Raw genomic sequence first — 72089 nt, 5'->3', positions numbered from 1 at the left:
GGAAATAAATATCGTTGAACTTTCCTTCAATTTGCATCGCTGCAGTATATCCACTAGAGATCATGCCTATAGGATTTTAATAATCTCATTTGTTTTTGTATCACACTGTTCACCTAGAAAACATGCCTACAAGGTTAAAGTATAACAATAAAATCAGTTCCAAGTGCTAATCGTTAAAGATCCTGCCTATAGGATACCACATTTCGCCTTAGTAATTGTTAATGATGCCCCTCTCAACATTGTTTATTGTTCACTTAGACCACTATCAAAAGCGTGAGTAATTCTAGGTTTCTCCCAATAGATTCCACTGTCTTTACTATATAAATCACTTAGACGCAACATCTACATGATTAATATCTGGAAATCTGTAATTCCAACAATCAATATGCGATAACTGTATAATCCTGTCTATGGGCAATGCTTGGTTTCTGAAACTGCTTGCATGCCTTAACACCTTGTCACATAGAAATCTTGTCTATAGGGATTTAGGTTCTTAATTCTGAACTGCTTAACATACAATTTGTCTTGCGTGAATTTGCTGCTTAAGTGTGGAGGCAAACTTGAGCCTTGACTGCTATATGTGAAGTCCAATGTATTTTGTATGTTGTCTAGTTTTGACATTTTTGAGCAGCCTAAGTGAGGTCTAGAACCATCCAAAGTAAAGGTCCAATACCTCCTGGACCATAGGTATGGGACGGTAGTGCACGCATAGGGTACGACCTATAATTGAATTAGAACGCATTTAGGTAACAACTTTAACATAGTAATCGGGTAGCAGGGGATGATAGTCTATGCCCGCTGAATAATATGAGTAACACCCCATCTTGAGGGAGTTACGAAGTATTATTTATGTTTCACGGGGTGATCCTTTAGGCTAAAAAACTTAGGAACCCCCCATCTTTATATGTTGTTATTAGATCTACATAGTTGTATCCCTATATTCGCACTAAGATCTGTATTAATCATGTTGTAATAATGTTCTTTGACTTCTGAATTCTCTTTGTTTATTTGATCACCTAGCTTAATCGTAATCCACATAATCTTAAGTTCGGCCGGGACCCACAGTTGCGGACCTTGAGGAGTGTCTAACACATTCTCTTTGAGGTAACTTGAGCTCTTACCCGATCTTTGGTGGCGCTGACTAGTCAAACAGAGTTATCTGCATAATAGGTGCCCTAACACACCTTAAAAATTGTTAGGTGGCGACTCTTCTCCTTTAGCACTCTATCTCTCATTCTAAAAGGAGTTGTCATGTGTCAACGCCTACTTTTCGCGAGAAAAACGGGGCGCGACAGCATGGCGACTCTGCTGGGGATTTACACTTAGGCTCTTACCATAATGAACTTGGCTTATGTGGATTAGTTTTATTTGTTATAAAATGCACATTCCTTTTCCATATTTATTTTTAGATTCCCTTTTCCATTCACCTTTACTTGTTTAAAACCGTTATAACATACACATCCCTTTCACGTTCACCTTTACTTGTTTAAAACTGTTATAACATGCACATCCCTTTCCCTATTCGCCCTTAGTTGCTCTAACTGCTATTTATTAGCTATATCATGTCTCTCCTACCCCTACTCCCTTGCTTACTTTATTATATTCCAATATATTCCACGAACTAACTTCTTCTTTTGTCTTTCTTTTTACGTCCTTTATGTTTTATTTTAATACTGCGTTTATTGCTTTCACATATTTATCATGCAAATACTTGGGAATATATTATTATCTTTGCATAAAGCATGCTCCACATCATATTCCACTCGTGCCCAACTAATACCATAGCGACACTTGATGAGTGTCTGCGCTCTTCCAAAATTACCCTTTAAAATAGAAAGGCTTATTTGCGGTAAACTAGTCGATCAGCGATGCAGTCGACGGTTCCGTGCCTTTCCCTCTCAAGTTGTCCACTTGAGAGTACCAATCTAGACCCTTCTAGAAACCTTACTCCAATTTCAACTGTGCATGCATCATGTCAAACTTAGTATGGGTTAGAACGTTGTCCGCATGATAATCCACTAAGACAAGCCTTGTCCAAAGCCTGCTGGGATTTCCATAATCCCAATGGACACCATCACGTTATGTTTATTAATTGGAGAAAATATGCCGGTATTTTGATCATTAATGTGTAAATAGTCAGACCCGGAGGGGGAAAGGGCTAACTCTATTTGTTTTGCAGAAAATGAGTCATGAAGTCCCCAGGTTCGGCTTGGTTCAAAACATCCCACCTTTGCTTCTTGATTGGTTGAAGAACCTCTCACCTAGTGACAAGAATCATGTGAAAAGGGTCCTCGGAAATTTACCTTCCTTATTGGACATTCAGCCAAATAACGCATTGATTGAGGCTGCCACTATATTTTGGGCTGAGAAAAGAGCTGTCTTTGGCTTTGGTGATGTAGAAATGACCCCTCTCTTAGAGGAAATAGGAGGCTTCGCTAGGCTGCCATGGGATCGTCCGTGTTTATTAGTACCAGAAAATCGCACTCCCCGCGGTTTTTTGAAAATGATGGGTTTCAAGAAAAATGATGAGTTACTCTGTCTGAAGAAGTCATACATACCATTTGAATTCCTTTATGAACGTTATGGGCATAGCAAGTCATATCGCCTTCACCATGATGAACTTGCCATTACTTCTCTGGGTTGGATGCACCGCCGAGTTTTTGTGTTAATTGTCTGTTTCTTGGGGTTGCTGATATTTTCGATGAAAGGGTGGAGGATCCACACTCGCTTAGCCATGGTCGCTAGGACTCTAATGGAAGGAATTGAAGGACAAACTTACACTATCATCCCCATGATCTTGGCCAAAATGTACCGAGCTCTAGATCGATGCAAGCAGGGGTATGGGCATTTCGAGGGCTGTAATCTGTTGCTGCAGGTTTGGTTATTAGAACATTTTCAGAGAGGTGAATATCGTCAGGAGCTTATGCGACGACCATTGAATGACTACATAGCCCACCATCATCCAAAAAGAATGACATTTATCCTAGATAGGTCTGCGCAACCTGGGAATGCTGTGAGCTGGGTGCGCTTCTTCAACAATTTTACTGACGAAAAGGTACATTGGATGTTCGAATGGTTCCCTAGTAGCGAATTCATCATCAGGACAAGATAAACCACTCATTTAATGCTGATCGGGTTAAGAGGAATCTATCCTTATGCTCCTATAAGGGTAATGAGGCAAGCGGGAAGAAAGCAGGTTATACCTCGAGTTTCCAACATGGTCCAGTACAAAGCAGACTTTAAAGGGAACATCATTCCGTTCAAGTTCGAGGCACAGCATATGTGGAATCGAAAGGTCATTGTAGAGAAAGACATTATCGAGCCAGACAGGTACCATGCCGTCCATGTATACTTCTACCCATCATGGTTGGTAGATGATACAACGGGAGATGTCAAGCCAGGGATTAATCTAAAAAATAGGGTTATAGATGACGTTGATGAAGCACAAGTCAAGTATAAGATACTGCTCAAGAGGGTTTTCGAGTCTGAAGCTATACATTTGGAATAACACAAAGTGGATATGGAAGCCATCAATGAATTGAAAGAAATTGCTACTAAATCGATAGAAAGATTGGAATATTTGGAGCAGGGGTTAATGGAACTTGAGGGGAAGATGAGGAAGAGGCTCTCGGATTGTCAGAATACGGAAGGCAATGAGGGAGGGCATTTAGCAAGGGCTTACCTACTATTGGACATGCGTGACCTGGGAACTTGATTGATGGATCCAAGAAGGCCAAGCATGGAGAAGGTCCCTCTGGGGCCAAGTAGATTAGGAGATGATGTTCTTTACTAGTTTTTAGCTTAGTTTTAGATTTCAATTGTAATAAGGCAAATGCCACTATTAATTCTCTTATTATTTTCGTTTTAGTATGGATTTGATTCATTTTCGCATTAATGAAATGACACAATTATTGGCATCAATTTTCTCCAAGTTTATGTGTCGCTTTGGCCTACCTCGGGCACAACGTGGTCCACCAAATTACGACGCGAATTTGTTACACAATATTGCAAGCATTCTTTCAATATCCCTTACTAACTTGGTTACCTTTTTATTTTTCTTTTCTTTTATTTATTTCCATTCCCCAAAGGTTGGTTCGTGCATACTGGCATCATCCGCATATCATACTAGATCCAGAGGTCCTCCACCTCCTCCTCCAAAAAGTGATCCTAAAGGAAGAAGCAAAGAGAAAGGAAAGATGGACGATTTAAGTGGTATCAGAAAGGACAATACAGAGAACGTTGAAACTTAAGACGGTCGGATTACTCCAGCATAGAATAAATTGGTCTTACGTCTGGAACATAAAATATTGGAGCTACAAGGGGAACTTGAGCAGGTCCGGAACTTGGCAAACCTTTCCCTCACACTAAACGTCCCCGACATTAACCAACAAAAAACAAACGCCCAAAACCCGGCATCTCCCCAAAACACACAAAATCAATATCTGCAAAATCCTCCCGCACCACATTAATACGCCATACCTCCTCAGAACCACAACCCTCCACCGGTACCTACTCCTCAATAACACCATCACCACCCAACTCAGTACCCACAAACAACCACATACCACACCCCTCAGAATGCACCACAACCTACTCCTAACCCGCAAAAATCAACCAATGACCACCATTATGCCCAGATTCTCGGAGTCCACCAAAGCAATCCCATATATATGGAAACTTTACCCCACACCCCACAATAGACCCTATACATACCTGAATCCGTCGAGAAGGACCTGCTCATCAAGAACATGGCGGAAGAACTCAAGAAACTTACTGACAGAGTTCAAAGTGTCGAAGGGGGCAAATGCATTGAGCAATTAAATTATGAAGATTTGTGTATTCAACCAGATGTAGAACTGCCAGAAGGTTACAAACCTCCTAAGTTCGAAATGTTCGACGTGACTGGTGATCCGAAGGTGCACTTGAGAATGTATTGTGACAAGCTTGTAGGAGTTGGCAAGGATGAAAGAATCCACATGAAGCTGTTCATGAGGAGCCTCACCGGAGATGCCCTGTCTTGGTACATCAGTCAGAACCCAAAAAATGGATTAATCGGGTGAGCATGGCATCAAATTTCATGGATCGGTTCAGGTTTAACACAGAAAATGCACCAGACGTTTTCTACATTCAGAATCTCAAGAAGAAGCCAACAGAAACTTTTCGCGAGTATGCTACTCAGTGGAGGTCTGAAGATGCAAAAGAAAGGCCAGCACTGAAAGAATAACAGATGAATAAGTTCTTCGTCAGAGCTCAGGATCCGCAATACTACGAAAGACTGATGGTTATTGAAAACTATAAATTTTCTGACATCATCAAATTGGGAGAAAGAATAGAAGAAGGGATCAAAAGTGGAATGGTGACAAATTTTGTAGCACTCCAAGCCACAAATAAAGCCTTACAGTCAGGAGGTATCTCCATGAAGAAAGAAGTAGGTGCGGTGATGGTAGCCCAAGGTCCAAAGTTTCCTCTTACATACCAAACACCCCCACCCATTTATCAGCCTTCAACTCCCAGATACCAACAACATGCCGCCACTTACCATACTTATAGCACCCCACCAGCATACTACCACTCACCACCAGCCCGCCAAAACTACCAAAATCCTAGACCAAATTTCGACCGCAGACCACCCAGACAATACACCTCAATTGTTGAACCCATAGACCAATTGTACGAGAGACTGAAGGTTGCCGGTTATGTCACTCCCATATATCAGCCTTCAACTCCCAGATACCAACAACATGCCGCCACTTACTATACTTATAACACCCAACCAGCATACTACCACTCACCACCAGCCGCCAAAACTACCAAAATCCTAGACCAAATTTCAACCGCAGACCACCCAGACAATACACCTCAATTGTTGAACCCATAGACCAATTGTATGAGAGACTGAAGGTTGCCGGTTATGCCACTCCCATTCCCACTGTTGCTATGGAAAACTCCTCAGGCATGAAGGGTCATATTATTGATGAGTGTCGTACCTTGAAGGATAAGATTCAGACATTAATTGACATCAAAGTCATACATGCAAAGGAGGTTGCACCTAATGTACTCATTCGAGAAGGGGATAATCCTAAAACATCTCCAGTCACCCTCACACCTATCGTGGTACAAACTCAGGCACCGATTGAAGTTGAGGTAGCCGCACCAACTCCATTTGAGGTTGAGGTAACAACACCCTTAACCGTGATGGTGTCACTCACACCGTCTTTTAAGTCTAATGCTATACATTGGCATTATGTTGTGGAAGCAAGAAGGAAAGGAAAGGCAAAAATAGAAGAAACAGGTGCAACACAAGGCATGACCAGAATTGGTAGGGTTTATACACTCGAGCATTTGGGAGGAACAAGCAAAGAAGCCGCCTCTAAACCTCCTATTATTGAGACTGGCCCAGATGATCTTTGGAGAAAGGTGTAGGCGAGAGAGTATTCTGTGGTTTATCATCTGAACAAAACCCCTGCTCAAATATCCATTTTATCACTGCTGCAAAACTCCGAGGCGCATAGGAATACCTTGATGAAGGTGTTGAATGAAGCTTATGTACCCAATAACATCACTAATGGAGAAATGGCCAACATGGTAGGGCAAGTATTAGAAAGTCACAAGATCACTTTTCATGAAGACGAGCTGCCACCGGAAGGACTAAGTCACAACAAGGCACTACATATCACACTGCAGTTTGAGGACAAATTTATTGCCAGGGTCTGATAGATAGGGGTTCGAGTCTCAACATCTATCCACTAACTACTTTGAAAAGGTTGGGTAAAGGTCTGCACGAGATACGAGCAGGGAGTATGAATGTGAAAGCATTTGATGGGTCTCAAAGGGCCACAATTGGGGAGACCAACCTCAGACTACAGATGGGCCCGACCTGGTTCGATGTTGAGTTTCAAGTATTAGATATATCTTCTACATACAAACTGTTGTTGGGGCAACCGTGGATACATACCGCAGGGGCCATGTCTTCTACACCACATCAGGTCGTGAAGTTTGAGTGGAACCATCAGGAATTGATTATCTATGGGGACGGAAGTAATCCCATTTACACAATCAAATTGTTCCGGTCGTCGAGAATAGAAGGAAGTAGGGTGTAGAAACATACCATCGTGTTGAGCGCGTCAACGTAATTGAAAGAGACAAATGGTGGAGCAGTAAGATAGAAGGCATATTGGCATGGACAAGGTATGAACCTGGCAAGAGTCTCAGTAAGAATCTCCCGGGGATCACCAAACCGATACCGCTAAAGCGTCACAGCAAAACTTTTAGGCTTGGGTATGAATACACCTGACACGAGTATCAGAATTGGTTGCCACCATGGCGTGGTCCTTATTACCCTCTAGAGCAGCCAGTACCACATTTGAGCCAGTCGTTTCATCAAGCTGATAGGATGTGGGGGTCTGAAGAAGATGAAGCTCTAGCTGGCATAATGAAGCTATTTCTAGATGACAACCACATAGACTGCAGTGTGATAGTTGAGAAGGAGGAGGAGGAAGACCTTATTATTCAGACAATAGAAAAGGGAGATATTCTCAAGAGTTGGATTGTCGCGCTATCAAGGGCTCGTCGAGTTCCTGGGTAGCCTGGCAATTAGCATCAATTATTTTAAAAGCAATTTTATGAGCATCTAAGACATTTTCAATATTTTGTGCTGAACGTATTTTGCTTTGAAATAATTGCTCGAGTCATCGAGCTGTACTTGTTTGACATTTTCAAGATTTATTTAATGCATTGTTATTTTTAGGATTTATTATTATTCTTTAAATTTTTTCTCTACATCATTATTATTACCTATCCCGATGAATCTACGACTCTGACATGTAACGAGACAAAGAAACACAAGGATAGTGATTCAGAGGATCTGGAAGATGATATAATACACGAGGAAATTGTCAGAGAAGTGGAAAATTTTGAAAACAAACCTAAGTCCAATTTGGATGATACTGAAATCGTTAATTTGGGAGACTCCGAAACAGTCAAGGAAACTCGTGTAAGAATTCACCTATCGCCGTCAGAGAAGGAAGAATACATCCGCTTCTTGAAGGAGTATGAGGATATTATTGCATGGTCCTATGATGATATGACCTCTTTGAGCACGTCAATAGTGGCTCATAAACTACCTACCAACCCTATGTGTCCGCCTATAAAGCAGAAGCTCAGAAAGTTCAAACCAGATATGAGTCTGAAAATAAAGGAGGAAGTCACCAAGCAGATCAAAGCCAAGGTTTTCAGAGTGGTTGAATATCTGTCCTGGTTGGCAAATATTGTGCCGGTTCCAAAGAAAGATGGGAAGGTCAAAGTATGTGTCGACTATCATGATTTAAACAGAGCGAGTCCTAAAGATGATTTCCCTTTGCCCAATATACACTTACTAATTGACAACTATGCCAAGCATCAACTTCAATCCTTTTTGGATTGCTTCACGGGATATCATCAGATCTGGATGGATGAAGAGGATGCCAAAAAGACAGCCTTTATCACACAATAGGGAGTATATTGTTACAAAATGATGTCGTTTGGCCTAAAAAATGCTGGAGCCACTTATGTGAGGGCCATGACAACCATTTTCCACGACACGATACACAAGGAGATAGAGGTGTACGTGGATGATGTCATCATCAAATCCAAGAGAAGCACAGATCATATAGCAGATTTGAGGAAATTCTTTGATCGACTTCGAAGGTACAACCTGAAACTGAATCCCGCAAAATGTGCCTTCGGAGTCCCTGCTGGAAAGTTGTTAGGGTTCATCGTCAGCTGCCTAGGAATTGAGCTAGATCCTTCAAAGGTCAAGGCTATCCAAGATTTTCCACCTCCAAAGAACAAGAAAGATGTGATGAGTTTCTTAGGGCGTCTTAATTACATCAGCCATTTCATAGCACAATCAACTGTGATCTGTGAACTGATTTTCAAAATGTTAAAGAAAATGCTGCAACAAGTTGGACTGAAGAGTGCCAAAAAGTTTTTGACAAGATCAAGGAATATTTATTTAAACCACCTGTTCTGGTCCCACCGGAACCTGGGAGACCTCTACTACTCTATTTATCTGTACTAGATGGGGCTTTTGGCTGTGTCTTGGGACAACATGATGAGACGGGAAGAAAGGAACATGCCATATACTATCTGAGCAAGAAGTTCACACCCTACGAAATACAGTATTCTTTGTTGGAATGCACCTGTTGCGCTTTGATATGGATAACTCAAAAGTTGAGGCACTACTTCTGTGCCTACACCACATATCTCATATCAAGGATGGATCCGTTAAAATACATCTTCCAGAAACCCATGCCCACGGGGAGGTTAGCAAAATGGCAGATATTACTAAGTAAGTTAGACATCATCTATGTAACTCAGAAAGCTGTCAAGGGGCAAGCGTTGGCGGATCATTTGGTAGAAAATCCTTTAGACGGAGAGTACGAACCACTGAAAACGTATTTTCCCGACGAAGAGGTATCATTCATAGGAGAAGATATCACCGAAACCTATGATGGTTGGAGAATGTTCTTCGATGGAGCTGCAAATTTCAAAGGAGTGGGTATTGGAGTAGTTTTAGTATCAGAGACTGGTCAACACTATCCAGTATCCGCAAAACTCAGGTTTCCATGTACCAACAATATGGCAGAATATGAGGCTTGCATCTTGGGTCTCAAGTTGGCCACTGACATGAACGTTCAAGAATTGCTAGTAATTAGTGACTCAGACCTTTTGGTACATCAGGTTCTAGGAGAATGGTCTACAAAGAATACCAAAATACTGCCGTATTTGTACTATGTACAAGAATTGATGAAGAGATTCACAAAGATAGAGTTCAAACATGTTCCGAGAATCCAGAATGAGTTCGCAGATGCATTGGCCACTCTATCTTCCATTATACAACACCCAGACAAGATTTTCATCGACCCTATCCCGGTAGGGATTCATAACCAGCCATCTTATTATGCTCATGTTGAAGAAGAAATTGATGGAAATCCATGGTTCCATGATGTCAAAGAATATTTGGCAAAAAGAGAATACCCGGAGCACGCAATTCATACTCAGAAACGCACACTCCAAAGATTAGCTAACCACTTCTTCCAAAGCGGAGGGATTCTGTACAGAAGGACTCCAGATCTGGGGTTATTACGGTGTGTCGACGCAAAGGAAGCATCCAAATTGCTTGAAGAAATACATGCCGGAACTTGCGGACCACACATGAATGGCTTTATCTTAGTTAAGAAGATATTAAGAGCAGGGTAATTTTGGATGACTATGGAAACAGACTACATCAGGTATGTCCAAAAGTGTCATCAATGCCAAGTACATGCTGATATAATACGAGTGCCACCCAATGAACTTAATGCAGCAAGTGCACCTTGGCCTTTCTCCGCTTGGGGGATAGATGTCATCGGTCCAATTGAACCCAATGCTTCAAATGGGCACAAGTTCATTCTAGTGGCCATAGATTATTTCACAAAATGGGTTGAAGCCGCATTTTACAAGGCTGTAACTAAGAAGGTCGTAGCAGATTTCGTTAGGGATCGTATTGTTTGTCGATTCGGGGTACCATAATCAATCATCACCGACAATGTCGCCAACCTTAACAGTGATTTGATGAGATCCATGTGTGAAACCTTCAAGATCAAGCATAAGAATTCCACAACATACATGCCACAAATGAATGGAGCTGGTGAAGCCGCCAATAAGAACATCAAGAAGATATTAAGGAAGATGGTAGATAATCACAAATAATGGCACGAGAAGTTACCATTTTCCCTACTTGGATATCGTACCATGGTTCGCACATCAACTGGGGAAACTCCTTATTTGTTGGTCTATGGTACTGAAGCCGTCATTCCCGCCGAAGTAGAAATTCCTTCTTTGAGAATCATACAGGAGGCTGAACTCAGTGATGCAGAATGGATACGAAGTCGTTATGAACAACTGGCTCTCATTGATGGAAAAAGAATGATCGTAGTATGTCACGGTCAACTTTACCAGAACAGAATGTCCAGAGCTTTCAACAGGGTCAGGCCCAGACAATTCACACCAAGGCAGTTGGTGCTAAAGCGGATCTTCCCGTATCAAGATGAATCCAAAGGGAAATTTTCATCCAATTGACAAGGGCCCTACATGGTTCATAGAGTACTAACATGAGAAGCACTCATACTTGCAGAGATTGATGGAGAGATTTGGCCAAAACCTATCAAATCAGACGTAGTCAAGAGATATTATGTATAGGATTGTTTACATTTCCTCCGTTGATGTAACTGAACGATGCTTGAACTGATTCCCGCTTAAGAGGGGATACGTAGGCAGCCTTGTGGGTTCGGTCACATCTTAATAAAATCTTCATTTTGCCATGGTCAGAAACTGGGGCAGAATTTTGAGGAGGACCCTCAAAATTCTGAAGCAAGCCCAACCAATTTCGTCATACGCAGAACAATCAAAGAAATGCTTTAAAACCGGAGTAGAATTTTGAGGAGGACCCTCAACATTCTAAAGCAAGGAGATCGCAATGTTTCTAAAATAGGTCACATTAATTGGTTCATCTAACTTACTTGATATCGCATACTACTATATTTAAAAACATCTATATTTATCAAATGCATGCATATTTTTCGAAAACTCTATTTCTATGGCAGCCAGATGCTACCCAGGGTAACTCAAATAGGATCTAAAGACAGGAGCACGGGCAAGGCAGAAGACAAAAACGCGAACCAACCTTCCCCCACATAACTCACAATTTTTCTTTGAATGCAGGTATAATAAGATAACGATACTCGCAGATACATCAAGACACTGCTTTCAGATTATCTAGCACAAATATCTTCAGCTAAGAAATACTTTTCCACTTGCCTCCTATTCTTTGCATGAGGCTAAGCATTGCCTGCTTAACTGCATAAGGCTAAGAACTGCCTTTTTTTGCATGAGATGTCTCCTATTTTGCATGAGGCTAATCATTGCCTCCTTAACTGCATAAGGCTAAACACTGCCTTTCCTTGCATCGAGACTAAGCACTATCTCCTCTTCTTGCATGGGGCTACGTATTGCCTCCATTAATTGCATAAGGCTAAGCACTACCTTTCCTTACATCGAGACTAAGCATTGTCTCCTATTTTGCATGAGGCTAAGCCTTGCTTCCCTAATTGCATAAAGGCTAAGCACTGCCTTTCCTTACATCGAGACTAAGCAATGTCTCCTATTTTGCATGAGGCTAAGCCCTACCTCCCTAATTGCATAAAGGCTAAGCATTGCCTTTCCTTACATAGAGACTAAGCATTGTCTCCTATTGCCTCCTTAACTGCATAAGGCTAAGCACTTCCTTTCTTTGCATCGAGACTAAGCATTGTCTCCTATTTTTCATAAGGCTAAGCATTGCATCCTTAATTGCATAAGGCTAAGCACTGCCTTTCTTTGCATCGAGACTAAGCATTATCTCCTCTTCCTACATGAGGCTAAGCATTGCCTCCCTAATTCCATAAGGTTAAGCATTGCCTTTTCTTGCGCCAAAACTAAGCATTGTCTCCTTTTCTTGCACGAGGCTAGGCACTGCCTACTCAATTGCCTAAGGCTAAGTATTTCCTTGTCCTCAGATAAGACTAAATGCTATCTCCATGACGCTATTTAAGACCCAACACTATCCTATATTCGCTTGGGGCTAAGCACTCCCTAATCTTACACAAGACTAAGCTTTATCTTGTTTGGCATATGACCAAGCATCGTATTTTTGCATTTCATGGGCTGAAGCACCGCATTTTGTCCAAAGGCATCATAGTCCGAAGGCATCATCCTCATAGCCGGAAGACACCATTCCATGGCATGAGGATCTCTCAAAAGTGCATATCATTATTCAAAGGCATCATGGTTCAGAGGTACCATCATCGTAGCCCGAGGACATCATTTCATGGCCTGCGAATCCCTTGTCGCATGATTCATGACCCTGGACATCATGGTCTAAGGACATCATCCTCACCGTCCAAAGACAACTTTCATGGTCCAAAGGGAATTTGCATCATGTTTAAATTCTTGCCATAATCTATATATTTGTATGCATCGTGTTTTAAGTTTTGCAGGTAATCCAGGAGGTAACTGTTGTCCTAACGGGAGCAATCCTCACTCCGGTTTCTGTTCACAACGTTCACATCCTGCAATTATTTCAAACGTAACCAATCACCATCAGTTACCCACGTTTACTTGATAACCATTCAAATATTCATTTTAAGATACATCCATAATGTTTCAGACTCACATTCACGATTTTGAATAAACTCATCTGATACTGTCCTACCCAAAAAGAACCCCTTTAAAAACATACGACCATTCTTATAACAACTACATCGGTCTCGTTCACCATTGGATCCAAAACTATACACGACTCGATTCCCGCAAAACTAGGGATATGTAGGCAACTCAGGAACCAGGGTTCGGCCCCTATTTTGTTTCAAATCACATCATCCCTCACTCAATTCGGCCAAAATCGGTCATCATTTTCTTTACCCAACAACTCTTTCATCATTTCCGAGTAAAGAGGGGCAGTTGTTGATACCCAATTTTGCCCTCATATTTTTTAAAATACATACATACTTTCAAAATAGCATATTTTCATCAATATTTAGTTTACAAACCTATACAAGTATTTTCTATAATTTTTCATAATTTTTAGAGCTTTACATTAATTTTCTTGAATTTAAATTATATAAATATTTAGTGATTATCCCTTTAAATTATTTTATGATGACTTAACTACTTAACGTTATTATCTTTTCACGTATAATACTTCATTTTATGTAATTACATTAATATTTTTAAGCTATTTGCGCAATTTTGCAGTAATAGCCTATATCTGTACAGAAATGCTCTTTATTTATATTATTTGTGTCAAAATAGCATTTTATATTTTCATAATGCAAAGTTATTATTTTTAAGCACTTTAGTGTATAAATAATATTTTTAGCTATTTGTCAAGCATTTCTATAAATTATTTTCGTGTATTTAAATAATAGCCTAGCTTTAAACTAATTTTTTGAAATAAATTGGTCCAATATCCTTAGCCCAATAGACCCCAAGCCCAAACCGGGCGACCCTTGTATAATGCCCGATCGGTACCCTTTTTTATGACCCGACCCGTTCGATTTTGAATCCCAGCCGTTGATCTCTCAAGATCAACGGCCTTCGCCCACTCTCCTTCTTTAATTAACCAAACCCACCCAAACCCTATCATTTTCTCTTAACCCACCGCCCTAAATCCTCTCATCTCTCTTTCTCCCTCCTTCAGAAACACTAGCCACCTCCCCAATCTTTTCCAAACCCGAGTAAATCATGGATTCCCTTTGTGATTTATTTGCCTCTTACGCGTTTCCTCGTTGTTACTTGCAAGATTATGGTGTTACTTGGTACTTGCCTAAACATGGCGAGTACCATCTCTTCGATTCTGCCCATTAACTTCAAACGTTTGAATCTGGACGATATCTCATCTATATGCATCATGGCCAGGCTATATTGGGTCCGATTAGCCAAGATTTTCGGTCAATCTTCGATTTCTGTCGAATTAGGGTTCGGAATTTTATACTTTTCCTTTTAACCGTTCCATTACTGATAGTATATGGTACTTTCTTTCCATATTTATGTTTGATTGATTATTTTGTTTGTTTGTTTGTTTGAATCCTACTACTATATAAACCCTTCCCCTTTCCCCTTTGAGAGAGACTTGGAATCACCCGGATTCACTAAATATCGAAGCCATTACTCTATTGTTTTCTTATTCTCTTGTTCTATACTTTGATTCTTGGCTGGCTAAAAGCCAAGGCCATTAAACGATCTCCTCCAGAACTCATTCTCGAGGCTCTTGTGAACTCTGAAGCATCGGAGATCTGGGGTTCTTGCTATTCCTCTCTTTATTACTCTTTTGATTTTGCTATTGGTTTGTGCTTTTACCCCTTGCAATGTTAAATTTCTTTCTTTCCTTCTGCATACCTATATGTGTTTGAATTACATAAGCATGATTTAATTACGAGTCCCTAATATCGCACTACTGTGATAATGCTCAATACTCTTTGCCATTTTGTGTTAGTTGAACACATGAGGTAGTTTACTGCTTTGTCCTTAGTTTGTATTAGGCTAATATGTAATCTTCACTATGGTTTGCACTTCTATGTTGATCCTTTATTTTTCTGGAATGAGTTCTTTACCTCTAGCATATGAATATGTTCAATTTTGAGTCTCAATGCAAGTCCATTTTGATATGAATCTGACTACTGTGACCATGTGTTGTTAGTTACAAAATTTCTGCATATTTTGTTTTGGATACCACCCCAACTCTATGGAAGCCACCCCCACTTGAATGAATCATTTAGTGCTAAGTCCTGTGTCTGTCTAACTGCTCTTTGTGTATTAGTCCCAACCTTATGGAATACTGCTTCAAAGTTTGCTCTAAATATGTTTCCTTGCTATCCTGATTTTAAGATAAATACTCCATTTTTTCTATCAACTGTGACCTTGCTTCTATGCTAATATGTTTCCCCAGTATGCCTTTGGCTCATTTGCTACACTGTCCTTTCAGTAAACATCACAATGTGTGACCCCCATCATGTCTACATACTGATTAACATGGCACTAGGATGTATACTTAACTTAATTTGGATCTTTAGGTCTCAACTAGTTTAACTTCATGCATCTGTACATGATATTTTATATATGCCTGTAAACCTGTTCTTCTCCTAATTATTTCAATGTGAGGTTGTCTATGTAGCACTTTGCTATGTGTGAAATCCTGCTCAACCTAATGGCCTGCTTGACTAGTTGCTCTGTATGCTCAACTTGGTGTATTACTTGATTTTTGTCCCTCTATCACTATCCACTCTCCTTACTTGCTACTCATGCTATTCTGAATTCTCATTCTTAGCCGGCTGCAAGCCAAGGCTATCTAGGTTCTATTGTTGCCCTCCCTAGTGTGAGCACTGCTCGGGGTCCAATTGAGACCCTTGTGAACTTTGACACACTAGGGCTTGTTCCTAGTCACTCCCTCAACCTCCAAAATTGTTCCTATTATTCTAGTTCCCTGTTATGTACTATGTATCTATATTGGTTATTCCAAGTGGTGCAACACTTGGTGTTGTGGCTAGGTGAATTGGTTTGGACTCTTCTCCTTGAGTCGTGTATTGAATGTGGCTCTTTGTTGAAGGTTTGGGTACGCTGTTTAAGAGATATGGAAGGTCCAGCAATGCTGGGTATTTATTTATATTATTTGGGCCTATTGTGGGCTTGCTCACTCTTATGTAATATTGTTACTTTACTCATTATTAGGCCTGTAATAATCTTTGTATAAACAATTAGGGTTGTTAGTAAAAGGGAATGGGGTAGATTTTAATATTTACCTACGACGAGTAGATAGCATGCCTATAGGACTTAATAATATGTTTGTTGTATGTGTCATTCACTCTCTACGCACACTGTAGAGATCATGCCATTAAGAAAAGCACACACTCACACTACTTGTCTACTAGCAAAGCATGAGCTCAAATGCCTCCATTATCCTTGTTGCTGCATGTTAATAAAAAACCTGCCCATAGGAAATAAATATCGTTGAATTTTCCTTCAATTTGCATCGCTGCAGTATATCCACTAGAGATCATGCCTAAAGGATTTTAATCATCTAATTTGTTATTGTATCGCACTGTTCACCTAGAAAACATGCCTATAAGGTTAAATTATAATAATAAAATCAGTTCCAAGTGATAATCGTTAAAGATCCTGCCTATAGGATACCACAATTCTCCTTAATAACTGTTAATGATGCCCTTCTCAACATTGTTTATTGTTCACTCAGACCACTATCAAAAGCGTGAGTAATTCTGGGTTTCTCCTAATAGATTCCACTGTCTTTACTACATAAATCACTTAGACGCAACATCTACAAGATTAATAACTGGAAATCTGCAATTTCAACAATCAGTATACGAGAACTGTATAATCATGTCTATGGGCAACGCTTGGTTACTGAAACTGCTTGCATGCCTTAACGTCCTGTCACATAAAAATCTTGTCATAGGGATTTAAGTTCTTAATTCTGAACTGCTTAACATACAATTTGTCTTGCGTGCATTTTTTGCTTAAGTGTGGAGGCAAACTTGAGCCTTGACTGCCTATATGTGAAGTCCAATGTGTTTTGTATGTCGCCTAGTTTTGACATTTCTGAGTAGCCTAAGTGAGGTCTAGAACCATCCAAAGTAAAGGTCCAATTCCTCCTGGACCATAGGTATAGGACGGGTAGTGCACGCATAGGGAGTAATCGGGTAGCAGGAGATGATAGTCTATGCCCGCTGAATAATATGAGTAACACCCCATCTTGAGGGAGTTATGAAGTATTATTTATGTTGCATAGGGTGATCCTTTAGGCTAAAAACATAGGATCCCCCCTCCTCTTTATATGTTGTTATTAGATATAAATAATTGTATCCCTATATTCGCACTAAGATCTATATTAATCATATTGTAATAAAGTTCTTTGACTTCTGAATTCCCTTTATATATTTGATCACCTAGCTTAATCATAATCCACATAATCTTAAGTTCGGCCGGGACCCACAGTTGTGGACCTCAAGGAGTGCCTAACATCTTCTCTTTGAGGTAACTTGAGCTCTTACCCGATCTTTAGTGGCGTTGACTAGTCAAAGAGAGTTATCTGTATAATAGGTGCCCTAACACACCTTAAAAATCGTTAGGTGGCGACTCTTCTCCTTTAGCACTCTATCTCACATTCTAAAAGGAGTTGTCACGTGTCGAAGCCCGCTTTTTGGGAAAAAAATGGGGCGCGACACATGGATCTTATGAATCGAGTTTTTAAGCCATTCCTCGACTCTTTTTTGATAGTGTTTATTGACAATATTCTTGTATATTCACGAAGTCGAGAAGACCATGCCGATCATCTCAGGGTAGTTCTGCGAACCGTACATCAACACCAGTTATATGCATAGTTTTCAAAGTGTGAATTTTGGCTTGAATCGGTTATATTCTTTGGTCATGTAGTCTCTAGTAAGGGAATTAAGGTTGATCCTCAGAAAATTTCAGCTGTGAAGAATTGGCCGAGGCCTACAGCTCCAACAGAGATTCGTAGTTTCTTAGGCTTAGCTGGATATTACAGAAAGTTTGTGGAGGGGTTTTCTACTCCTGCCTCCCCATTGACTAAATTGACGCTGACGGCGATTAAGTTCTAATGGTCAGATTCTTGTGAAAAGAGTTTCCAGGAATTGAAAGCAAGATTGACTACGACACCGGTATTGACTATACCATAGGGTATAGATGGATTTGTGGTATATTGTGATGCTTCAAGAATCGGGCTTGGATGTGTATTAATGCAACATGGCAAGGTTATTGCTTATGCTTCTAGGCAACTCAATAATCATGAAAAGAATTATCCAACACATGATTTAGAACTTGCGGCAGTGGTATTTGCATTGAACATTTGGCATCATTATTTATATGGGGTCCATGTGGATATATTCACGGACCCTAAGAGCCTTTAATATATTTTCAAGGAGAAGGAATTGAATCTGAGGCAGAGAAGATGGCTTAAGTTACTCAAGGACTACGACATTGATATTCTATATCATCCGGGAAAGGCCAATGTTGTGGCAGATGCTCTTAGCCAAAAATCCATGGGTAGGTTGGCTCACTTGGAGGCATATCAAAGGCCATTGGCCAAGGAAGTTCACCGATTGGCTAGTTTGGGAGTTCATCTTGTGGACTCTAGTGAGGGAGGGGTGATTGTATAAAATAGGGCTGAATCATCACTTGTTGTGGAAGTGAAGGAGAAATAGTACAATGATCCATTATTGGCACAACTAAAATAGGGGATTCATAAACACAAGACCAAGGCCTTTTCTCTTGGCATGGATGATGGTACACTAAGGTACCAAGGACGACTATGTGTTCCAAACGTGGATGGTTTTCGTGAAAGAATTATGACTGAAGCTCACACTTCTAGGTATTCTGTGCACCTAGAATATTGGTGGAATGATATGAAGAGGAATGTGGCGGACTTTGTGGCAAGATGTCCGAATTGTCAACAAGTAAAGGCCGAACACCAAAGGCCCAGTGGGTTAGCACAAGATATAGAAATTCCAATGTGGAAGTGGGAAATGATTAATATGGATTTTGTGGTAGGATTACCACGCACTCCGCGTAAGTTTGACTCAATTTTGGTGATTGTGGACGGACTATCAGCACAATTTTTGCTAGTTAAGGCTACTGATACGGCGGAACAATATGCTCAATTGTATATCAAAGAAATAGTCAGGCTGCATGGTAGGCACTCAAGTTTCTATCATTTTTGATCGGGGGGCACAATTCACTGCTAATGTTTGGAAGAAATTTCAGCAAGGTTTGGGTACTCAGGTGAATCTTAGTACAACCTTTCACCTGCAGACTAACGGGCAGGCAGAGCGTACTATTCTTACATTTTAGGATATGTTGCGTGCTTGCATTCTAGACTTCAAAGCTTGTTGGGATGATCATTTGCCACTCATATAATTTTCCTACAACAATAGCTATCACGCTAGCATTCATATGGCACCGTTCGAGTCTTTATATGGTTGGAGATGTAGATCTCCCGTTGGGTGGTTCGAAATTAGTGAAGCAGCATTGATAGGGCCAGACCTCATGCATCAGGCCATGGATAAAGTTAAATCATTAAGGAGCGGTTGAAAACTGCTCAGAGTCGTCAGAAGTCCTATTCGGATGTGCGTAGTAGGGATCTAGAGTTCAAAGAATATGATTGGGTATTCTTGAAAGTTTCCCCCATGAAAGTTGTAATGCAATTTGGTAAGAAAGGGAAATTGAGTCCGAGGTATGTCGGACCGTACATAATCATTCAGAGGATCGGTGTGGTGGCGTACAAGCTTGAGCGACCCCCTGAGATATCATTAGTGCACCCAGTATTCCATGTGTCTATGTTGAAGAAGGTAGTTGGAGATTCGTCAGCTATTGTACCAGTTGAGACCATTGAGGTTAATGAAGAACTATCATATGAAGAAATTCCAGTTTCCATTCTTGATAGGCAAGTTCGAAAGTTGAGAAATAAAGAAATTGCCCCTGTGAAGGTGTTGTGGCGAAACCAGCAAGTTGAATTGGGAGGCCAAGAAAGAAATGAAAAAGAAGTATCCTTACTTGTTTGTATAAACTATATGACCTTTTTATAAGACTGTCGCCTATGGATTCTTGTATCGTTTGTTCAGTTATTGTAAAGGTTCTTCTTTCTAAATATATTGCTTGTGAGGCCACATTTGATGTTGTTTTGTATTATGTTACGTCGTTGGATAATGTATATGTAGTTAGGATGTGTTTCAGGGGCTCTTTGACAGGTGGATAGGCCCAATTACAGGGGAAACTCTGGCAAATATTTTGAAAATTTAGGGAGTTAGTCAAATTTGGGGCTGCTAGTGTGTGGTATGAAAAACTATGTTGCATAAGATGCTAATAAAAGATTTTGACCCTGATTCGAGGACGAATGATCCTAAGTGGGGGAGAATGTAAGGCCCCGTAATATTTTGCAAAGAAAAAATAATATTTCATGGTGCCGGACTTTTTGGGTTGAACAATGCACCAGAGAGTAAAGGAAAATTTTCGACAAAAGAAGACATTTATGCAGCCCATTATGCGGTCGCAGAATCACTCTGCGGACCGCATAATGGTCGCAGAGTGAGACAGGAAAGGGGAGGTTTGGAGACCAGGTTTGCGGCGCATTGTGCGACCACAGACTGATTCTACGATGCATTATGCGACCACAGACCAGGTCTGCGGGCCTCATAATGACCGCAGACCAGGTCAGTCACGCCCAGTTTTGGAGGCCAAATTATGCGGCCGATATGCGTTCCGCATAGCGATTATGCAAATCGCATATGCGATCGCAGACCTTTTTTCGGAGTTTCATTTTTGGGTTTTTAAAACCCGACCCTACTTCGTTAAATACACGCTTTGGGCCATTTTTGAGCTAAAACCTTACATTTTAGAGTGAGAGAGAGTTCCCTAGAGTGAGAAGGGGCTCCTCAATAATTGTTCTTCAATTCTTGCTCAAATGTTGGAAGATTAAGAAGGGAAACTTATTAGGTCTTCATCCTAGAGGTAAGATTCTACACCCCTAACCCTCAATTTCGAATATTTTCTAGAAATGGGTAATTAGCAAGATACATTTTGGGATATGAGAGTTGTTTATTTTACATGCATATGTTATCAAATGGTGAATAAAGATTGTTGAGCTAAAAATGGTAAAGATTGGGTTGTGGGATAATGGAATCCTCCATGAAAAGACCTTGAAACCTTATTCACACCTAGTGTTTGATAAAATGCTCAAATGAGATAGAACCATAATCATCTTCCTAATTTTGGTTCAATTTTTTATATTTCTAGAATAGATTGAAGTTGCTGAGAATTCCAGAATGTTTTAGAGTTTAAGGAAGCTCAATTGAGGTATGTTGGCTAAACTCTTCTTTAAGAACTGGAATCCTCATTATCCTTGTAAGTTCTAAGATGTTGATGACAAATCGAGTATTCCGATAAGTTTTGTGATACATATATATGTTCAATTCATGTTTCAAATGCTCTTATCATATTGCATTATAAATTGAGGATGTGTTCCAAAATATTGATTGTGTACGCACATGTTACAATTTCAAGTCGTGATTTATGTGAAAGTTATTATACAAAGTTATGTAGAGATTGTGATTGTGTACACCTCCACCCGTATATATCGGGGTGAGGCGGCATGACCGCTTTGTGTAGGGATTACGGTATTGTGGGATTACACCTCCACCCGCATACATTTTGGTGAGGCGGTACGACCGCTTTGTGTATAGTTTTGGTAGTGTTGTTACACCACCACCCACATATATATATTGGGGTGAGGCGGCATAGCTGTTTTGTGTAGGTATTGGTATCGTTGATGCATTTCTACCCGCATACATTGGCGTGAGGCGGCATAGCCTCTTTGTGTAGGTTCTTGGTATTGTGGTTATACCTCCACCTGCATACATTGGTGTGAGGCGGCAGGGCCTCTTGAGTGGAGTTGTGGTATTATTCTTACACCTACACCTATATATATTGGGTGAGGCGGCAGGGCCACTTTTTGTAAAGATGGTTACAGAGGATCTCATCTTAAATCCTATAAATGTTATTGATAGCTCTTAATAAGCTTGCTTTGGTTTAAACGGTTATCTATATTATTCTATTCCCGCCCTGATTCATCATATTCATATTATATTTCCGAATTCCTAAATTGGTGTTTTGTTTTCATACTAGTACTATTCGACGGTACTAATGTCCTTTTTGCCTGGGGCGCTGCATCTTTAAATGGATGCAGGTGGTTCCACAATAGTACACCTTCTTCCCAACTGACTTGGTGAGCCCCATTCCATCCCGAGTTCATGTATCTTTTGTTCTTTGTGTATTCTGTTTGAGGTACAGCCGGGGCCTTGTTGCCGGCATTATCATTGTACTCTTCTTTATCTATAGAGGCTCCGTAGACATAGTGTGGGTTGTGTATTGGTGTTGGGAAAGACAAACTATGTTATGTTGTGGTTGTATTACTTGTCCCATTTGAGACTTTAAAAATGATGAAAGCTATTAGTAAGAAATTGGTATTGCAGACATGATCACTTTATTGTTTGAATAACGAATTCTCTTTATTCATGAATGAGCTGGGTAGAAGGAAATCTAATAGGCTTGCCCGGCCGAGTTCACTCGGTTGAACGCCGGTCGCGCTCCCCAATTTTGGGGTGTGGCAATGCGTGGCAGAGAGAGGGAGGGCATGGAGGCCAAGAGTCCTCGAGATTCTGGAGGATATAGCGGTGCTCGCACTCTGGTTGTAGACCTTCATGGTAGAGGCTATGTGGGCCGCCCAGTTCATTCAGCACTCCCAGCTATTAACAGTGCTCTGGCTATTCCGAGGTCTCAGGTTGCCCATTTTTCTCAGCCCCTTTCTAGTGCACCTCTTGCACGAGGTGCCTTCAGCGGTCAGTCTAGCCGACCAGGCCAGAGTCAATTTTAGCAGCCACGCCCACTGAGAGCTTGTTTTGAGTGTGGTGATACCAGACATATAGTGAGGGACTTCCCTAGACTCAGGAGGGGTGCACCTCTACAAACCACACAGGCTCCATAGATTCCACATGGTCCATAGGCTACGGTTGCTGCTCCAGTTGCCGCTCCACCCGCACCGCCAACTAGGGGTAGAGTTCAGGCGGGTAGAGGTCTCCATTGAGTGGGATGCCAGGCTCGCTTCTATGCTTTTCCTAGTAGGATAGAGGTGGTTGCATCGGACACTATTATTATAGGTATTGTTCCGGTTTATCATATGGATGCATCAGTCTTATTTGATCCGGGTTCCACTTAGGCATATGTGACATCTTACTTTACTAAAAAATTGGATATATCTCGTGATTCTTTGAGTGATCCTGTATTGGTGTCCACGCTTGTGGGATATTCTATTATTGTGGATTATGTATATCGGTCGTGTTTAGTTGCTATTGGTGGTTATGAGACCATAGTCGATCTATTGTTACTTAGTATGATAGACTTTGACGTGATCTTGGGCATGGACTGGTTGTCGCCATATCATGTTATTCTGGATTGTCATGCTAAGACTGTGACACTGGCTATGCTAGGTTTGCTGTGGTTGGAGTGGAGGGTACATTAGATTATATTTCTAGCAGATTTGTGTCCTTTCTTAAGGCACAACGGATTGTTGAGAAGGGGTGTGAAGCATATCTAGCCTTTATGAGGGATGCCCGTGTTGATACTTCTATAGTTGAGTCAGCTCCGGTAGTGATAGACTTCCCAGATGTGTTCCCAGCAGACCTACCGGGCATGCCGCCTGATAGGGATATCTAATTTGGTATTGACCTAGTGTTGGGCACTCAATCCATTTCTATTCCACCATATTGTATGGCACCAGTTGAGTTGAATGAGTTAAAGAAACAACTTCAGGAATTGATTGATAAGGGTTTCATCCGGCTGAGTGGTTCCCCTTGGGGTGCTCCAGTTCTATTTATGAAGAAGAAAGATGGTACTATGCAGATGTGTATTGATTATAGACAGTTGAACAAAGTTACAGTCAAGAACAGGTGCCCACTACCGTGCATTGATGACGTTTTTTATCAGCTTCAGGGTGCTAGAGTATTCTCAAGGATTGATTTGAGGTCAGAGTATCATCAACTGAAGATTCAGGATTCGGACATCTCGAAGACTGCTTTCAGGACTCGGTATGGTCACTACGAGTTTCTAGTGATCTTATTTGGGTTGACCAACGCCCCAACATCATTTATGCACTTGATGAACAATGTATTCCAGTCATATCTTGATTCATTCATAATCGTGTTCATTGATGACATCTTGGTATATTCTCGTAGTCGAGAGGATCATGAGCAGTATTTGAGGATCGTGCTCCTGACTTGGAGGCACTATTCTTCATGCATTAAAGATTTGGAGGCACTATCTATATGGTATTCCATGTGAGGTCTATATCGACCATCAGAGTCTCCAGCATCTGTTCAAGCAGAAAGACCTTAATTTGCGGTAGCGTAGATGGTAAGAGTTGCTGAAAGACTATGATATCACTATTCTAGATCATCCCAGGAAGTCCAATGTGATGGCCGATGCCTTGAGTAGAAAGGCTGAGAGTATGGATAGTTTGACATATTTACCAGCAGCAAAGAGGCCACTAGCCATGGATGTTTCGGCTTTGGCCAATCAGTTTGTGAGACTAGATGTTTTGGAGCCCAGCCGGGTTCTTGCTTGCGTGGTTTCTCGATCTTCTTTGTATGAGAACATCAGAGTGCATCAGTATGACGACCCACATTTGGTTATCCCTAAGGACACAATGCAGCACGGCGATGCCAAGGAGGTTTCTATTGGTGATGATGGAATGTTGCGGATGCAAGGTAAGATATGTATGCCCAGTGTGGACGGGTTGCGTGAGTTGATTGTCGAGGAGGCCCAAAGTTCGGTGTTCTAGTCATCCGAGTGCCACTAAGATGTATCAGGATTTGAGGCAGCACTATTGGCCGAGAAGAATGAAGAGAGATATTGTAGAGTATGTGGCTTGGTTTGAACTGTCAGCAGGTGAAGTACGAGCATTAGAGGCCGGGCAGATTGCTTTAGAGACTTGAGATTCCCGAGTGGAAGTGGGAGCATATTACCATAGATTTCGTTGTTGGGATCCTACAAACTTTGAAGACATTTGACGCAGTATGGGTTATTGTGGATAGGTTGACCAAGTTGGCACATTTCATTCCGGTGGTGACTACATATTTATCAGAGAAGCTGGCCTAGATCTATATCTATGAGATTGTTCTTCTCCACGGTGTGCCGGTGTCCATTATCTCCGATCAAGGCACAAAATTCACTTCATATTTCTAAAGAGTCGTGCAACGTGAGTTAGGCACACAAGTTGAGTTGAGTACAATATTTCACCCCCAGAAGGACGGGCAGTCTGAGCGCACAATCCAGATCTTGGAGGATATTCTACATGCATGTGTTATGGATTTTGGGGGTTCATGGGATCAGTTCCTACAGCTCGCAGAGTTTGCCTACAACAACAGCTGCCAATCGAGTATTTAGATGTCTCCTTATGAGGCCTTACATGGGAGACAGTGCTTTTCTCCAGTTGGTTGGTTGGGATTCCTTGGAGAAAGTCAAGTTGATTCAAGATCGACTTCGTACAACATAGTCTAGCTAGAAGAGTTATGCTCATCGGAAGGTTCGTGATGTAGCATTTATGGTAGGAGAGAGGTTTTTTTTTTTGGTTTTCACCCATGAAGGGTGTGATGAGGTTCGGGAAGAAGCGTGAGTTGTGCCCCAGGTATATTGGTCCTTTTGAGATCCTTGAGAGAGTTGGTGAGGTGGCCTACATACTTGCATTTCCACCTAGTCTATTAGTAGTTCACCCGGTATTCCATGTTTCCATGCTCCGAAAGTATTATGGTGATCCATCACATGTATTAGATTTCAACTAAGTCCAATTGGACAAGAATTTGACTTATGTTGAGGAGTCGGTGGACATCTTGGACAGGCATGTCCGAAAGTTGATGTCAAAGAACATTACTTCAGTGAAGGTTCATTGGAGGGGTCATTCGGTCGAGGAGGCGATCTGGGAGACCGATCACGACTTGCATAGTTGTTGTCCTCACCTTTTCATTATTTCAGGTATATATCTATGCACGTTCGAGGACGAATGTTTATTTTTATAGGGGGTGAATATAACGACCCGACCAGTCATTTTATGTATTTGAGTCCCGTTTCCCTTTTTGATTCTTCACACATGTGTATTTATGGATTTATGAATTGCGGGGTTGGTTAGTTCAGCTCCGTGATGGTGTTGGGTTGATTTGGACCCTTTGGTTCTTCGTTTAGAAGCTTAAGTTGGAAATATTGACCAAAGTTTGAATTTTATGAAAATGACCCCGTAATAGTATTTTGATAGCTCTGATAGGTTCGTATTGTGATTTTCGACTTTGGCGTATGTCCGTAATCAATTTCGGAGGTCCGTAGGTTGATTTGACTTGTTTTATCAAAATTTGGCAATTTGAGGTTTATAAAGTTTTCCCAAGTTTGATCCTAGGTTGATTTTTTGGCTATCAGGTTTGGAATTTGGTTTTGGGACTGGGAATAAGTTCGTTTTGCTATTTGGATCTTGTCTGCAAAATTTGGTGTCATTTGGAGTTGGTTTGATAGGATTCGGACGCTTGGTTTCAATTCTAGAGGTTCTTGAGTTATCTTTTGACATTCATGCATTTTGATGTCTGATTCATTGTTCTAGATGTTATTGTTTGGTTGTAATCACACGAGTGAGTTCATATGATGTTTTTAGACTTGTGCAGATGTTTGGTTTGGGTCTCCGATGGCTCGGGTGAGTTACAGACTTGTTTTGGAAAGGTTGCAATTGCCAGCACTAGTGTGCTGGGGACTCAGGTATCGAAAGTGTGATACCTGGTTCACATTTGCGATGGCTAGTCTTAAGATGGGTAGGTCACAATGGCGACCATATGGTCGCATTTGCGAGGAGGGTAGACTTCGCGTTTGCAAGGTCTGCGTCGCAATTGCGACATCTCCTGGGCTTGACAGTTGCCGCATTTGTGAGGTTTTCTTCGCCATTGCGAACCCGGTGTTGCAATTGCGACATCTGCAACTGAACAAAAAGTTGGAAAGTTGGGATTTCATCTCATATCTCTCATTTTAGAACCCTAGACTCGGTAGGAGGCAATTTGGAGAGGGTATTCTTACCTACAATCATTGGATAAGTGATTCTAATCCATTTCCAACTATATTTCATGATTGTATATGAGGTTTAACATCAAAATTATGAGAATCAAAGAGAAATTTTGGGGATTTTTGTCTATGTTTTGAAAAATGAAAATTTGGTTTTTGAGAGTCGATTTGGACTCGGATTTCAAAACAAAACACATATGTAGACTCATGCATGTTATATCTTCCATCATTGAAGTTATTCTGACATGATCTATTTGATGTTGTTAGCATATGTTATATCTTTTATTGTCATGTTTGCTCTAATATGCTTTAGTTAAAGTTGTTACCTCTCTTATTGTCTTGTTACCTCTTTTATTGTTGAATTATTCTTATTTGAAGTTGTTGATTATTTAGATATCTTTCCTCCTTGAGCATCCCTCATTCATTGTGTTATTATTGAGATTCTTGTTGACATTGTTGGTTGAGCTATGGGCTATATGTTGTGGTAACATTGGTATTGTTGATTTTTGGCAAATGTTGTGGCATATGGGCACCTATGGTGCGAGTGGATTATTGTGTTGTGATATTGATACGCATGGGGTGAGCTAAGGCGGGATTGATACGCGTGTTGCAAGTAAGGGAATTACTTGAAGCCACACGGTGAGAGAAGGGGGCTAAAATGCGTGTAGCTATATAGGGAAAAATGTTTTCAAAATAAATGCAAGGCTCACGCAGTGAAAAAAGAAAGATTGTGATTGTTACTTGTGTAATGAGACTGTGAGGTGTGGCACTTCAGTTGTGATTCTTGTTGTACATTCTTTGTTAAAAAGACTTGTTGGTTGAACAATTTTGGCTATTTCCTCATTTGTCTTACTTGTGGTTGTCCCTATTTGATTTCTTGTTGTTCTTGTCATGTGTTCATTCTTTGTTTCCTTTATTGCCTCCATTTCCATTGTTATCCTACATTATTGTACTTCTTTGTTATCATTCATTTCCCGCTTTGCATTATTAGTCTATATTATATTTTGTCGAGTTTTCTTGTCCTAGTAGGTGTCTTGACCTGGCCTCGTCACTACTCTACCGAGGTTAGGCTTGATACTTACTGGGTACTATTGTGGTGTACTCATGCTATGCTTCTGCACATGTTTTGCAGATCCACGTACATCTGTTTGTACCGGATGCCAGTGATTGATCAGTCATTTCTAGAGACTTCAAGTTACACCTGCCTGATGTTCGCAGGCCTCAGAGTCACCTTTCGCTTTTAGCTATATTATGATTTATTTCCTATTCAAAATAGTATTGTATGTAGTGATTATTAGTGCACTCTATGTAAAGCTTATGACTCCGTTCCACTAGGTTTTGGGAGTTATTGACAGTTGTATCTATTTGGTTTTACTATGATAGTTTATCAGTTTAAGTTGATATTTAAATTGTTATTTTTTCTAAATCTTGATATATGTTGGGCTTACCTAGTCTTAGAGACTAGGTGCCATCACGACATCTTAAGGTGGGAGTTTGGGGTCGTGACACATAGCCGCCCGGACAACTCACGTGATGCACGTAAAACTCATGTGCCAATAATAATAATAATCCCACAGACAACTCACGTGCCAATAATAATATTATAATCGATGCAGTACAAATACCTCATGCCAAATCAATATTAATCCATAATATCTGCATGACAGAAACTTCGTGCTATCACTTCCGTCCATATCTAAGAGCCATATGCAGGAATGTATACATATGAATAAGAGATAAGCATATATAATACACATGGATAGGAAAATAACCATGCATGGGTGTAGATCATCCCTAAGTAGGATATATGCCTATATGTACGTATGACTCCGGACCCATAAAGTAGTACGTCATCTAAATAATCATCATGCCTCAATAAGAATAAAAGAGACAAATCATTGTGTTTAATGTGGGTAAGGAAGCTCAAGTAGTCATACATCAATTAAAGGCATAACACAAGAATAATAAGTATAGAAGCATGTTCATAATACACGTGTGACTACATCTAAAAAAGTATTTCAAAGATCTTGAAAATAGTTCATCATGCTCAAAATAAGGTATCATTAACCTAAATATAATCCGTAGAATGGCTTATGTATTCACGTAGTCATTCACTCGCGTAAAAGCGTAGAACACGTAGCACAACCAGTCAAGACTTAGAGTAATCTACAATCTCTCTCGAGTATGTATAATTATGGTACATGCATATACGCTCGTCACCTCGCATATATATCACCCTTGCATGTGGCAAATAATATTATTTATTAGGAATATTCCCCTCAAACCAAAGCTAGGGAAGACACATACCTCATCCGGCTAGTCTTCACCCTCAAATCGCATTAAAACCTTGCTCTATCCATCTAATCATGCAAATCCAAGCTAAACATCATTCAAGAAAGTCAAATAATGCTATAAGAATCGATTCCAATTCATAAAGCTTCAATCTTTGGTGAATTTTTAAAAATTCAACAAAAGTCAACCCGGGCTTGTGTGGTCGAACTTCAATACCAATACCATATCGGATGATCCATAACCTACTGAGTCCAAATATATAATTAATTTCCAAAATTGAGTCCAAATCGATACTCAAATCCATAAAATACACTCTCTTAAAGGCTAGTCACAATACAAAATATTCCTTTGAAATTCCATGTTTTAGGTTTAGAAATCCATGTAGATTATTGAAATATAATCACAAATAGATAGAAATCACTTACCCTCTTGCCTTGTATGATAATCTCTATGAAAAATCACCTTTCTCCAAGTCTAGTGGTTAAAATATAAAAGAATGGGAAAAAATCACGAAATACACAAACTTATAAGTCTGCCCAGAACTACTCTTCGCAAATGCGGCCAAGCCTGGCGTTCATGAAGCACGACGCTACCGCCTACCCAAAACCTCTTACGCTGTAATGATCCTGCCGGTCGTTTTGTGTATTTGAGCTCCATTCCTCTATTTGATGCTCCCCCTATGTTTGTTTGTTGTTTTATGATGTGTGGGATGATTGGTTGGGCTTCGGGAATGTTTAAGAGTGAATTGAGACACCTAGTCTCATTTGTGAAGCTTAAGCTGTAAGAGTTGACCAAGGCTTGACTTTTGAGTAGACGACCTCAGATTGGTAATTTGATTGTTCCAATAGGTTCATATGGTGATTTTCCCACAAATCTGAGCTTAGCCTTGGAATGTGTCCCTACACCGGCACGTGTAGTTCCATGGTAACGAACTCACCATTCGAACCTATCTCGCTGATCTCCACTAGTAACTCCCAAAGTCTTTGATATATTAAGAATAAATTCATAACATAATAGACTCAAAGGATCTATTTTTATCAAATCAAGATTTTCATAGCCAATCCAAACCAACAACAACAACAACATACTCAGTGTAGTCCCACAAGTGGGATCTGGGGAGGATAAAGTGTACAAAAACCTTACCCATGCCTTTAAAAAGACAGAGAGGCTATTTCCGATAGACCCTCGTCTCAGGACGGGGAGTGGGGAAGGGAAATAACAAGCAAACATCAACCGGAGCAAAAATACAAAATTAACAGTAGGTAATGCAATCAGTAAATCGAATAAAAAACAACAGCATGTAGTAACAGAAGTCTAGGGATACGAACAAAACACGAAAGACACCAAGTGGTGTATCAAAGCTACTGGTACAAACAAGGACAACACTCGTCCACCAAACCCTTTATCTTTATTCTCAACCTCCACACCTTCCTATCCATGGTCATGTCCTCAGTGAGCTGGAGCAATGCCATATCTTACCTAATCACCTCTCCCCAATACTTCTTTGGCTAGCCTCTACCTCTTCGTTGACCCTCTCATGCCATCCTCTCACACCTCCTCACCGGAGCATCAATGTATCTCCTCTTCACATGCCCGAACCATCTAAGTCTCGCCTCCCGCATCTTGTCCTCCACAGGGGCCACACCCACCTTGTCCCGGATAACTTCATTTCTAATTTTATCTAACTTGGTATGCCTACACATCCACCTCATCACCATCATCTCAGCCACCTTCATCTCCTTGACATGGGAATTTTTGGCAGGCCAACACTCCGCCCCATACAATATAGTCGGTCTGACCATCGCTTTATAGAACTTACCTTTAAGTTATGGTGGTATATTCTTATCACACAAAACACCAGAAATGGGCCTCCATTGTATCCATCCCACACCAAAACGGTGTGTGCCATCCTCTTCAATCTCCCCATTCCCTTGTATAATAGACCCAAGTACTTGAAACTCTCTCTTAGGGATGTCTTGTGAATCGAGCCTCACGTCTTCGTCATCTTCCAGAGTAGCACCACTGAACTTGCACTCCAAGTATTCTATTTTGGTCTTGTTCAACTTGACACCTTTAGACTCCAAGGTCTGTCTCCATACCTCCAACCTTTTGTTAACACGACAATGAGTCTCCTCAATCAGTACAATATCATCAGCAAATAACATGCAACACGACACCTCCCCTTGAATGTGATGCGTCAACGCATCGATAGACAGGGAAATCAAGAATGGACTGAGGGCTTACCCCTAATGCAACACCATCATAACCGGGAAGTGTTTCAAGTCCCCTCCCACAATCCTCACCCGAGTCTTAGCACCCTCGTACATGTCCTTAATAGCCCTAATGTATGCAACTGGAACGCCTCTAGCCTCCAAACATCTCCACAGTACCTCCCTCAACACTTTATCGTAAGCCTTCTCTAAGTCGATGAACACCATATATAAATACCTCTTCCTCTATCTATACTGCTCCATCAACCTCCTAACAAGGTGAATAGCTTTTGTAGTCGAACACCCCGACATAAATCCTTGGTTCTCCGAAATAGGCACAATCCTCCTCACCCTCAGCTCCACCACCCTCTCCCATACTTTCGTAGTATGGATCAGTAGCTTGATACCCCGATAGTTGTTGCAATTTTGGATATCTCCCTTGTTATTATACAACTAGATCATCGTACTCCATCTCCATTCCTCAGGTATCTTCTTCGTCCTAAAAATGACATTGAATAGCTTTGTTAGCCATTCTAAGCCCGCCCTACCCACTCTCTTCCAAAATTCCATTGGGATTTTGTCTGGCCCGGTCGCTCTCTCCTTGCTCATCTTATGCATAGTCCCCTCCACCTCTGTAATTTTTATAAGCCGGCAATACCCAAAGTCCCGATGAGCACAATGTTCCTAGCATAATGTTCCTATCCCTCTCTTCGTTTAAGAGTTTATGGAAGTACGTCTGTCATCTCTATCAAATTAGAGCCTCGTCCAACAATACTCTACCTTCCTCATCCTTGATGCACTTCACTTGGTCCAGGTCACGTGCCTTCTTCTCTCGCACATTGGCTAACCGGTACAACTTTTTGTACCCTCCCTTGCCTCCAACATTTTCTTACAAGCGCTCAAATGTAGAAGTCTTAGCCATAGTAATTGCTAACTTTGCTTCCTTCTTAGCCAATCCAAACCATTTGAACAAAATTTAATGAATAACCTTTTTTCATGTCAATGATTTTAGCAATTTAATATCAATCTAAAGATAGAACAGTGCTACTCCTTTGTTAAAATTTCAAAAGACAAACTTTTTCATGAAAACATATCTTTAGCACTCAAATATTTTATAGTCTTATCAACATATAAGTTTTAATAAAACTTATAATATTTTCATTAAGTGTTATTTTTCAAAAAAAAATTTCAAACAAGATTTTTATAAAATCACATGACACTTTATAGGCGCAATAAATTTAGAAACACATAGTGACATGTTTCCCGCTTGTCCCCACAGTACGGATGCATATTTACAAATAATATAATGTATCAACTCAAAATATATTTTTGGAGAGAATCCCTCAGGACGAGTAAGTCTTAATTAACTTACCTCAACCTTCAAGCTCCAAATAATATTATACCACTCTAACTGATTAAAGAGCTCAAATAACGCCAACAATTCAATATCTACCATTAGATATCCCAACTGAATCAAAACAAACACGAAAAGATTCATAAATATCCATCTAGGATTTACCAATTATCCTATTCAATTCCATTCTTATCATTAAATATTCATTTGGAGTCATTAATGATACTATATGTTACTCAACATTACCATGTCACTATCCATTATCTTGAACCAACAAAACTTTATGTTCAAGAACATCCAATTCAAGAACCAGTGTTATTTCTTAGCCAAATGGTGATTCCTCCTTTAATTCACCCATCAATTAGGTTATCAAGTCTATTGGCATCATTAAAAGGTCAAAACAATATCATTTATATCAACCCACCACTATTCACATTCTTCTTCACAAAATATTATTTTCAAAACCTACTCTTAGGGTTTATGTAATATTTTATTATAACTTCAAATAAACTTCATGAATATGCTACCCATACTCCGATATATCATGTACATGAAGCTCAAGTAAAAAAATTACCTTTTGATGGAAGAATCTTACATTTCCTCTTTTTGGTGTTCTTGAAGATTCAACTCAGTTCCTATGGATTTTTATCCAAGAATGATGTTAGACTAATGTTAAATGGTATTATTCTGCCACAAATGCATCTTAAACACTTACCTTGAAATGTATTAATGAGGTATGTGCTCCTCCTTCTCTCTAGAATCAAGACCTAGCTCCAAAATTAAATTTCTTTCCCTCTCTGTGATATAGCCACTTTTATGCATCTTGTGCCTTGCATAGCTACACACCCCTTTCCCTTCAACCATTCTATATTTCATTAGCGTGTTAGAAATTGCTATGTACAAGGCAGCGTAGCTACGCATAACTTGCACAACTGCGTGGTTGCTGTGCTACTCTTCAGTAAAAAGAGCATAAATCATTGTAGAAATATCCAAATGATGAACGGTTTAAAGCATTCGAACCTAGACACATAATAATTTAATTTTGTAAGAATATCACCACCTAAATCCTAATATATTGAGAGTGGTTCTTGTATGAATTCAGTTCTTATGAAAACTCATTCGAAACCTTACCCCGTCATATAGTTTCCAACTTGACTTGGCCTTATGTTTCTTCCTAGACCCTAAACCACTTCCAATACATCTTGTAAACCTATTATCATGATGTTCATACATGAATTGATGTAATTAGCACACATCGATCTTCTTAATGACCTTTAAACACTTCGAAATATTTTGGGATGTTACAGAAATGTTAACCATTTAAAATTAACAATAAGGAGAAGAGTTTATTGAATGCAGTATTACAAATGGGTGTTTAATTTTATATTTTTTTTATAACGCCTCTATGAAACTTAATATTGCTATGATACCTCAAAATATACTTGTTGCACCCTATTTTTTGCAGGTCAAAATAAATTACAACTAGTGGTTCTTCTGAAGTTGATAAAAGATTCGCCACCAAATATTTTAAGGTATATTAGGGTACCTATAAGTCTGTGAAAATTATTATACTAATGGTTTATTCTAAGGGGAAGGGGTTAGGCATTCATTAAAATCTACATGAGGTAGCTCCTTAAACTTAGTCTAGATTCAGGGAAAGGAATGTCTATATTCTGCTTGAAATTTCTAAGTATGACTTTATGAAAATGCTCTATGTCTAGTTTGGAAACTCATTTTTTGAGAAATAGGTTGTGTATTTTTGTTAAAAGAATGATACTTATTTGTAAGTCTTTACAACTTATAGAACAAGAGATTACTTTTAAAAAATGTTTTTGGTTGACACGGATATTTTAACGACCCGACCGGTTATTTTGAATATTTCCACTTCGCTCGGTAGTTTACAGGTATGAGTAGCTTCGTATGATGTATTATGACTTATGTGAATCGTCGGTTTTGGTTTTCAGGTTATTCAGAATCGAATTGGAAGAATGGATTTCATGGTTAAATCTTTAAATTGGGAGAGTTGACCAAGTTTGACTTATTTGTGAATTTGAACATGGAACGGAGTTTTGATGGTTCCGGTAGATCCGTTGGGTGATTTTGGACTTAGGAGCGTGTCCGAATTGTGATTTAGAGGTCCGTAGTGAAATTTGGTTTGAAATGGCGGAAGTTGGATTTTTGGAAAGTTTGACGGGTGGGGGGTGACTTTATGATATGGGATTCGGATTGTGATATCGGAATTGTAATAGCTTCGTTTAATCATTATGACTTGTGTGCAAAAATTGGAAGTCATTCCGGATTCATTTGATGTATTTCGACACAAGATATCAAATTTGAAAGTTAAAAGTTCATAGATTTTGATTTGAGGTGTGATTCATCGTTTTGATATTGTTATGCGTGATTTGAGGCCTCGAGTAGGTCTGTGTTGTGATATTGGACTTGTTGGTATATTCGGACGGGGTCCCGAGTGGCTCAGATAAGTTTCGGATCACTTTCGTTGCATAGTGCAATGCCAAGGATTCTGGTTCTGGTGTTTCCGCATCTGCGGAAGAGTGGGCGCAGATGCGAGTCCGCAGAAGCATAGAAGGCTTGGCTGGAGGTCATCGCAGATGCGGAGGAGCAGCCGCACCTGCAAGTGCGCAGAAGCGGAAATTGTTCCGCAGGTGCGAGGGGCCAGCTGGTTAGTTGTGGTTGCTTAAGCGAACAGTTATCGCAGATGCGACTATTTGTCCGCAAATGCGGAAAGTGCTGGGCAGAGGCTATAAAAATCGAGATTTTTGATTCTTTTATCATATTTTCAGATGTGGGACTCGGATTGAGGCGATTTTTGGATCAAATTTCATCACAATGAGTGGGGTAAGTATTCTACACTTGGTTTTGAACTTATTCCACGAATCTATCTTCACATTTAGCAATTGGTTGATGAATTTAAAGAGGAAATTGGGGGTTTTGGCCTAATGTTTCATAATATGAATTTTTTAGTTTTGAACATAGAATTGGAGTCAGATTTGAGTGAAACTAGTATGGTTGGACTCATAATTGAATGGGTTGTTGGATTTTGTACATTTTATCAGGTTCCGAGGTGCGGGCTCGGTTTGGGCTCTTTGCCGATTTTTGGGCTTTTGATCTTTTTCGATCGGGATTGGTTCCTTTAGCATTGTTTAATGTACTTGAGTTATTTTTGGTAGTTTCGAGCCGTTTGTAGGTCGGAACGCGCGGGGTGGCATTTTGGAGCATCGCTTGGCTTGCTCGGTGCTGGAATTGGCTTGTTCGAGGTAAGTAACTCTTCTAATCTTGGAGTTGAGGGTATGAAATCCCGAAATACGTGTTATGTGATTTGTGTGGAGGTGACTCACATGCTAGGTGACGGGCGTGTGGGCATGCACCATGTGAATTATGACTCTGTTGTTTCCACGGCACTGAATAGTGGCCCTATTTTGTTGATATCCGTAGTTTCACCATTTGATAAAGTAATTGAGCTGTCAATCATGCTAGATATCATGTTTAGGCTTTATGCTGATATTGTTGGGACTCATAGTGGTCGTTTCTTGCTGTCATCTCACTGATTTCATTGATATTTCATGCTCATTCATATCATATCTCAGTCTTAGTTGCTATTTATTGATACATTGTATCATTGTTGTCGGGCTAGTTTCATGACATTCTGAGCCCGTGAGTGAGACTGGAGAGATTGATAACTGTGTGAGGCCGGGGGATGTTTGTGAGGATATTGATACTATAGCACGTGAGTTGCCCGTGCGGATCCAGATATTGATATTATGGCACGTGAGTTGCCCGTGCAGATCCAGATATATGGTCCGTGCGGATTATAGCGCTTGGGCTGTAGGAGCCTCTCCGGAGTCTGCACACCCCCAGTGAGCATGGTTGATTATATTGAGGGATGGATCTTCCCTAGATATGGATCTTGTTTGAAGCATTTATATACCTTGAGATGGATCTTCTCCATGGGGCCAGATTGGCCTTCCTCGGTACTGAGTGACTGATGGTCAGTGATGTATATATTTCGGGATGGATCTTCCCTGGGCTATATATAGTACCGAGTGGTTGAGCATGATGAGTAGAAAGTGTGAGACAATGAGATTGAGTACTCTAAGAGTGTGAGTACATGATTTATCTCTGAGATACATGGCATTGGCATTCACACATGACATATAGGCATAGAGATGCATTTTTCCTCATGTTGTATGGTATCACATCATCCATGAATTTTTACACACATTGATATGTGGGCATAGAGAGTAATTTCACACTTGTTATCTGGAAAGAAAATGAAACATCTTATTTATTGTGGAAAGGATATTTGGAAAAATTACAGTTTTCAAACTTGCTCGTATTTTTGGCATTTTCGGTAAAAGATTTGAGTTTTCACTAAGATACTTGAAAAGCATGACTATTTTCTGGAACTGTGAACGAGCTGAGCATTTTACTTCTGAGATACATCTTTTATTACTTGTATTATGCTGTTATTAACTGTTTTGGGATATTGGTATTGGACCCGACCTTGTGTTAGCTCGTCACTACTTTCAACCTAAGGTTAGGTTTGTTACTTATTGAGTACATGGGGTCGGTTGTACTCATACTACATTTCTTCACCTTGCGTACAAATGTTGGCTGCTGATGTTGTTGTGATCGATGGGAGCTAGATTAAAGATGTACCTGCATCCCGGTTGTAGCTGCCTCTTGGTCGTGGTAGCTTTAGATATGTAAAACTCTATTTATGTACTCTTCAAACAAATGATGTATTTATTTCATTTTAGCTTTGTAAATTCTATTCTTTAAAGCTCATGGTTTGTACTACCAGTTCTTGGGGAATGTATTAGATTCAGATAATTTCTTTACTTAATTGATTTATTTATTATTATTGGAATTGGTTAGTGGTTAACTGGCTTACCTAGCGGGTTGGGTTAGGTGCCATCACGACTAGTTGGATTTTAGGTCGTGACAAGGTGATATCAGATCTCTATGTTCATAGGTTCTACAAGTCATGAGCAAGTGTCTAGTAGAGTCTTGCGGACCGGTATGATGACGTCCATACCTATCTTCGAGAGGCTACATGACATTTAGGATATACTTCCCATCTTTCTTTCCTTATCGTGCGGCATTGATTCATCTTGGAGCGTAACTCTTTAATTCATTCCGCGCATTCGTATGCGCATGTGAGCGCTCGATATCGGCTGTGCACCGACGGCTTGCGATTCCATGGATGAGGTGCGAGATATGATTTTAGTGTGCTGATGAAGGGCCGGTCTGGAGGACTTGAGGCCGGTTTTGACTGTAGCTTGAGCACGAAGATTTCGATTGTTTGAGCACGTGCTTTTGGGACTTATATGTCCAGTGGTGTCCCTATTAGTGGATTAGATGACTATGTGGTGAGTATAATGTAACTGCGGGATGTGTTAAGATGGTTTGAATGCGACGAGAAGTGTCTCCTTGGAATGTAAAGAGGGCCATTGGGTGCTTGGTTTTCGTTGTGATGTGACGTACGGTCCGAGTTGTGAGTGTGTTGAAGGATCTATCATATAGTTTAATTGTGGAACCAATTAGATTTTCATGTCATGTTGATGAGTTTAACCTCAGAAAGATTAAATGATTGCATAATAGTAGTGACTGTGGAAGGGTATAGAGAGATGTCAGTTTGAGGCAAGGCAGGTGGGTTATCTCCTGCGAGGTGTCCTTAGGTTATGTGATCCCTATGATGTTTTGTAGAGAGTTCTCTTTTACCAGTGAATGATATATGTTGCAATTTGAGTTTGGATCGCTTATGGAAGTTGGATTAACCATCACGAGGATGAACGCGAGATTTGCAGATGATTTGAGGTACTAGATGGTTTGTGTTGCATGAGAGGATGAAGGATTTAGTGGAATTTCATTGTGGAATTAGGATAGTAATGAGGTATGGATATTATAAGTAATCAGATGTTTTATTCCATGGCTTTGAGCCGAGTGGGGGAGTCTGCTATCGACGAGTTGATTGCACGGTTATGTGTTGTATTGGTTTCAGTTCGGGGTATACTGGTAAATCAGTTATAACTTGCAGAGGTCGAGATCGAGGATGATTCGGGTAAAAGCATTTCTGGATACAGATGTATTACACTCTATGGGTATATGGGAATCATAAAATAATTGAGTGGTTATTCACGAAGGATGTAGGGTACATGGAGTAGGAATTTGCTCGATTGCTTAGGAGTGTGGGCTACTCCCTTGGGTGTTGGTGTACTAATGGGGCACAGGTCGTTCGATCTGTTTGGTTGGTTCAATTGAGATTTGGGTAGAGTGGATAACTCTCGAGAATAGTTCTAATGAATTCAAGATTCATATGTAGCGATTTGGAATTTTCAAGATTTGTATATGGCTAGAAACTGGGAGTTACGTTAGATGGTGTCGAGACTTGTGGCATTTTTATATCATTGTTGATTGTGCATTTCAGTATTAAGAAGGTGAAGGAAACAGTTTTAGGTTCACATATGTTCTCTTTAGAGTGGGTGTCACGGTTGTGGTGCTTTAGGGTGCTTAAGTGGGAAGTCGGCGACTTATGGGCCTTAGGGCGTTGTGGTTTTATACTAGGCTCTCTTGTGTGGCGAATTTTGGTTAAGGATCGTGGTGTTCCAACAAAGAGAAGTATCAATTTAAAGGTAATTTGGAAGGGACTTGGAGAAATATGATATCTTGGTAGTAGGTTGGATCAGTACAGTAATGGATATAATCGGTTCTTTGGGTACTTATGATGTGGCTAGTCTCCACAGGTGTTTCGTGGCAATGCTCTTGGGTTTTGGCGACCTACGTGGCTGGGTTGAGTTAGGGAGATTCGGTTCTGATAGCTTGGTTATGTGCAAATGGACTTTGAAGAGTTCTCAATGGTTTCTACCACGGTTCGAGGGGTATAATACCTACTGGCGTAAGGAGCATGTGGTGTATAGTGATTTTCTCCTGGATGAAGTCAAATGGGAGGTCCTTGGCTAATTGAGTATGTATTCTGCTCGTGACTCAGAGTTGATTATGATGCGGTGTGTTGTGTGGGATTGAGATTTGCATGTGCAAGGTCAAGGGTGAGTTTGGAAGAGAAGGGTGTAATTCATAGGCAGCATGGACGGTTTCAGATGACTAGGTAAATGATATTACTAATCGGTATGGCCTGATGAGAGTATACATTTCAGAAGGGGCAATGTGTTTTGATTTATGGATACTTCACTGGTATTTCGGCACTCTCCTGGTTGATCGACTGTTGATATTCAAATTTTTCGATATGGGACAGAAGAATTTTAGAAGTATTCCTTGTGGGATGATCGAGTATGAGAGGTGTGTTAGACATTCTGGCGGTGGAGTTGGGATCAAATATGGTGATTCGTGTGTCCAAAAGAGTTAGAGACTGGGAGTTCTCAAGAACATATTGTTTCAAGGTTGCAGACCGTGAAGTCATGGCCAAAGCTAGCTAGATGTTAGTATGTGTTATGATTCTGTCATTGTGGGCCTTCATAGGGTTATTTATCTATTGGTGGGTGACCAGAGTCGATTTGGGGTCCCATTGGTAGGCCCAACTAGGATGGGTAAACTACATCGAGTTAGATTGGTTGGTTCTGTACTGCTATTGTTGAGGGATGTGCCATTCGGTTGTTGTTGATCTTTTTCGTGTTCTGAAATGATGTGTGAATTACTCTTCTATGCGACGAGGGATTGCAATTCATGGGTTATATGCACACACGGTGTGGTTCTATTTGGGCGTTATAGCGGAATTTGAGCGAGTAGAGTATTGGGTAATGCTTGGTTGTTGGAGTATTGGTTACGTTCTTTCGGGTTTTGTGTGACATTGTGTCATTTGCTTCTTCGTGGTTATGGTAATGCATTTTGAGTACTTGATGTCGAATTGCGCATGGTTATTGATTTTTAGAAGGTGGCTTGAAGTATTTTATATGGACCAGTATTTGGATAGGGTCGCGCTTTGCAGCGGAGTTATGTAGAGATATGACCCCTCGTGTTAGATTCGTGCGTTTTGATTCTACGGTGTATGATAGGTTCTTAGCATTGCGTTGTGGTGCTACTTATTGGGCTTGCGGGACAGTTCTCCCATCTGAATAAGTTTTCTATGATTTGAGTACATTTGTAATGTTGCTTATTAGTGCACGGATTGCACGGGTTCTAGCTTTAGATAGTATTGGTGTGGCATGTCAGTAGAGTAGCTGGTATTTGATAAGATGAGGTCTTCGGATCTAGGATGGGTGCTATAAAATTTGATTGTGGTATATTTGGAAGGATATTGTTACTGATCAGCTTAGAAATTTGCTAAAATCTTGTCGAAGGAGATGGAGTACCATGATTTGTTGATCTGATGAATGGTTATGAGTTTTGCATGTTTCTTTCATCATTGGCAGTGTACGAAGGTTTAGAACGATGCTTTTTTTGATATGAGGTTGTTACCGGTATTGGGTTGATTTGAGCAGCTACTGTGGCTAGAAATCATCGCTTTGAGCATTTGAGCTATGTGGTATTTGAGTATTTGACTTATGGTTACGGCTTTTGGTATAGTTTGTTCAGACTTATACAGAGTTTTGATGTAGGATTCCAATCTTCTAGGAAATTTTGGAGGTTGGAAGAATTGGTTCTAAGGTTTATGGACTAGGTTGAATTTAGAAATTATAGTTATGTGGTGTTATCAGAACTATATGGGATAGGGTGACATGAGATCACCCCCGGGTATGTGCATGGTAAGGTTACACGCCGATTTGATGGCTTTTGGAACAACTCTTGGTACGTTCGAGGACGAACGTATATTTAAGTGGGGGATGATGTAACGACCCGCCCGGTCATTTTGAGCATTTGCACTTCGCTCGGTAGTTTACGGGTATGGGTAGCTTCGTATGATGTATCATGACTTATGTGAATCATCGGTTTTGGTTTTCAGGTTATTCGGAATCGAATTGGAAGAATGTATTTCATGGTTGAAGCTTTAAATTGGGAGAGTTGATAAAGTTTGACTATTTTATGAATTTGAACCCAGAACGGAGTTTTGATAGTTCCGGTAGGTCCGTTGGGTGATTTTGGACTTAGGAGCTAGTCCGGATTGTGAATTGGAAGTCCGTAATGGAATTTGGCTTGAAATGGTGGAAGTTAGATTTTTGGGAAGTTTGACGGGGGGGGGGGGGGAGATGAACTTTTGATATCGGATTCACATTGTGATTACAAGAATTGGAATAGCTTCGTTTTATCATTTATGACTTGTGTTCATAAATTAGAAGTCATTACGCAATGATTTGATGTGTTTCGACACAAGATATAGAATTTGGAAGTTCCAAGTTCATAGATTTTGATTTGAGGTGCGATTCCTTGTTTTGATGTTGTTATGCATGAGTTGAGGCCTCGAGTAGGTCCGTGTTGTGTTATTGGACTTGTTGGTATATTCGAATGGGGTCCAGAGTGGCTCGGATGAGTTTCGGATGAGGTTCGGATCACTTTCGTTGCATAGTGCATTGCTGAAGATTTCTGGTTTTGGTGTTTCTGTATCTTCGGAGGAGTGGGTGGAGATGCGAGTCCGCAGATGCGGACAATTGGCAGCAGAAGTGTAGCAGGCTTGGCTGGAGGTAATCGAAGATGCGGAAGAGGAGTCGCACCTGCGAGTGCGCAAAAGCGGAAATTGTTCTGCATGTAAGAGGGGCCTGCTGGTTAGTTGTGGTCGCAGAAGCGACTATTTGTCCGCAAATGCGGGAATTGCTGGGCAGAGGCTATAAAAATCGAGGTTCTTGGTTCTTTTATCATATTTTGAGATGTGGGACTCGGATTGAGGTGAGTTTTGGAGCAAATTTCATCACAAGGATTGGGGTAAGTATTCTACACTTGGTTTTGATCTTATTCCGTGAATCTATCTTCATTTTTAGCAATTGGTTGATGAATTTAAAGAGGAAATTGGGGGGTTTTGGCCTAAAGTTTCATAATATGAATTTTTGAGTTTTGAACATCGAATTGGAGTCGGATTTGAGTGAAACTAGTATGGTTAGTCTCGTAATTGAATGGTTGTTGGATTTTGTAAACTTTGTCGGGTTTTGAGGTATGGGACCGGGTTGGGCATTTGGCCAATTTTTGGGCTTTTGATTCATGATTTGATCTTTTTCCATCGAGATTGGTTCCTTTAGCGTTGTTTGATGTACTTGAGTTGTTTTTGGTTAGTTTTGAGCCGTTCGGAGGTCGGAATGCGCGGGATGGCATTTTGGAGCATCGCTTGGCTTGTTCAGTGTTGGAATTGGCTTGTTCGAGGTAAGTAACTCTTCTAATCTTGGAGCTGAGTGTATGAAACCCCATAATACGTGTTATGTGACATGATAGGTGACGGGCGTGTGGGCGTGCACCATGTGAATTGGGACTCTGTTGTTTCCATAGCACTGAATAGTGGCCCTATTTTGTTGATATCCATGTTTTCACCATGTGATAAAGTAATTGAGCTGTCAATCATGCTAGATATCATGTTTAGGCTTTATGCCGATACAATTGGGAACCATAGTGGTCGTTTCTTGCTGTCATCTCACTGATTTCATTGATATTTCGTACTCAATCATATTCATGCATTCATATTATATCTCAGTCTCAGTTGTTATTTATTGATACATCATATCATTGTTGTCGGGCTAGTTTCATGACATTGTGAGCCCGTGAGTGAGACTGGAGAGATTGATTAATGAGTGAGGCCGGGGGCCTGTTTGTGAGGATATTGATACTATATCACGCGAGTTGTCCCTGTGGATCTAGATATTGATGTTTTGGCACGTGAGTTGTCCATGCGGGTTATAGCGCTTGGGCTGTAGGAGCCCCTCCAGAGTCTGCACACCCCTAGTGAGTGCGGTTGATTATATTGAGGTATGGATCTTCCCTAGACATGGATCTTGTCCGAAGCATTTATATACCTAGAGATGGATCTTCTCCATGGAGCCAGATTGGCCTTCCTCGGTACTGAGTGACTGATGGTCAGTGATGTATATATTCCGGGATGGATCTTCCCTAGGCCGTATGGGCCATATACAGTACCGAGTGGTTGAGCATGATGAGTGGAAAGTGTGAGACAGTGAGATTGAGTACTCTGAGAGTGTTAGTGCATGATTCATCTCTGAGATACATGGCATTGACATGCACACATGACATACATGCATAGAGATGCATTTTTCCTCATGATGTACGGTATCACGTCATCCATGACTTTTTACACACATTGATATGTGGGCATAGAGAGGTATTTCATACTTGTTATCTGGAAAGAAAATGAAACAAACATCTTATTTATTGTGGAAAGGATATTTTGAAAAATTACAGTTTTCAAACTTACTCGTATTTTTGGCATTTTCGGTAAAAGGTTTGAGTTTTGACTAAGATACTTGAAAAGCATGACTATTTTCTGGAACTGTGAACGAGCTGAGCATTTTACTTCTGAGATATATCTTTTATTACTTGTATTATGTTGTTATGAACTTTTGTGGGATATTGGTATTGGACCCGACCTTTTGTTAGCTCGTCACTATTTTCAACATAAGGTTAGGTTTGTTACTTATTGAGTACATGGGGTCGGTTGTACTCGTATTACACTTCTTCACCTTGCGTGCAGATGTTGGTTATTGATGTTGCTGTGATCGATGGGAGCTGGATTGAAGATATACCTGCGTCCCGGTTGTAGCTGCCTCTTGTTCGTGGTAGCTTTAGATCTGTAAAACTTTGTTTATGTACTTTTCAAACAGACGATGTATTTATTTCATTTCAGCCATATAAATTCTATTCTTAGAAGCTCATGATTTGTACTACCAGTTCTTGGGGAATGTATCAGATTCAGATAATTTTTTTGCTTAATTGCTTTATTGATTGTTATTGAAACTGGTTAGTGGTTAACTGGCTTACCTAGCGGGTTGGGTTAGATTCCATTATGACTAGTTGAATTTTGGGTCGTGACAAATATACTTTGTTTGCTTGATGAAAACTGCATCTGGTAGAAGGCCTTCGTTTTTTCAAACTCGTTTGTTATTTCTTGTAAAATTGGTTGTATATGACCGCTTTTAATTCTTTGAAAACGGTTTTGGATTGTGTATGATCCGTTTTAAGATTTTTCAAGGGAATTTGTTTTCATTTTTTTGAATCTGTCAAAAGCTTAAAATCATTGAAATTCGTTAGTGATAAATATAAATAAACTATTTGTTCATTAAATAGTTAGTCCCAAACTATTAATACTCAAAACGCTTAGGTGATGGAAGCAGATGAACCATATAAACTAATTTACCCTTTTTACCCATATAAACTAACCAAATCAATACTCAAAGTGTTGATTTGCTTATGTTTCCTAACCAATCAAAATATCAAAGAATATCCAATAGTAAGGTTAGTTCCCAAATAATATATACATAGAAGCAACAAATAATAAGAATCATCATTTAAGATAAAGAAAGGAAAGCTGGACTCTTAGAATTGGGCTGGCAAGCAAACCAGGCCCAGCAAGATTCAAATCAACAGCGGCAGATTCCAATGAGCAGGAAAAGCAGCCTAGTTCTGGAACTTGGACCTGAGTTCTAAATGAACTCAGCAGGCCCAATTAGAATATGTATACAAAAGAACAAGAGGATAATTAGTGTATAACAATATAAGATAAACTCATATAGAGTAAATAAAATCCCTAAGAGTACAGTAAGATTTAATTTTTTTTATTTGTGCTAACCCTATGAAGATTAGTTGAGGTCAATGATCAAAGGCTTAGAGGGAACCATGAGCACTGCTTGTTCCAGAGAGGGGTACCTTAACCACAAACCAAGCTTACACCCAAATATCTTTAGCCATTAACTTCGTACTCCTCTTAAAAGGCTGAGACACAAATAAATATCAATATAGCAGTCTCACATTGTCAGTATGAAAGAAGTAAATATAAAGGTTCAGGATAAACCTTTCAAAGATTCAGACACACAGAAGTTCAATAACTTGAAAAAAACAACTATATAGGACACTACAACTATCATTAACCAATCTAACACTTACATTAGGACACTTTATCAGAAAACTAAGTACAAAGATAGATCACTACAGGAAGACTTCTAGGATTTCAATAATATCAAAGACTTTGAGGTTAATCATAATATGCATGGAACACTTAAGAAGATCACTACTAAGATACAGTCAGACAGAGGTCATAAAGCACATGCAATTAGTCACCCTATTACTTTTAAATTTTTAAGTTCAAGAATGTTAGGTCAACTAATCTAAAGCCTCATCAGTTGACAAAGATGATCATACATATTTATTCTGTTATCCTCTTTCGAGGTTCAACATTTCAAAACCTTTTCTATGTAGATTCAGATCGCTAGAGTAGGTCACAGAACAACATAAATACTTTTAGAGCAGTTTTAACAGGCATGGACATAAATATGACTTCCTTTTAAACACTTATGCCAACAACATCAATCAGAGTTCCCAAAGAACAAACTAAACAGCTAGGTCAACAGAGACATAAACATAAATAAGAAAGCTAGCTTTCAGTCTTCGTTTAACCTAATGGACATGGTATCCAATTATGACAGTGTGTGGTCTAATAGGTTTAATATGACTATAGCCAAACAACACTCAGATTCATGAGCAAGCATTTCCATAGACAGTGATGTCAAACAGGCATGAGATAGCAAATATTGACATTCATTTTTTATTTGTAAGAGTAAGGTAGACAGATCACAACAAGTTATCACCTTGGATATGTGGACATGTTTACTAGCAAGGTGTGCTAATAAAGTTCAGTACATGATTTTTATATGCAATCACGAATCATTCTATCAAATAACATAGTAACATGATAATGCCTAGAGTTATTTAGGCAAGCATATTAACATGAGAAATATGAACATGTCCCTTAATGAGAATCCTTCATTGAGCTAAACCAATGCAACATAACATCATAGGAAAGTCAAGATTGCACATGGCTGCAGATATAAAGGCTTAGCAGGTTAACACAATGATTCAAGCATGATGTTTCTCAAACTTAGGCCATATAAAGGTTCATGAACATAATTTGACTAACAAGATCAACATGACAAGTGTAAGCACAAGTATATGGGGTCACTAAGAGTCATTTCAATCAACACAACAGTAAAGGTTTAATGTAGCCACTACCATAGAGTTTAGATAATCATGAGATAGCAAATGGTGACACCTATTACATGGCTAATCCCGACAAATTAAATTTAAATAATTTGAGCAGACTAACAAGGTTTATTATATGATCCCCTTTATTTCAAATCACCACAATAAACACAAATTAACCATTTTATCGCAGTATCATAAAAAGCAATCAATTGGAGTCAAACCAATCAATATGAGAGTATGAACTGTGGTGAGAATCATTTTATTGATCTAAAAAAATGTAGCATAATATCACAGACATAGGATTAAGATAGCACAGTGCAACAGGTGTGAGGTCTTAACAGAACATCAGGAGAAGCTTAAACACATAACTCAATTGACTTAACTATTATGGTACTGTATATATGATTATTATTTTAATTTTAGGGATGAATCACACATAGTATTATTAATACAAGGTTTAATTTAGCTAATCGTGAAGGCTTACCAGGATTTATCCATAAGACCAACAACAACACAGAAGCATTTTAATAAGTCATGAGGGGTAGAGTTCAAATAACCATCACAATTTGAATAACATCACATGACAGTATAATTATCAGGAAATATCACTAATCTTAAAAGAAACAGAATGACATGAAAAGCAAAACATAGTGAAGGCCACATATTATCATGAACAGTAGATAATTCTCAAGTAAACAACACAAACACATAATTACATGACTAATTTAAGAAGTGAAAGAGAGGGGTCAGTGTACACTGACCTTCTATGGAGCAGCAAATCTGTCACGACCCCAAAACCAACCGTCGTGATGGAGCCTATCGTGAAACTAGTCAAGCCAACTACTTAGCCATGATCACCCAGTAAAAATTTTGAAAATAAAACGGAAGCACTAAATATTTAAGAAACCATATAAAACTGAAATATAACCACAACGCAATACAAATCCCTCCCAAAATTTGGGGTGTCACAGAGTACATGAGCATCTATGTCAGAATACAGTCTACTAAGGTAAAAACTGAAGTACAGATAAATATAATGAGGGAGAGTAAAGGCCTCCGAATGCCATGAAGCTACCTCAATAGTCTCCGAGATCCTGTCTCCCCAATCAGTAGCCGCCGTCACTGAAAGCACCTGGATCTGCATACGAGGTGCAGGGTATAGCGTGAGTACAACCAACTCAGTAAGTATCAAATCCAAACTGTGGGCTGAAAGTAGTGACAAACTTAACCGATACAATTTAATACATAAAATAACGGTGCAGAAATGTAGACAAGCTTTCAAGTTCGATAGATATCTTAAAACGGTAAAAATGGATCAATCTGAATGATATGAAAAATATAACTCCTCTACTTCTACCATGACAATGCACATGCTGTATATGATGCACCATGCTGATAGCCTCATGTGCTCACACTCTCAAATGCTCAATCACTTGGTACTGTATATGGCCCAAACGGCCCAAGAAAGATCCATTCCCGGAATATATACATCACTGACCATCAGTCACCCAGTACTGAGTAGGGAAAATCCAGCCCTTGGAGAAGATCCATCTCTAAGTATAAAAATGCTTCGGACAAGATCCATGTCCAGGGAAGATCCATCCCTCAATAATATTAACCGCGCTCACTGGGGGTGTGTGCAGACTCTGGAGGGGATCCTTCAGCCCAAGCACTATCATTAAATCAGTATACCCGCTGCGGCGTGCAGCCCGATCCCATAACTGTCACTCATAATCAGGCTCTCGGCCTCACTCAGTCATCAATCTCTCCAGTCTCACTCACAAGCTCACAATGTCAGGAAAACTAGCCCAAAATAATGATATGATGTATCAATAAATAACAAATGAGACTTAGGTATGATATGAAATTAATAAATATGACTGAGTAAGTAATATCAATGAAATCAGTAAGGTGATAGCAAGAAACGACCACTATGGGTCACAAAAGTACTGGCACAAAGCCTAAACATGATATCTAGCATGTTTTACAGCTCAATTATTTTATCGCATGATGAAAACACAGATATCAATAAGATAGAACCACTATACAGTTCCATGGAGTAAACCAGTCTACAATTCTCATGGAGCACGCCCGTCACTTGGCATGTGCGTCACCTCAATACCAATCATATAACACATAATTCGGGATTTCGAACCCTTAGAACCAAGTTTGAAAGTGTTACTTACCTCAATCCGGGCTAAACTCTACTCTAAAATGCCCTTGCCCCTCAAATCGGTCTCCAAACGTCCCGAGTCTAGCCACAAGCAGTACAATACAATCAATATAGGCTAAAGGAATCAATTCCATAAGAAAAATACCAAATTATAGCCAAAATTCGAAATCAGCCCAAATCTGGCCCCCGAGCCCACGTTTCGAAATCCTACAAAAATCACAAAATCTGAAAGCCCAATCCCCCACGAGTCTAACCATACCAAATTCATCAAAATCTGACACCAATTCATCATTCAAATCCTCAAAACCAACTCTCCAAATCCCTAGACTCAAACCCCCAATTTACACCTCAAAAATACACAATCTAGGTGGAAAATTAGTGGGAAAACATAATTATTGAAGAAATGTTGATCAAAAATACCCAAGAATCCCATTGAAAATTCCTCTCAAAACCTTCAAAAATCCGAGCTCAAAAATGTTGAAATGAGTAAAAATCATGAAATCTCGCATTTAAGGACTCTGCCCAGGCCTTCCGCACCAGCGGCAACTTGGCCACTTCTGCGGTCTCGCAAGTGCGCCCTTTACCCACTTCTGCGCCAACCACATGTGCGGAAAAACCCACGCATCTGTGCCTTTTTCCCGCATCTGCGCGCCTGTGTGCACTTCTGCGCAAGTTACTTGTGCGCGCGAATGGCCGCATCTGCGGCCTCTGACCAAAGCATCCCTGGTCGCTTCTGCGGTCCCTTTTCTCACTTCTGCGAGCTCGCATCTGCGGTCCCCAATCCACAGATGTGATTACACCAGCAATTCTTCAACTTTGAATCTTGGTCCGTTGACCACCTGAAATTAACCCGAGGCCCCCGGGACCTCAACCAAACATACCAACAAGTCTTATAAAATTATACGAACTTAATCGAATCATAAAATCACCTCCAACACCATCTAAAATACGAATTACACATGGATTCAAGCCTAAGAAACTTTGAAATTTCCAAATTCTACAAATGACGCCGAAACCTACCAAATCACATCCGATTGACCTCAAATTTTGCACACATGTCATAAATGACCCTACGAACCTATTTTAACTTCCAGAATTGGAATCCGACCCATATATCAAAAAGTCAACCCTCCGGTCAAACTTCCCAAAAATTCAACTTCCGCCATTTCAAGCCTAATTCTGCTATGGACTCCAAATAATTTTTCGGACACGCTCCTAAGTGCAAAATCACCATACAGAGATACTAGAATCATCAGAATTCAAATCTGAGATCGTTTACACATAGATCAACACCAGTCAACTTTTTCAACTTAAGCTTTTCATCTGAGAGACTAAGTGTCTCATTTTACTCTGAATTCTCTCTGAACCCGAACCAACTAACCCGATATGTCATATAATAGCTATAAAGCAAAAATAGAGTAGTAAATTAGGGAACGAGGCTACAACTCTCAAAATGACCGGTCGGGTCATTGCAACCTCCCCCTTTTAAACAAACGTTCGTCCTCGAACGTGTCTAGAAACATACCTGAAGTCTCAAATAGGTATGGATATCTGCTCCGCATCTCCCGCTTGGTCTCCCAAGTAGCTTCCTCCATGGGCTGACCTCTCCACTGCACCTTCACTGAAACTATATCCTTTGACCTCAACTTCCGAACCTGCCAATCCAAAATTGCTACCGGCTCCATATCCTAAGTCAAATCACTATACAACTGAACCGTGCTGTAATAAAAAACATGAGACGGATCGCTTATATACTTTCGGAGCATAGAAACATGAAATATTGGATGCATAATCGACAAGATAGGTGCCAAGGCAAGCTTGTAAGCCACCTCCCCAATCCTTTGAAGTACCTCAAAAGGCCCAATGAACCGAGGGCTCAACTTGCCCTTCTTCCTGAACCTCATAACACCCTTCATGGGTGAAACATTCAGCAGAACCTTCTCCCCCACCATGTAAGACACATCACGGACTTTCCTGTCATCATAGCTCTTCTGTCTGGACTGCACCGTGCGAAGCCGCTCCTGAATCAATTTAACCTTGTCCAAGGCATCCTGAACCAAGTCAATACCCAGTAGTCTAGCCTCCCCCAGCTCAAACCAACCAACCAGAGATCTACACCGTCTCTCATACAAAGCCTCGTACGGAGCCATCTGAATGCTCGACTGGTAGTTGTTGTTGTAGGCAAACTCTGCGAGTGGCAGAAACTGATCCCAAGAACCCCCAAAATCAATGACACAAGAGCGTAGCATGTCCTCCAATATCTGAATAGTGCGCTCGGACTGTCCATCCGTTTGAGGGTGAATTGTTGTGCTCAATTCAACCTGAGTGCCCAACTCGCGCTGCACGGCTCTCCAAAACTACGATGTAAATGGCGTCCTTCTATCTAAAATGATGGAAACGGGTACACCGTGAATGAAGTGCGCAGACTTGGTTAGCTGATACACAATCACCCAAATATCATCGAACTTCCTCGAAGTCTGTGGGAGTCCAACTACAAAATCCATGGTGATACGCTCCCACTTCCACTCTGGAATCTCTAACCTCTGAAGTAGTCTACCCGATCTCTGATGCTCATACTTCACCCGCTGACAGTTAAGGGACCGAGCTATAAACCCCACTGCATCATTCTTCATTCTCCTCCACCAATAGTGCTTCCTCAAGTCCTGATAGATCTTTGCAATATCCGGATGAATGGAATACAGCGAACTGTGGGCCTCCTCAAGAATCAACTCACGTAACCCATCCATATTGGGCACACAAATCCGAACCTGCATCCTCAATACCCCCATCATCCCCAATAGTCACATCTCTGACATCACCATACTGAACCGTGTCCTTAAGGATAAGAAAATGAGGATCATCATACTGGCGCTCTCTGATGTGATCATATCAGGAAGACTGAGAAACCACACAAGCTAGAACACGACTAGGCTCCGAAATATCCAATCTCATGAACTGGTTGGCCAAGGCCTGAACATCAACTGCAAGAGGTCTCTCCCCAACGGGAATGAATGTAAGACTACCCATACTCACTGCCTTTCTACTCAAGGCATCGGCCACCACATTCGCCTTCCCGGGATGATACAGAATGGTGATATTGTAGTCTTTTAGCAGCTCCAACCATCTACGCTGCCTCAAATTTAGATCCTTTTGTTTGAACAAGTGACGGAGGCTACGATGATCAGTAAATACCTCACAAGACAAACCATAGAGATAATGCCTCCAAATCTTCAATTCATGAACGATGGTAGCTAACTCCAAATCATGAACAAGGTAGTTCTTCTCATGAGGCTTCAACTGGCGCGAAGCATAAACAATCACTTTACCCTCCTGCATCAACACACACCCAATGCCGATCGGAGAAGCATCACAATACACTGTATAAGAGCATGAAGCTAATGGCAAAAATAGATCTGGAGTTGTGGTCAAGGCAGTCTTGAGCTTCTGAAAGCTCTTCTCACACTCATCCAACCACCTGAAAGGAGCACCCTTTTGGGTCAGTTTGGTCAAGGGCGATGCAATAGGCGAGAAATCCTCCACCAAGCGACGATAATAACCGGCAAAGCTAAGAAAGCTCTGAATCTCTATAGCTGAGGACGGCCTGCGACAACTCTGAACCGCCTCTATCTTCTTCGGATCCACCTGAATATCCTCACTGGACACTACGTGCCCCAAGAATGCCACTGAAGTGAGCCAAAACTTTCACTTGGAGAACTTGACATAAAGTTTCTCCTTCCTCAACCGTTGTAACACAATCCTCAAATGTTGGGCATGCTCCTCCTGGCTACGAGAGTACACCAGGATGTCATCAATGAACACTATAACAAATGAGTCAAGATAAGGCTAAAACACATTATTCATCAGATGCATAAATGCTGCTAGGGCATTGGTCAGCCCAAAAGACATCACAAGAAACTGATAATGACCATAACGGGTCCTGAAAGCGGTCTTAAAAATATCTGAGTCTCGAATCTTCAATTGGTGATACCCTGACCTCAAATCAATCTTGGAGAACACCTTCGCTCCCTGAAGCTGGTCAAATAGATCATCAATACGCGGCAAAGGATACATGTTCTTGATTGTGACTTTGTTCAACTGCCTATAATCAATGCACATCCTCATAGTACCATCCTTCTTCTTCACAAACAACACCGGTGCACCCCAAGGTGACACGCTACGCCTAATAAACCCATTATCAAGGAGTTCCTGAAGTTGTTCCTTCAATTCCTTCAACTCAGCTAGTGCCATGCGATATGGTAGAATAGAAATAGGCTGAGTGCCCGGCACTAAGTCAATACCGAAGTCAATATCCTTGTCGGGCGGCATGCCCGGCAAGTCTGCAGGAAACACAAACGGAAATTCCCGCACCACCGGAACAGAATCAATAGCAGGAGCATCAGTACTAACATCCCTCACAAAGGCCAAATAAGATAAACAACCCTTCCCAACCATCCGCTGGGCCTTCAACTATGAAATCACCCTACTGGGAACATAGTCTAGAGAACCTTTCCACTCAATCCTCGGCAATCCCGGCATCGCCAACGTCACAATCTTAGTGTGGCAACCTAGAACAGTATGACATGGAGACAACCAATCCATACCCAAGATCACGTCAAAATCAACCATGCTAAGCAATAAGAGATCAACTCTAGTATCCAGACTCCCAATGGTCACTACACACGACTGATATACACGGTCCACAATGATAGTATCGCCCACCGGCGTAGAGACATGAACAAATGAAACAAAGGACTCACGGGGCATATCCAAATGATGAGCGAAATACAATGATACATATGAATAAGTGAAACCATGGTCAAATAGTATATAGGCCCCTCTGTGGCAAACCGAGACAACACCTGTGATCACTACGTCTGAAGCGACAACATCTGGTCTGGAAGGAATAGCATAGAATTGGCCATGCCTGCCACCTGATCGGCCTCCCCCTATAGGGCGACCCGTAACTGACTGGGATCCACTCCGAGCTGGCTTAGCTGGTGGTAAAGTAACGGGAGCTGAAGTCGTTGGTTGACTCCTCTACTGAGCTGGACCTCCCGTAAGGTGGGGACAATACCTCTTAACGTGATCTATATCTCCACACTCGAAACAACCCTCCCTGCGAATGGCGGTGGGGACTGGAGAGAACCCCAAGCACCAGAATACCCGCTAGAAGATCCCGGTGCCGATCAGCCCTGAACTGAAGGTGCATGGGATGAACTCTGAGCTGGTATGGTCATGAGAGATGACTGGCCCCGATGATAACTATATGAACCATCGCTGGATGATGCACAGCGATGAACTGGACGACCCGTCTGAGCGTGTATGTAAGGGCGACCCCTTCCACGGTGAAACTGACCGCCTGAAGGAACACCGCTGAAATCACCTGATCCACGAGGCCTCTTGGCCTCCCTCTCACCCTGCTCCTGACTGCGGACCCTCTCTATCTGCCAAGCACTGTTGACAATCTCATCAAAAGTAGCACCAAATACCCTTTCTCTAGTCATAAGCAACCGCAATTGATATGTAAGGCCATCGATGAACCTACGAATCCTCCCCCTATCAGTGGGAACTAGTCAAACTACGTGATGAGCTAACTCAAAAAACCTCATCTCGTACTACGTCACAGATATGCCATCCTGACGAAGCTACTCAAACTGTCTACGCAGCTTCTCTCTAGGAGACTGCGGCATGAACTTCTCCAAGAAGAGAACAGAGAACTCCGACCGTGTAAGTGGTGATGCACCGACCAGCCTGCACCTCTCATAAGGCTCCCATCATCTGAAGGCAGCCCCAAAAAACTGAAAAGTAGTGAACGAGACCCCACTGGTCTCCAGAATACCCGCTGTGAGAAGCATCCGCTCACACTTATCCAGAAAACCCTGAGCATCCTCTGACTCAGCACCACTAAATGATGGAGGTCGAAGCCTCCTAAATCTCTCAAGCCTCCTCTGCTCATCGTATGCCATAACGGGGACTATCGGGGCTTGAGCAACTACAGCCGGCTGGGCTGGTAATTCCCCCAGTATCTTAAGTCCCTGCACTACCTGATCCGGAGTACGGGCAATAGGGGCATGAGTACCACCCCCGGCCTGAGAAGTGGCTGGTGCAGCCTGAGTCGAAACCACCTGAGCAAGGCCAGTGCAAACTGTCAATATCTGGGCCAATCACAATGGGCACAGCTGTTGCCTGAACTGGAGCAACTGGTGGGTCTACAGAGGCTGCCCTAGTTGTACCTCTGCCCCTACCACGGCCTCTACCGCAACCTCGGACTCTCGCGTCCCTAGCTAGTGGTACTGGTGGTTGTCCATCCTGCCCAGTAGTACGTGTCCTCACCATTTGTGAGAGAACAAAATAACAGAAATTTTGTTTCCGGAATCAACAAATTCGCACGACAGAGTACAAGAAAGTGAATTTTTTTCCTAAGGGTTCGGAAGCCTCTCGAAGATAAGTACAGATGTCTTCGTACCGATCTGCAAGACTCTACTAAACCTGCTCATAACTCGTGAGACCTATGTAACCTAGGATTTGATACTAACTTGTCACGACCCCAAAAGAAACCGTCGTGATAGCGCCTATCGTGGAGCTAGTCAAGCCAACTACTCAGCCATGATCACCCAGAAAAAACTTTGAAAATAAAACAGAAGCAGTAAATATTTAAGAAACCATTTAAAATCGAAAAAACAACAACGCAATAAAAATCACTCCCAAAATTCGGGGTGTCACCGAGTACATGAGCATCTATGTCAGAATATAGTCTACTACAATGTCTAAGGAGTAAAAACTGAAGTACAAATAAAGATAATGAGGGAGAGTCAAGGCTTGCGAATGCCATGTAGCTACCTCGATAGTCTCTTAACCCAAACTATGGGCAGCACACGAGGTACAGGGTGTAGCGTGAGTACAACCAACTCAATAAGTAACAAACCCAAACTATGGGCTGAAAGTAGTGACGAACTCAACCGGCACAATTCAATACATAAAATAACAGTGCAGAAATGTAGACATTCTTCCAAGTTTGATAGATACCCTAAAACATTAAAAATGGATCAATCTGAATGATATGAAAAGTATAACTCCTCTACTTCTACCATGCCAATGCACATGCTGTATATGATGCACCATGCTAACAGCCTCATGTGCTCACACTCGCAAATGCTCAATCACTCGGTACTGTATATGGCCCAAATGGCCCAAGGAAGATCCATCCCGGAATATATGCATCACTGATCATCAGTCACCCAGTACCGAGTAGGGCAAATCCAGCCCGTAGAGAAGATCCATCTCTAGATATAAAAATGCTTCAGACAAGATCCATGTCCAGGGAAGTTACATCCCTCAATAATATCAACCGCGCTCAATGGGGGTATGTGCAGACTGCGGAGGGGCTCCTTCATCCCAAGCGCTATCATAAAATCAATATACCCACTACGGCGTGTAGCCCGATCCCATAATAGTCACTCATAATCAGGCTCTTGGCCTAACTCAGTCATCAATCTCTCTAGTCTCACTCACGGGTTCACAATAAAACTATCCCGAAATAATGATATGATGTATCAATAAATAATAAATGAGACTGAGGTATGATATGAAATGAATGAATATAACTGAGCAAGTAATATCAATGAAATCAGTAAGATGACATCAAGAAACGACCACTATGGGTCCCAAAAGTACTGGCACAAAGCCTAAACATGATATCTAGCATGATTGACAACTCAATTACTTTATCACATGATAAAAACACAGATATCAACAAGATAGAACCACTATACAGTGCCTTGCAGTCAACCAGGCCATAATTCTCATGGTGCACGCCCACACGCCAGTCACTTTGCATGTGCGTCACCTCAATACCAATCACATAACACATAATTTGGGGTTTCGAACCCTCAGAACCAAGTTTGAAAGTGTTACTTACCTCAACCTGGGCTAAACTCTACTCCAAAATGCCCTTGCCCCCCAACGTCCCGAATCTAGCCATAAGCAGTACAATATAATCAATATAGGCTAAAGGAATCAATTCCACAAGAAAAATACAAAATTATAGCCAAAATACGACATCGGCCCAAACCCGGGCCCCGGGCCCAAGTCTCGAAATCCGACAAAAGTCACAAAATCCAAAATCCCACTCACTCACGAGTCTAACCATACCAAATTTATCAAAATCCGACACCAATTGGTCATTCAAATACTTAAAACCAACTCTTCAAATTCCTAGCCTCAAACCCCCAATTTACACCTCCAAAACATATCATCTATGTTGAAAATCAGTGGGGAAACATAAATATTAAAAAAAAACGAATACAAGGAACTTACCTCAAGAATCCCCTTGAAAACTCCTCTCAAAACATCCAAAAATCTGAGCTCAAAAATGTTGAAATGAGTAAAAATCGCGAAATATCGCATTTAATGACTCTGCCCAGGCCTTCCGCACCTGCGGCAACTTGGCTGCTTCTGCGGTCTTGCAGGTGCACCCCTTGCCCTCTTCTGCGCCAACTGCATGTGCGAAAAAACCCACGTATCTGCGCCTTTGCCTGCATCTGTGCGCCTGTGTGAGCTTCTGCGCAAGACGCTTCTGCGAGCATATGGCCGCTTCTGCGGTCTCTAACCTAAGCATCCCTAGCTGCTTCTGCAGTCCATTTTCTTGCTTCTGCGAGCTTGCATTTACGGTCCCCAATCCGCAGATGTGATTGCACCAGGAGTTGCAAACCTTCAGCAATTCTTCAACTTCGAACTTTGGTCCGTTAACCACCCAAAATCAACCCGAGGCTCCCGGGACCTCAACCGAGCATACCAACAAGTCTTATAATATCATACGAACTTAATTGAAACTTCAAATCACCTCCAACAACATCGAAAACAGGAATTACACATGGATTCAAGCCTAAGAAACTTCAAAATTTCTAAATTCTACAAATGACGCTGAAACCTATCGAATCACGTCCAATTGACTTCAAATTTTGTACACAAGTCTTAAATTACCCCACGAACCTACTGTAACTTCCAGAATCGGAATCTGACCCCGATATCAAAAAGTCAACCCCCCGGTCAAACTTTTCAAAAATTCAACTTCCGTCATTTCAAGCCTTATTCCGCTATGGACCTCCAAATGATTTTTTGGACACACTCCTAAGTTCAAAATCACCATACAGAGCTACTAGAATTATCAGAATTAAAATCCAAGGTCGTTTACATATAGATCAACACCCAATCAATTTTTCCAACTTAAAGTTTTCATCTAAGAGACTAAATATATCATTTCACTCTGAATTCTCTCCGGACCCGAACCAACTAACCCGATAAGTTATATAATAACTATAAAGCACAAATAGAATAGTAAATGGGGTAACGGGACTACAATTATCGAAATGACCGGCCGGGTCGTTACAAAATCAAATAAAGATTACTATTTGTCATTTAATAACCCCAAATGAACAATGATCAACGCACAGTGGTTCAACTCGAATAGAAATGAAAGAAAGAAAAAGGAGAAATTAGATAAGTACTAACTGAACTTAAACTTAGCAGAAAGTTTGAATTTTAATGATCTTCTTCATTTTCAGTATATTTTTGGTGTTGTTATGTTAGGTGTTAGGTGTGAGTATTCAATGCTCTATTTATAGTGGCATTCAAGCCACTTAGGGTTCCGCTTGAATTCATGTAGTAGTAGAGAATAACGAATGCATGATGATGATAGCAAAAGGGGAAAATCAGAATAAATGATAGGTGAAATTAGTGGACATTTTTTACCTTAGCACAATCAGAGTTGATCAAGAAGTAAAGGACAATCGATCAGAGATCCATGCCTAGAGGTTACTGCAATTGACCTTTGGACAATGAATAATGATGATGAGGTTGAAGATCGATGGCCATGCATGCTTGATTTGAACGAACGGAGAAGGAACATATGATATTCTAGGTTGCATATTTTAGGTCTAGGTTTTCTGATTTGGGGGTTTGAATTATATTGATGAAAGGGGAAAGTAATCGGCAGGATTCGCGGTTTGAATGGACAAAATGGGCGATTTGAGTGACATTGCACGAATTTGTGCAAGGCCTGAGATTGATGGAGGTTTGAGAGATTGAGAGAAAATAGATAGAAAGAGGAAAGGAGGGTGGCGGGTATGTGGGGAAATGATTAGGGTTAGTGGGGGTTTGTTGGTTTAAAGTGAGAGACAGAATATGAGCCGTTGGATCATTTAATCAACGACTCTGGATTTTTGCGGAAAAAAACCAATAAAGAGTTAATTATGGGAAAAAAGGATGACCGCTGGATCCTTTTGATCCAATGGTTGAGATGAAATCTAGAATAAGTGTAATTATGGATCGTTTGTGCTTCTCGTGTGAGTGTTGGAGAAAGTTGACATGGCGTACCGTGGATTGGCATGAATTTCCAACTGGGCAGAGATTGGGGGGGGGGGGTCCTGGAATAGGTCAGGGCACTCGGGCTTGCATTTTTGGGCCAAATTGGCTGGGTAAGGATTTTAACTTGAAGCCACATTGAGTTTATTTGAACATTTGCAATTGTAGCCTTTATTTTGAGTTTTTGACCCCTTTTATAATCAAATTAATTAGACTTAATTAATCATAATTTATAGCAACCCGACCGGTCGTTTTGAGATTTAGCGCACTGTTGGGTGATTTAAGGTCTCAGTAGCTTCGTAATATGCATTTGGACTTGCATTTATGGTCGGTTGTGGTTTTCGAACGATTCAGGATTGATTTGGAAGAATGATTCTTATTTTAGAAGTTTTAGTGGTAAGAGTTGACCGGAGTTTGACTTTTGTGTAGACAACTTTGGAATGGTATTTTGATTATTTGAATAGCTTTGTATGGTGATTTTGGACTTGTGCGTAAATACGAAATAGGATTTGGAGGTCCGTAGGTTGATTTGATACTTTTTGGCGAAAGTTGGAAATTGAAGGTGTGGAAGGTTGAAAGGTTTGACCGAGAGTTGACTTTGTTGATATCGGATTCAGATTGTGGTTCCATGAGTTGTTATAGTTTCGTTGTGTCATTTGGGGCTTGCATGCAAAATTTGATGTCATTCCGAGTTGATTTGATATGGCTCGACGTGAGTTCTGGGAGTTGAAAGTTCATTAGTCTTGAATTGAGGCGCGATTCGTAATTATGATTTTGTTTGGTGTAATTTGATTCCTCAAGTAGGTCCGCTTTATGTTCTGGGACTGATTGGTGTGATTGGATGAGGTCCCGGGGGCTTCAGGTGTGTTTTAGATGGGCTACGGGTCATTTCTTCATGTTTTGGAGTTGTTGGTTTTTCTGATGTTCTGCAGTTCACCGCAATTGCAGAAGGACGTTCACGATCGCGAAGTGTATTTTTGGTGGCTGGGAAATTTCACATCGCATTCTTGTCCCTTGATTCGCGATCACATAGAGGTAGAGCTGGAAGCGCGCCAGAGGTTGGCTTTCGCGTTCGCGTACCATGAATCACGTTCGCGTAAGCTAGAGTATTTGGGGGTCGCGTTCGCGGGCTTCAGACCGCATCCACGTAGTATTTTTTTTTTGCAGCTTTTGATTTGTTCATCCCGATCGCTAAGAGTACCCCTGGGGAGACCTATATAGTACTCTATTTCGAGGGCTTTTGTTATTTTATCGAATTTTGAGTTATAGAGCTCGGTTTTGGCGATATTGGAGGGGATTTTTACGATTTGGATTGGTGTAATTATTTTTTACTCGGATTTGGTTATATTTCATGATTCCATCCTTGTTTTTATCATTTAATTGATGATTTGAATTGGAGAAATTGAGGGTTTAGTAAAAACTTTTCTAAAATATAAATTAATGATTTGAAGGCCGATTTTAGGTCAGAATTGGATGATTTTATTATGGTTGGACTAGTGTCGGAATGTTTGTTCATATTTTGTGAGTTTTGTAGAGTTACGAGGTGTGGTCCCGGGATTTACTTTTTGGTTTTCATTAAAGATCGAAGCGTTATTATCCAAAAATATTTCTAGGGCTTTTATTTATGATATTAAGTTATTTTTGCTAGATTTGAGCCGTCCGGAGGTTGTTTCACTCAGGTAGGGCTTCTTAGTGTATTGATTTAGCTTCTTTAAGGAAAGTATCTTTCCTAACTTTGTGTAGGAAAAAATACACTGTAAGATTTGGTTTAATTGCCCTATTTGGATTACGTGGAAGACGTGTACATGAGGTGACGAGGGTGTACATGGTCTTATATGTGAAAATTGACCAGTTTAGACTCTTAGGTTTCTTATATTTGCATTTAATTGAATTTGTCATTACATGTTCTCTATTCCATTGTCAAGTTTATTCTTATATGCTTTAATTAAAGTTGTTAGTACATGTTCTATCTTTCATTGTCGAGTTACTCTTATATGTATTTAATTGAGGTTGTTACTACATGCCATGCCTTTCATTGTTAAGTTTATTAGTAAACAAGTAATTGAAGTTGAAGTTATTGAGAGGTATTAACCTATTTTAGTTGAAGTTGTTGTTTTATGGAGTGTCTTTATTGTTGAGTTATTTCTCGTTTCATTCTGTTGTTATTGAGATTCTTGCACACGTTGTGGTATAACTGTGGGCTATGTTTTTTTGGTGTCATTGTTATTGTTGTTTTGGAAATGTCGTGGCCTATGGGAACGTGTGGTACGAGTTGATATATCATGTTGTTTTAATTTTTGCACATGTGAATTTGTTGTGTTGATTAATTGTTGCTATGCGGAGCATAAGGTTTGTCATCTCACTATTGTTGATTATGCACAGTAATATAAATGCTATTGGTATGTTTTCTAGGTGGAGCGATACGGGTGGCTATTGTGTTATTGTCTGGGTTGAGCGATATATGTGGCTATTATGATATTGTCAATGCGGAGAGATAAGAGTGGCTATGTTAGGGATGATATGTGATAGTCTGGGAGCACATTATTGATAATATTCATGTGATGGTGTGATTTTCCTTGTGTGTGTCATGCATATTACGTGACTCGTTGTTTTATTTCCAATGGGCTACTCGATGTCTTTGATTTTACTTGTTGACTTGGGTTGTAATGTACACTTGTGCATGTATACACCATAACATGTCATTTATACCATTTCAGGAGTATGAAACTTGATATTCATTGATCATGCCCATGTATTTTCGTATATCTACTTTCAATGTGTTATTGAGCTTGTGACCACGCCGGACGAATTGTGATAGTGAGCTAGTGACCACCGGGCGGAGTAAGATATTGGCACGTAGGTTATTCGTGCAGTTGTGATTGATAATGTGGACGTGAGGCGCCATGTGTATATGATTTGTGGTTTCTGATTCGTGGCTCGTGGTTATGAGGCATGGCACCTTAGAGTAATTTTGTTGTGAACCTTGTGTTAGAGCGCCATGATTATTTGGTTATCATTTATTTTCCTTAATTGGTTTCGCTGGTACTTTAACTGTGTTTTGATCACTTTACTATTTTTATCACATGTTTATTCCTTATTGCCCATTTAGTGTTCCTTGCTTCCATTATTAGCTTTGCACTAATATTCTGCACAAGTTATTATGTCTAGTAGGTGTCTTTACTTGTACCTCGGCACTACTCCACTAAAGTTAGTCTTGATACATACTGGGTACCGATTGTGGTGTACTCATGCTACACTTCTGCATATTTTTGTGAAGATCCATGTGTTGGCGGCTGGGGACCTAGGCAGTGTTAGCTTATTGATCGAGATGATTCAAGGTAGAGCTACTCGATCGCCGCAGTCCCTTGAAGTCCTTTCCTTACATTATTACTGTCAATTCTCTATTCGAAAAATATTGTATTTTGAGTTATTATTTTATGTATTCAGTAGAGTTCGTGACTCCATACTACCTAGTCTTGGGAGTATTGTTGTGATTATTGTCGCGTAGGATTGTATCACCTTTATTTATTATTTATATTAAATTATGCTTCGTAATATCATGTTTAATTGGTTTAACTGTGGTAAGTGATCAGCTTACCTAGTTTTTGAATCTAGGTGCCATCATGATCCTTAAGGTGGATTTTGGGTCGTGACATAATTAAATGTAATAAAATATGATTAGAAAATATATTATTACTATAATCAATTATAACACTTTGTCCATTAAATTGTAAAAACTAATTTTGGCTAATTGAAGCAATAAAGGTAATATAATTATAAATTTGAGACTAAATTATTAAATTAATCGTAATACTTGTTTATTAAAATATGAAAGTTATTTTAATTAATTAAAACAGTAGGACTAATATAATTTATAAATATTTAATACTAAATTATTATTAGTTTAATATTGCTAATTACTATTATGTATTATATCATTTATATTTTTATAAAATAGGTATTATTAATTTAAAGATACTTTACAATATTTATTGCTGATTAATAAGTGTAAATAATTTAGATGTCAACAATATTTTATTCGCTTTTGTGATTATATTTTTGGACCTTTTAACATTTAAATTTTTATATTATGTCCAGGTTGATTGAGCTATCGACTTTATGAATGACTGTAATTGTGTTGAACAGGCAATAAAACAATAGAGAGAGAGAGAACTCTTATTGATTTGGGATGAATTACAATGGAAGAGAACCTCTCTATTTCTAGAGAAGTGTGACTTAGCCACAAAGTAACAAACTCTAAAATTTCTGTAAAAGATAGATGTGATGACCCGATGGGTCATTTATAGCTTTACCCTTCATTTTTGTGTTCCGAGACCTCGAATAGTTTCGTTTAGCCTTTCTCGATTTGCGCACACGGTCTGTATCCTTTTCAGGAATGTTTTTATGAGAAAATTGATAAAAATATGAAATCATTCCTTAAAACTCATTAGAGTTGACTACGGCCAATATTTTGTGTAAACAGACCTAGATCAGTGTTTTGATGGTCCCGATGTGTCCGTATCGTGATTTTGGACTTGGGCGTATGACCAGAATCGAATTCAGAAGTCCCTAACTTGAATTATCAAAATTTGTTGAAAACTAGAAGTTTAATGGTGTAAAGAATTCCTAAAGTTGACTGTAGTTTGACTTTGTTGTTACCATATTCGGATTTTGGTATAAGTTCATTACAGTATTTATAACTTGTCCGCTAAATTTGGTGCAAAACGGAGTTGATTTGACGTGATTCAGACGTCCAGTTGCAAAATTAAATGTTCTTAAGTTCATTGAAAATTGCATTCATTTTGGTGACCGATTTGTAGTTCTAGGTGTTATTTTGGTGTTTTGATCGCGCGAGTGAGTTCGTATGATATTTTTACACTTGTGTGCATGTTTAGTTTGGAGCCCTAAGGGCTCGGGTGAGTTTCAGATAGGCTGCGGATAATATTTGAACTTAGGAAAACTCTTGGTTTAGTTTCCGTTGGTTTCTGGTGAATGCTTCTTCGTGATCCCGAAGATACTCCCGTGATCACGAAGATACTCCCGTGATCGCTAAGAGTAGTTTGGGGACTGGGGTGGATTTACTCATCGTAAACGCGGAGTAGTTGGGGATCTTCCCTTCGCGAACGCGGCCACTCCATCGCGAACGTGTAGTGTTAGAGAGGCGGGGCTGGGAATGGAGCTTACTCTACGCGAATGCGAGCCCAGGCTCGCGAACGCAAAGGAGATGTGGGCTAAGCCTACGTGAACGTGTAGAGTGTTTCGCAAATGCATCAGGTGTCTCGCGAACGCGATGAACACGTGACGCCCAGTCATATAAACTTCTAAAAATCGGGATTTCACTCATTTTTCACCATCATTTCAAGCTCGGCCTAGAGGCGATTTGGAAGATATATTTCATCACCCTTTCATAGGTTAGTGTACTTTAACTTATTTTCTTCCATATCGATCATTACCCACTAATTTCTAGCCTTAATCTATGTTCCTTCATGGTAGAAAATTAGGGATTTGGGAAGAAATGGGGGGTTTTGCAAATTGGGGATTTAGACCTCAAATTGAGGTCGAATTTTAAAATTAATTACATAATCGAGCTCGGGGGGTGAATGGGTAAATGGGTTTTGGTCTGAATCTTGAATTTTGAGCAAGCGAGCCCGGGGTTGACGTTTGTTGACGTTTTGATAAAAGTGTAAAGATCTTAACTTTATATTTTGTAATTGATTTCCCTAGCATTTTTTGATGTTGTCGAGTCGATTTTGGTTAGATTCGATTGGTTTGGAGGCGGATTTTAGAGAAAAGGCCCCTGTAGAGCTTTGATTTGCTTGCGGGGCGAGGTAAGTGTTGGGTCTAATCTTGATTTGAGGGAATTAGGAACCCCGATCTATGTGCTATGTAAAATTCATGTGTAGCGGCGTATATGCAAGGTGACGAGTGTATATACGCTGTCAAAATACTTGTTTCCATGCTTTTTCGTATTTCATTAATTATTTTATTCCATGTCTTAACTATAACATGCCTTAATGGTTTCCTATGCCTTAATTTGCTACTTGTGATTTATCATTCTCATATTAAAATGTTAGTTTCTCCCATGCTTCCATGATTTAATTGCTACTTGCCTTAATTGTCTCCCTTGTACACTTTGATTGTCATATATTTGGCTTGTCTTGCTGCTTAGTATATTTGTAGCATTTCTTGAGTTGGTACGATGTTCCTTTATTGCTTTGCTTTCATATTCTTTATTCGTAGATGTTCTTGTGAATTGAGTTGCAGAATTTATTGCATTTATTGATTTAGTTTATAGATCGAGTTGCACCCCGCAACAGGTGCAATAAGAGAGGATTGGTATTGATATGGTGGGATAGGGTTGCACGCTGCAACAGGTGAAATAAGGGAGGATTAATATGATGAAATAAGGGAGGATTATGATATTAATTCTGATTATATGGTGGGATCGGATTGCGCACCGCAACAGATATTACTTGTTATTATTAATATTAATATGGTGAATTAAGGGAGGATCGTGTTTGTACGATGGGATCGGGATGCCCGCCGCAACAAATTGTATGTTTGTATTCCTTGTTGTATTGTGTTAGCTTCGTTATTTTCATACGAGATTCTGAAGATTGGTATTTCTGATTTTACTAGTTTTCGAGGATTGAGGTTATTGTCATGAGTTAACTGCTTTGTTTTCCTGTACTTCCTTTCCTGTCATTATTATTATACTGCATACAAGTTATTGTAAGTGACCCGCCTTAGCCTCGTCATCAGTTCGTCGAAGTTCGGCTCGACACTTATAGATTACATGGGGTCAGTTGTACTCATACTACACTCTGCACTTCTTTTGTATACTTTGGACTCGATCCCAGCGGCGGTTAGTAGATTGCTTAGATTGGACATCTGAAAGAGACTTGAGGTACAACTGCTCGGAGTTCGTAGCCCTGAAGTCCCCTTCTACTTTATCCTAGCTGTTTATTTCTTTTCAGACAGTTTTACTTTCATTCAGACCATTATCTGTATTATTCTAGTCGCTCATGCACTTGTGACACTAGATCTGGGGTTGTATTTTGATATTTTTTTGTTGTGACTTTTCGCACTTTATTTTAGTTATTTATGTTTAATTTATATCAGTTAATATGATTTATTGAAAATGGCTAAAAACTATTCTAACAATGGCTTGCCTAGCAAGTGAAATATTAGGCGCCATCACGGCCTCGAGGGTTGGGATTCTAGGTCATCTGTAATTATCATCCAGAGGCTATGGAGTTTAGAAAAAATTGTCACTTCTTTCTTACTCTATCGTGCGATTGTTATTCTATCATTGATGATTGAACCCTTCCAATCTTGTTCTCTCGTAGATGGCGAGAACCCGCCCTGCATCTATAGCCAGACAAGAGCTAGAGCCCCCTGTGGCAGCTACAACTAGGGGCAAAGGTCGAGGCCGAGGTCGTGCTAGAGGCTGGGGCAGAGGCAGAGGTAGAGGCAGAACTTACCCTAGAGCTCGAGTAGCAGCACCCGCAGTGGAGCCTCAGGTGGATTTTGGGGAGGAGGTTCCAGCTCAGACTGTACCTGTCGGACCAGTTCTGGTTCCGGAGGGTTTCATAGCCACTCTAGTGCCTCAGGATGCTCTAGTCCGTTTAGTGGGCCTTATGGAGAGTGTGGCCCAGACCGGTACATTCCTGGTGGCACCAGCCATCTCTCGGGCTGGGGGAGGAGCACAGACTTCTGCTACTCACACGCCGGAGCAGATGGCTCCCCAGTATCAGACACCAGCAGCCCCGCCAGTTGGGGTAGTTCAGTCGGTTGTTGCAGCACAAGTTTGTGATAGGTTCGCTTTGTCTTTTATGTTTAGGTTGGATAAGTTCACCAAGCTCTTTTCTGTTCATTTTAGTGGTGCATCTCTTGAGGACCCATAGGATTTTCTGGACCGTTTCCACGAGGTGTTGCGCAACATGGGTAATGGGGTCAATTTTGCAGCATTTCAGATGACTGGGTCCGCCCGGACATGGTGGAGAGATTATATGTTGACTAGACTAGCTGGGTCTCCTGCATTTACCTGGGATAAGTTCTCACAGCTATTTCTAGAGAAGTTCATTCCTGTCACCCTGAGAGAGGAGTACATCAGGTAGTTTGAGCATCTTTCGCAGGGTAGTGTAAGTGTTACCCAGTACGAGACTCAATTTTTGGACCTAGCTCGCCATGCCACTATCTTGCTTCCCACTGAGAGGGAGAGAGTGGGGAGATTTATTGATGGGCTCACTCACACTATCAGGCTTCAGATGGCCAAGGAGATAGGGAGTGATATTTTCTTCTAGACGACCGTAGATATTGCTAAACGAATCGAGTTGGTTCTTGCTCAAGAAAGGGGGCCGGTGTCAGATAAGAGGCCTCGTCATTCCGGTAGTTTCAGTGGTGCCTCATCTGGAGGCAGGGGTTCTTTTGGTAGAATCCATCCTCCTAGGCCATTTCATCTAGCGCTTCAGGCATCTCACAGTGCTTCAAGGAGGCGTGGTCCCTATGTGCCTCATTTTGGACAGATAGCCTACAATGCACCATATGCTCCTACCAGTGCACCTCCGATTCAGAGCTATCACTGTGGTTATTCGGCCTGTTCAGGTGAGCTTCAACTTCAGCAGCCACAACAGCAGGATGGTGTTTTGAGTGTGGTAGTATTGGTCATATCAGGGGGTTTTGTCCGAGATTATTGGGAGGCATGCCACAACATAGTTCTCGTGCCATGGTTCTAGCACCGGTTTCTCCACCGCCCTCTCATCCAGCTAGAGGTAAAGGTCAGGCAGCCAGAGGTGGAGGTCAGGCCATTAGAGGTGGAGGCCAGCCATCTAGAGGCCATCCTAGAGATGTAGTTCAGAGTGGTGGGGCCCAACCCCGATGTTATGCTTTCCCAACTAGGCTTGAGGTCGAGTCATCTGACGCCGTTATCACAGGTATTGTTCCAGTTTGCCAAAGAGATGCTTCATTTCTATTTGATCAGGGATATACTTATTCCTACGTGTCATCCTATTTTGCTTCATATCTAGTTATGCCTCATGATTCTTTGAGTGCTCTTATGTATGTGTCCACGCCGGTGGAAGATTTTGTTATTGTAGATCGCGTCTATTGCTCGTGTATGATTACTATCAGGAGTTTTGAGACTAGCGTAGATCTTTTACATATTGATATGGTAGATTTTGATGTTATCTTGGGTATGGATTGGTTGTCACCTTATCATGCTATATTGGACTGTCATGCCAAGACGGTGACCTTATACATGCCGAGCTTGCCTCGATTAGAGTGGAGAGGGACTCATGTCCACTCTAGCAGCAGAGTTAGTTCTTATGTGAAGGCTCGATGTGTGGTCGAGAAGGTATGTCTATCTTATTTGGACTATGTCCGCGATTCTAGTGCGGAGGTTCTTTCCATAGATTTAGTACCAGTTGTTCGTGAGTTTCCAGAGGTGTTTCCTATAGATCTGCCAGGGATGCCACCCGGTAAAGATATTGACTTCTGTATCGATTTGGCTCTAAGCACTCAGCCCATTTCTATTCCGCCATACCGTATGGTCCCGCCAGAGTTGAAGGAATTGAAGGAGCAATTACTAGATTTTCTTGATAAGGGCTTCATTAGACCTATTTTCTCACCCTAGGGTGCGCCCGTGTTGTTCGTGAAGAAGAAAGATGGGTCGATGAGGATGTGTATAGACTATCGACAATTGAACAAAGTCACTATCAAGAACAAGTATCCGCTACAAGGATTGATGACTTATTTGATCAGCTTCAGGGTGCCAAGGTGTTTTCAAATATTGATTTGAAGTTTGGCTACCATCTGTTGAAGATTAGGGCATCATAATTCCTTAAGACGGCTTTCCGGACTCGATTTGGGCATTATGAGTTCCTAGTGATGTCATTTGGGTTGACAAATGCCCAACAACATTTATGGATTTGATGAACCGGGTGTTCAAGCCCTACTTGGATTCTTTTGTGATTGTATTCATTGATGATATCTTCATCTACTCCCGCAGTCGAGGGGAGCAGGAGCAGCATCTTCGGATTGTACTTCAAACTCTGAGAGATAGCAGTTATATGCCAAGTTTTCAAAATGTGAGTTTTGGTTAGACTTTGTCGACTTTTTGGCTCATGTTGTATTGGCAGAGGGCATAAAGGTGGATCCTAAGAGGATTGAGGCAGTTCAAAACTGGCCTAGACCTACTTCAGCTACAGAGATCCGGAGTTTCCTGGGTTTGGCAGGTTATTGTCGCCGATTCGTGGAGGGGTTTTCATCCATAGCATCCCCATTGACTAGATTGACTCAGAAGGGAGCCCCGTTCAGATGGTCAGATGAGTGTGAGTTGATCTTTCAGAAGCTCAAGACTGCTTTGACTACGGCGCCAGTGTTTGTGTTGCCCACAGGTACAAGATCCTACATAGTGTATTGTGATTCATCTTGTATTGGGCTCGGTGCAGTATTGATGCACAATTGCAGGGTGATTGCATACGCGTCGCGGTAGTTGAAGGTTCATGAGAAGAATTACCATGTTCATGACTTAGAGTTGGCAGCCACTGTTCATGCGCTGATGATTTGGAGGCACTATCTTTATGGCATGTCGTGCGAGGTATTCATGGATCATCGGAGTCTACAGTATTTGTTCAGGCAGGAGGGTCTCAACTTGAGGCAGAGGAGGTGGTTGGAGCTATTGAAAGACTATGATATCACCATTTTGTATCATCCCTGGAAGGTCAATGTGGTGGTCGATGCCTTGAGTAGAAAGGCAGTGAGTATGGGTAGCCTTGCGTATATACAATTTGGTGAGAGGCCGCTTGCAGCAGATGTTTAGGCTTTGGCCAATCAGTTCGTGAGGTTAGATGTTTCAGAGCCCAGTCGTGTGCTAGCTTGCACAGTCGCTCGGTCTTCCTTATATGATCACATCAGTATGATGATCCCCATTTGCTTGTCCTCAAGAACATGGTGCTGCACGGTGGTGCCAAACAGGTTACTGTTGGAGATGATGGGGTTTTGAGGAAGCAGGGTCGTATTTGTGTGCCCAATGTGGATGGGCTTCCTGAGTTGATTCTTGAGGAGGCCCATAGTTCCCGATATTCTATTCATCTGGGTACCGCCAAGATGTATCAGGACTTGGGGTAGCATTATTGGCGGAGTAGGATGAAAAAGCATATAGTTGCATATGTAGCTCGGGGTCTAAATTTTCAGCAAGTAAAGTACGAACATCAGAGGCCTGGTGGTTTGCTTCAGAGGCTAGAGATTCCTGAGTGGAAGTGGGAGCATATCACTATGGACTTTGTTGTTGGACTCCCACGTACTCAGAGGAAGTTCGACGCGGTATGGGTCATTGTTGATAGATTGACCAAGTCGGCACATTTCATTCTAGTGGCAGTCACCTATTCTGTAGAGCGGTTAGCTAAGATCTATATCCGCGAGATCGTCCGTCTTCACGGTGTGCCTGTGTCTATATTTTCTGATCGTTGTACGCAGTTCATCTTGCACTTTTGGAGGGCCATACAACATTAGTTAGGCACGCGGTTGGAGTTGAATACATCATTTCATCCCCAGACGGACGGACAGTCCGAGTGCACTATACAGATATTGGAGGATATGTTTCGCGCTTGCGTTATGGATTTCGGGAGTTCTTGGGATCAGTTCTTGTCATTTGCAGAGTTTTCCTACAACAACAGCTACCAGTCGAGCATTCAGATGGCTCCCTATGAGGCATTATACTGGAGGCAGTTGTCACGCCCCAAACTCGGGGAGCGCGACCGGTGCTCAACCGATTGAACCCTGCCTAGCAAGCCTATTAGATTTTCTTCTACCCAAACTCATCCATGAATAAAGAGGAGATGCACTTCATTAATCAAACACTAAAAATATTTTATTTACAACTCCCATTCATTCCATTAGCAACTTCGTTCATAATTTAAAAAATATTACGAGTTAATAGAATTAATGAAAAATATGATTTCCATATACCAACATTTCTAGTTCAATTCCCAACATCAACCACAACCCACAACCTGTCTACGGAGCCTCTAAGTACAATAGAAGAGTAATATGTGAATGTCAGCAACAATGCCCCGCTATACCTCAAAACACAGTACATGAGAAACAAAAGATGCATGACCCCGAAATGAAGTGGGGCTCACCAAACCAGGTGAAAAGGGTGTACTGCTATCACTGATCAATTTCTCCTATTGTAGAACCACCTGCATCCATTAAAGATCCAACGCCGCCGGCAAAAGGGATGTTAGTACTGTCGAATAGCACTAGTATGTATTTTTAAAAGTCCTCTTTCAAAATAAAATGCCCATATAAGAAAAGGCAACACATAGAAATAGCAAGTCACAATCAACAATATCCAAAT

The 72089-nt window shown here is 40.7% G+C and overlaps 1 protein-coding gene across 1 annotated transcript; it reads right to left on the bottom strand.

Moving 5' to 3' along the window:
- Nucleotides 1-31352: 31352 nt before the first annotated feature.
- LOC138901504 (uncharacterized) lies at nt 31353-51516 on the bottom strand. The gene is made up of 3 exons (XM_070189276.1): nt 51304-51516; nt 33109-33204; nt 31353-31655 (listed from the first exon to the last, which is right to left on the bottom strand). Exons 1-3 carry the CDS (start codon nt 51514-51516, stop codon nt 31353-31355), a joined length of 612 nt encoding a protein of 203 aa, XP_070045377.1.
- Nucleotides 51517-72089: the final 20573 nt, after the last annotated feature.

The sequence above is a fragment of the Nicotiana tomentosiformis genome, chromosome 11 (genome assembly GCF_000390325.3).
Source record: "Nicotiana tomentosiformis chromosome 11, ASM39032v3, whole genome shotgun sequence".
Lineage (NCBI taxonomy): Eukaryota > Viridiplantae > Streptophyta > Magnoliopsida > Solanales > Solanaceae > Nicotiana > Nicotiana tomentosiformis.
This window is presented reverse-complemented; position numbering and strand designations above follow the sequence as displayed.

Bases quoted from the DNA above. Each gene is read 5' to 3' on its own strand.
- LOC138901504 (XM_070189276.1), bottom strand. From the start codon at position 51,516: ATGGCTCCGTACGAGGCTTTGTATGAGAGACGGTGTAGATCTCTGGTT. The intron at 33,205-51,303 runs GTTCTGCTGAAT...GTTTTGATTCAG, and splicing joins CTTACATGGTGGGGGAGAAG to TTGGGATATCTAATGGTAGA. The intron at 31,656-33,108 runs GTAAGTTAATTA...CTGATTGAGGAG, and splicing joins TTTGGAGCTTGAAGGTTGAG to ACTCATTGTCGTGTTAACAA.